This window comes from Brachionichthys hirsutus, chromosome 5, assembly GCF_040956055.1.
Source record: "Brachionichthys hirsutus isolate HB-005 chromosome 5, CSIRO-AGI_Bhir_v1, whole genome shotgun sequence".
NCBI lineage: Eukaryota > Metazoa > Chordata > Actinopteri > Lophiiformes > Brachionichthyidae > Brachionichthys > Brachionichthys hirsutus.
Genome location: NC_090901.1, coordinates 12,648,647 through 12,719,609, shown reverse-complemented (window position 1 = coordinate 12,719,609; position 70,963 = coordinate 12,648,647). Strand labels below are relative to the sequence as shown.

Genomic DNA, 70,963 nt, shown 5'->3' with positions numbered 1-70,963 from the left:
TGTGTGTGTGTGTGTGCTGTTAGCCGTACCTGGAAGGGGCTCACGCATCGTTTCTGTTTCTACTCTTCCTCCTGTTGTTCTTAACCAGCACAAGATCACCTGGTTGGACGCAGGGCTGAACCAGCTGGATGTGGAAGTACAGCTGAAAATTAGTTTTTAATATTCGCTACATATTTCACTGAGATAAATTCAGTAGGTTAGTTGTGTCTTCACATACATACACACACTTGTGTCTGGGGTCATTGTCCTTGGAGGGGGGGCTGCAAACAACATCCTCATTCTATTTGGCATGCGTTTCAACGTGTTGGACATTTTCAGACGGTTCTAAATGTTGAATGTGCTACAGAATGTGTGTGAGGTTAGTCGAGCAAACTGCTCTTCATTACGCACAAAGTGTGTGCTGGTTTTTTACTTCCCTTTTCTGCTGCATCTGCAGGTAGGCAGGCTGTCGCCTCCCCCCCACCCATGCAGTTGGAGAACCCTCTCAATGTTGTCCCAGCCTGGCAGGAAGTGTCCTCGTCCTCTCTGAGGGTGAGGACATTCCTGCGCTCCACTGTACCGTCTCACAAGGGCAAACCACTGGGTTGTGGGTAAGAGGAGGGAAGAGGAGGAGCGGCCCACCGTAGCCTGCTGGGGGATGACAGAGACCTTTGAAGTTGCCTTTCATCAAAATAATCTCTTTTCTAATAATTGTGCAGGAGAGGAAAAGAAGCCTCTCCTGCACAATTATTTGCATTTGTATCATGAAATAATTTTTGTTTTAATATTGTGCATATGAATAAAAAAAAGTTTTTTTTTTTTTTTTTACTTTAATTAAATTCTCACGTTCTTTGAAACCACTAGAGCAGCTTGAATATGTTGCTCCACAGCACTTCATGACAGTTGGGCACAGAGGGTGAAGGCGCATTTACTGCGTCTCCAAGCTGCTGTCTTCATCTCTAACCAGGACAGGAAATTACATTTAAAATGTTTCACGGCCTCTGCCATTTCAAATGTCCAGCAGCCTCTTTCTCCTTGCTGAAGTGATTTTTTTTTTTAAAGACGCTCCTGCACCTCACACTGGTAAGGAGATGTCTGCAGGGCTCATGTCTTGGAAGTGAAGTAATAAATGTTTCAAGCAGTTCTCTCCGGTGCTTTAATCAGCCCTCTGATATATAGCAGTGAATCTCATCTCTGCTGCAGACCGCATTGATTTTCATTTCTATTCCAGCCACTGCAGCTCTCGGCTGCAAGTCACAGGATTGGGCGTGGAGAGATTGTTGCTACAGGATTTGGCGTGGAGAGATTGTTGCTCCTGACCCTATTCAGAAGCAAGGCTGCAGCTTCCAGCTCGTATTGACAATGAGGTTATACTCCCGAGACGAATGGATCTGACTCCATCATGCACCGTGCTGATGATCGAGTGTAGCGGGGCTGTGTTCCGTGGCTTGAAGACGTTACTCGCTGAGTCACCAAATGCTTCTCTCTAAACTCAATCCACAGATCATCACCTTGTCAGGAACAAGAATTACTATCATGCTCAATGGGCTCACAGGAATAGATGCCCCATTTCGGACTACTTGACTCCTGCAACAGCAGAGACATGTGATAATAATGGTGTGTGTGTGTGTGTTTGTGTGTGTGTGTGTTAAAGGGTGTTTGCACATGGCAAACCATTAAAAGAAATTTAAAAAAAACACAGTCCCACTGCTGATTCATGGCAGAACACCCCAATCCCCAACCTGCTGTCATTCTGGTCCAGGAATCTAGAAATCAGCAAGAGGCTTCAGTTTGACCCCCCCCCCCCCCCCCCCCCCCCCCTCCCCCCAGCCAGATGAAGGCTTTCGGCCGTGAAGAGCTTCCTGTTATATCATACTCACACTCATAGCAGCTAAGCAGCGGCGGCAGGTGGTATATGTTTAAATGCCCCATCCCACTGAATACAGGAATGCGAGCGGTGTTTCCATCCGTCACGCCGCACACCGTTGGACCATTGACGAACGCTCACACCCACCCCAGCGTATTGGGAGTTGATATTCTCCGCTGCACATTAGATTGACATTAAAACGTCCATCACTGTTGATCTATTTTTTTAATGGATTTCATCTGAACTGTCATTGATCAGATCAAGCCAAGAGGCATTCTGTTACAGATTCCTGTCAATTATCAAAATAAATACTTTTACAAACCCAAGTTCTGGATCTATTTAGGGGATCCTCCCAGTTGAAATGAATATTTGAGACCGTCAGTCCATCTTTCAGCATCCCAGAGCTCATGAAAATGGTCAATCAAGCAATCAACAACTTTTTGGACTTTACCATTTTTATTTTCAGGAGTAATTATTATGGTTTATTGAAGATCTTCTAAACTTGTAATTCAATCGATTCACATCTCCAGTGTTTAATGGCGGATTAAAATGCATTGGGAATGAATTATTTCTGTCTCATCTTCAGTATCTCACTCTAATAATGACACCGAGACATGTTTCATCTCTCCCTCTCTCGTCAGAGGCGGTCGCTAAAGAACTGGGCGTGGCGTCGTAGCTGGGGCAGTGACGTCAGCGGTAGCTGTCCACAGCGGTGTGGTGCTGAAGAGACTACTCGCCTCGCCGTTCCCGTGCGCTCACTCAACCGGCAGGTCGCTCGCTCGGTTGGTCGCACCGCCCGCCGCTGCTCCGTTCGCGCTGGATTCCTCCGCCGTCCACTGGCGCCGCCGGAGGACGCAGGAGAGAGAAGGACGAAGCGGCACCGGATGATGCCGCTGCAGCCCCATGTGGGAGAGAATTCATACAAGTGAGTCGCGTCTCTCTCTTTCACTGTGTGACGCGCAGCGGGGAGGATACGAAACACATTTAATGGGTTATACATCATAAATGGTGATCGGCCAGTCAAATTCCTATTTCATTCTTGCTTGTGTAATTCGATTACAGTACAAATATCTGCTTTCTGTGATTAGCGCGCCGCCAGAGAGACGAGTCTGTCAGCCGCGCCTAAATCTGAGGCTGGAGTAAAGCATTTGACTCGTATTTGCATTTCCAATGGTCTCTCTCCCTCTCTCTCTCTCTCGCTGCACACTGCTCTATTTGCATGGATGGCTCTTTTTGTAACTGAATCTATTCTTCCTTCACATTATTCCAGACTCTAACCTCACTTGAATGATCTCATCCACCGGGTAGCCACCCCATTTAGATGGAGTGGGTTAATGCGTTTACTGGTTTACAACGTTAGACCTACTGGGACTACTGGTTGCAGCGGCAGCTTGTGTCCAAAGTACTGAAGCCCGTGAATCTAAGCAGCGTTGATTATTTTTTATTCCGGGTGTGGCCCAACTAGACTCTCCTCATTTTTCCTGCCCTCTTTTCCCTGACTGCATTTCCCTTTTTCATTTCCCCCTCCTTTCTCTTCTCACATGTCTACTTCTTTCCTCTCTCGTCTCCTCCTCTTTTCTAACTTGTTTCCTCCCATTCGTTTTCCTTTATTCCTCTCTTCATATCGCTTCATATTTCTGCTTTATCTCTTCCATCCTTTACAGTCTCTGCCTCCATCTCTTCATCTTCTCTTCTTTTTGGGGTCCGACTCTCTCCTCATTTCTCATCGTCTTTTTCTTTTCTCATTCCTTCTTCTGTTTTCTCCACCCACCTTCCTCTTACGTCCTGTTTTTGTCTTTTCATATTTTATTGACAATCCTAATTTGTAGTCTGTAGAATTGGTCAGCCTGCAAAAACTGGATCCTTCATTGCCCACAATGCAACTCCAAAGCTTCTTAGATGAAGTCATATCTGTCTGACAAACCTCTATACTTCCTTCAACGTCATCATATTCAAACAATCCAGATGATGTCACCATGACATCATCAATGTAGACTCCCTTCTTCGTCTTCTTCTTTACAAATAGGCATCACACCCGATTTAAGAAGATGGGTATTATTTCTGATAAACTTCATGTAAAGGTGAACTGTCCTTTAAAAATGTTTTAAATCAGACGTGACGTTGACACTGTAAAAATCTCTTGCCTGGGAATCTTTCTGATCATCAGGAGGCTCCGCCCCAAGCTCTCTGCACTCCTGGGGGAAAGACGTTTTGTTCATGTTAGCACACAGGCAGCCATATGAAAGGTAACATTGCGTCGACCTCCTGGCCGCGCTGTAAAACTACATGACGTATATTTCGTATCCTCACAGCTTCTATTTATAGCTGGATGGAGCGCAGCGACATTGTGGTTCCTTCCTCTCTCAGTGGATTTATAGCTCTACTCACATTCAGCCGACTCTGTGTGTATTCTTATGATCTGTGCCTATTAGATTCAACAGTGTTTGTTTTTCATTCTGCCCCTTTGAATATTATTATAGACCATGCTGCGAAAAAGAAAAAAAGGGACAGAAGGCTTTACAATATGTCAACATCTTTGAACTAAATCTTGAGCCTTGCATGACGTCAGCTTGGTTTAATCATCGCCTTTCTGCCTGATGTCTAGGAGTCTCTTAATTATTCCGGTTTCTCATTGAAATCTGATGATGTCTTTGTTAATCCCGGTGGATGCGGAGATTATCACAGTTGGGTGGAGCTATAGCAGGTAAATGGGGCTGGCCAGGTGGGAGCTGGGTGGAGCTAGCAGGTCGATGGGGCCGGCCAGGTGGGAGCTGGGTGGAGCTAGCAGGTCGATGGGGCTGGCCAGGTGGGAGCTGGGTGGAGCTAGCAGGTCGATGGGGCCGGCCAGGTGGGAGCTGGGTGGAGCTAGCAGGTCGATGGGGCTGGCCAGGTGGGAGCTGGGTGGAGCTAGCAGTTCGATGGGGCCGGCCAGGTGGGAGCTGGGTGGAGCTAGCAGGTCGATGGGGCCGGCCAGGTGGGAGCTGGGTGGAGCTAGCAGGTCGATGGGGCCGGCCAGGTGGGAGCTGGGTGGAGCTACCAGGTTGATGGTGCAGGACTTGGTTTCTCCAGCTGTGGAGTGACATCAGTTAAACTCGGTAATAAACTTTGTCTGTAAATGTGGTTAACTATGGAGGCAGTGCGGTGGCACAGTAGGTAGCGCTGTTGCGTCACAGCAAGAAGGTCACAGGTTTCATATCCAACGTGCACGGGGCCTTTCTGTGAGGAGCTTGCGTGTTCTCTGCATACGTGGGTTCTCTCTGGGTTCTACGGCGTCCTCGGACCGCCAGAAAGACGCAGCTTAGCTGACTCGGTTGCGCTAAATTGTCCGTAGGTGTGAGTGTGAATGATTGTTTCTCTATAGGTGTGGCTCTGCGATGAGCTGGTCGCTGCTCCAGGGTGTACCCCGCCTCTCGCCTGTAGACTGCTGGGATGGGCTCCAGTAGATCCCACACACACACACTACTACACATTTTCAGCATATTCCTTTAACCACTGTTAGTGTGGAGGCAGAACATCTGTGAACCCTTAGTTTCCTCTTTTCCGTAGCTTTTGTGGAGAGCAAACCAACCAAAGCAGGCGCCGTCCGATAGCAGGGAGCGACCACGCCAGGGCACTGACTTGTCCTCTGCGAGCGTTCCAGAACTTTCAGCGTTTCAAACGGGAACATCCTGCGACTAGTGGACAAACTGCAGCTCGAGGCCTCTCTGTCAACGGTGACGTGTGCTTTTGTTAGTCCCAAAAGGGAATTCTCCCCTTGCTCTGCAAAAGGAAGGTCAGGGATCAGCGAAGGCTATAGAGAACAACTCGACACCGCTGCAAATGGACGATGAAAAGTGTTCGTTCACACCATTTACTCACGATCAGCGTGCTGATGTCACGCGTGTGATAAACCCGAAGGAGCAGATAGAGTCCACTTGGTGAACGGAATCTATCTCGAGTTCCCTTCACTTCACACGCATCTGACCAGGAACGCTTAACCCATGTTCCCATTCAGACATCCGTAAGAGGAACTGCTATGAATGATTATATTATTCTAAATATAGGAGGCTCCTTGGCGTTCTCTTGCCCCATTTGTTGGACCTCTGCTGCAGTTCCCCTCCTGTCCTCCATCAGGCGCTCTACTCAGATGTCAACAGACTACCAGGATTTCCTGATTAGGTCCGTGGTCAGACAAGAAGCCTGATCTAAAGCAACCACACAATGGAAGTAGGGAGTGTCTTTTAACAAAGTCACTTCAGCAGCCTTCTGGTCTCCAGCAGAGACGAGAGAGTTGCGGTGGACAGCAGGGTTACGTCCTGCTGTCTCTTCAGTGGACGCCATGGAGGTTGAGTGTGGCCTATGCTGCGTTTTTAAAGAGCGAAGCCACAAAAATGGAATAGAGAGTGTCTTCCAGAAAGCTATACAGCCGTCCCTCGCTTGATGTTCACCTTCACTGGATCGCTCAAGTTGTTATATATATATATTTATATATATCGCAGATTTTACTATATATATATATATATATATCAAGGGATTCTGCGGTATGTATAATTCTTTTTAATTTCTGTTATTTGCATTATTGTATTGATGAAATAAGCATTTTCTAGCCAAAGAAAAATAAAACGGTAAAAAGATCGTTCAAAAAAAACAACTAGAAAAGCACTCTGAGAGCGCAGACCTCCGCCAAGCAGCTAATTCCCCTTATAATTGGATTTACACCGTCCACATGGTGATCATCACCAAAAGGTTCTAAGTTGTTCTTGGTATTTTTAAACACCAACCATGAAAAGTAAAAGTTAATCAGCGTTGATGTGTATTTTTAACTGATTCAATGTTTAGATTTTATATATTTTTTTCCTGACATCATTCTGGATCCAATCCAGATGAAATGGTGGTGAGATAGGGGCCCCCACCCCACATGTCAAATACCATAAACATTGGTCAATAATCAATCAAGATATTGAGGAACACATTATGAAACTCTATTGACTGCAATGTTAACGAAAATTTCAAACTGATCCAGAATCCAGGATCTCTTCTGGATCATCACCAGCTAAGACTGACTCATGTATAAGAGCACAGAGCTGCCCACTAATCCTGAAAGCATTACTTTGACAGTGTTAATAATGGGAATCACTGCATCTCTTCAAACATATGACATCATTTTTGTATCACCAAAAATTGGAATATGTATTTATTTTTTCTGTTGAGACCAAAGTGTAGTAAAAAAGTATAAACAAAAAATGATCCATCACAAGAAATAAATGAGAAAAAAAAAACTTTCTTCACAATCAATGAAGAGCAAAGTGAATTATATTACCGAACCAGCTGCTGTGGTTCGATCTCCTCGGCTGACAGTGGGAGCACTGGTTTTCAGAGTCGGGCGTGCCATCAACAGAGACGCTGATAAAAAAGCAACCTTGCCTGGTCTTTTGTTGGGGGGGGGGGGGGGGTTAGACAACTGTCAGAGCGACAGATCTGCTCTGACAATTTATTTTATTTCTTCAGTCGGAAATGTAGCCTAAAATCCCAGAAGAAAACATCACAGTCTTTTCTTTCTTTACAGCAGTAGAGGACCCTCCTGCTTTGGTCAGGGCGAAACAACAGCAACAACAACAAGCGCTCTTTGGTCGGTAAAAAAAAAATCACTTTCCATGTTACATCATCGCTTTCATTCATGTTCCCATTAAGAGTTTTTTTTTAGTTTTTTTTTTTTTATTATTTCATGAGTGCACACAACAATGAACCCACAACATGCCATTTAGATGGAGCGGTGAGATCCGATGATGCACAGAAGGACCGGGGTTGGCTCGTTGATAATCCAGCTTCTCGTGGTCCTCTGGATTAAGATTTTTTGGGTTGATGTAATAAGATGAGAGGGCGCCTCCACCCTAAACCAGAAAGTGTAGGCTATGCTACGCAGGTTATATGTTCTATGATTACAGCATGTGTACATCTACTTTAGCCATATTTAGAACCAGCAAAGCTGATTAGAGAGCAGGCCATGTTCCCTCTGACCTCTCCTCCACCCTCTCCACTCGTCTTCTCTTTTATTACTACACATTTATATGCTTCATCTTTTCAACCTGTCTTCTATTAGGAGGATGAAAATGAGACACTTGCAACACTTTATTAGCTCTAAGGGGAACTGCTGCAGCTGTTTGATAATCTTCACCAGATTTCTTTTTTTCACCGCAAGAAACATATTTTCAATCACATGCTGCCTTTATGCTCATTGTTAGCATATAAAATGGGTTTCTGACGCTTTAAATTAGGCTAAATAAAAATTCATTTGAAGAAAACTCTGACGTTTTATGAAATGAAAGCTGCATAATTAAGTTCGACTTCCTACCATTTTGATTCAGAGAGAGAAATTGGGGTCAAAAAGAGTAAACCTTTTGTATTTATTGCAGCTCTGCCTGAAAGGCCTGTAAAATCGTAGCTGTTTCATAAATATGAAACCAAATCCATTGGTTTCTCTTCTTTATATATATATTGGCAGTGAATAAATCTGGCATTGAATCGTATCACACCTGAGCTTTCACTGGCTGTTAGCGCTCGCTCTGTTTCTCTTCCTGCAAATAAATAGGACAGGGGTCGGCTGCTGTCACGGATGATGGCTCGAAATGGAATAAAAACTCCCACAGATTGGGCTTGAGAACTCAAAGCAGGCTGGCAAGCCCTTCAGAAACAAAACCCAAAGCAGACATGGAATAAATATGAGTTTGGGCTTAAAGTGAGAATCTATGTAGGAGGGGGGGAAGGAAGGAAGGAAGGAGACACAACCACTGAAGGTCTGCTGCAGGTGACCGACTTACACAGACACACTAACACACAGACATTAACCTCACTTGTTCTGGGACACATGGAGGAGATTATATAAATCATCTCATCATGGTAGAGCACATTCACCCACATGCCTGGACACCCTCTCTCTCACACACACACACACACACATTCTCCTCTGTAACCTGTATTACATCAGCCATCAATCCATCCAGTCTCTTGTAGATGAGACGATCGTCCTGTCTCCAGCCGCTTTTCTGCTTTGAGGGTCACGGGTCTGTTGGATCGTCTCCCAGCTTGCTAAGGGCAAGAGGCGGGGCACGCCACGGGCGCTTGGCGGCGCGGGACGTTGTTAGCATTTTAGATACAATTTAGGAGCACAGGCGGGGGGGCGCTCTGACCCCTGGTAGAACTGGTGTTCTTCAAGTCCTGCTCGCTGCTAATCCTGCATGTCCTGGAGCACACGATGCTTCCACAGCCGTGTGGCTCCTGGACATCATCAATCCAATGTACCACAAGGGAGTTACGACATACGGAAACAGGCCTCAGATGCTAAAACACCTCCCAGTCTGTCAGATATGGGGATTCAGTTACTATAGGTATGCTGTTAAGTTAAAATCAAATTAGCTGGGGGGGGCTGTTCTTACTTTACTTACGCCACATGTTCCCAACTGAGCCAACTTCTTTAAACAGACTTTGGGACAGATGCTAGAATTTGGTAAGTGACTATTTCATTTCTGCTCATGTAAACTGAGGAGGAGGAGGAGGATTCTTCTCTGTAATCCATTTGAATGTTATTTAAAGATATTTTCTCTGGATTATTTTAATTTTGTAGAAATATGTGCCTCTCACTAAGGGTATCATCGAGGGTGGACAGCTGTGCAGTGGATGGTTGGTGTGTATGTGCTTGAAGCTGGGGGGGGTAGTTGCCTGCCTGCAGCTGTCGGAAGGTCATTGAGAACCGACTGTGTGAACATTGAGAGATTATGTTTTCACCGCTGGCCGTGTCTCTGCTCAGAGGATGCGGAGAGGAGGATTTGGGCTTGGTGGACTTAATCTTCCAGACACAGGTTTATATTTGGAATCTGGGTGCATGTGCAGTCACTCATTTGCCCCTTTGCCTGGCTGAATTACAGACACTCAGATGTGGTTCTTTTCTTTTGCAACTCTTCAGTAGGCTGCAACTAAAATGTCTTAGTTTCCAAGCTCTTCTCAGCTGTAGCCTAAAGGCTCTAATCTGCTGCTCCTATGAGGGGGGGGGGGGGGGGGGGAGTTGCATGTGGTTAATGTAACACCTTCATAAATTCATGGAGGATGGGCCACACACTGGGAATGCATATGAAAGCCAAACAAATGAGTACGTCTGTGGGCCACCCAGTATGCCCTGGAGAACCATGGTCTCTCATTACCTGCAGGGACGATGGGTCATGTTCCGACCTCAGTGTGTGTGTGTGTGTGTGTGTGTGTGTGCTCAGAATGAGGATGAGAGTACAGTAATTAGTGAGCTGTGGCTTGGTGCCCCGTGTCTACCTCATTTTAGATTTTTTTTTTTTCCTGCTTCTGTTCTCAGTCTCCCCTCTGATGAATCCTGCACATTTGTGTGTGTGTGTGTGGCCGAGCATATTTAAAATGCAGCTGGCAATATTGATTAGAGTGTGTACATATATTTTTGTTGACAACAACAGAGATAGTTTGGCGCAGGACCTGGCGTCATCTGCATACGCATGAAACAAGCCTCGTCAGGACATGCAGGTGCCAAACTGCTTAAGCTTTGACGCGGTTGCAAATCAATGTTCATGAATAAATGATGGGCCCAATGAAAAATGGGTATTATGAAAGGTGTCTCTCATTGTGACAAGCCATCATTTAGCATTTTAGCTTCTGTCACGATGGTTTTGTTCCACCATCTTAATCCAGTTCCAGCACTGTCAGCGCTGTTTAGCAGCAGAGACGATGTTGGCAATTAGCTGATGAACATAAGGGAGAATAGAGCAGCTAAAGAGCCATGTATTTGTGTTTTCAGTCAGACCTGTGACTGCAGTTAGTCGACTTGCACTTAGATGCATTTGCAAATCGGCAATTATTGCACCTGTTAAATCATCAGTTGGGAGCTTTCTTAATGCAAAGTGTCGGCCCTATTTTTCTCGCACCGTCGTCCCGCCTTGCTCCCTGTCGGCTGAAAAAAGGAGATAAAATATCACAGATGGCGTGCAGGAACAAGATAAATGCAAGGCGCACCTTTGCAGAAAATCACAGGCAGAGGCAACATAGTGACATGTTACATAAACGCTGACAGCATTTCATCAAAACCTGAAGTCTTCCTGACCAAATCACACCTCAAGCCACGTTATCACATTCTGCATCTACAAAGCACAAACAGAAATGTAATTTGGGTGGAAATTAGCTATCATTGCATGTGATATGTGCTACAAGGCTGCCAAAATTTCCTTTCATTGTAGGACTAAACCCCTAAAGGTGTAAAAGCTCTCAGTGTAGCGCAGAACAGCACTGCATATGTTCTTCTAGATCTGCAGACAGTTGGCAGCGGCTGTTTTTTATAATTTGATGCAATGATGAGACAGTTTTTACTGGCTCAATAAATCCGTAATATGGTAACACCCATTGCAAACTAACACCTGCAGGTCGGATAGACGGACCCCAACAGAAGTCATATCAGCAATTAAATTTAAAAAAATGTTTATTGTCCTCCTCCAACGCAAACAATGCATAATATATGTAATAATTAGAATTTTCTGTCAGTTTTGTTTTTGGTTGTTTCCATGGCAACTTGACTTTAAAAGTGAGCCCAATGGGTGGTCATCTTGTTTGAAGTATATCTGAAAGAACTGCATGTTCTAGCTTCACCAGTCTTTACACATGAATGCATTAATTGTCATCAGTTGTTGTTGTAATATTTGTAATATTTGGATTTCCTTTGAGTTTTCAATGAAAAGATCATTTGAAAATGACTCAGACGGCTGGTCATCTTCTCCATAGCGTCTTCAAAGCATGCGATGTACACAAGCTGGGAGGGTTATGGCGAATTCAGATGCCTGATGTGCAAATGTGTTATTGATTAATGTGAGAGATGCTGATTGATGTGCCTGATATTACTGATTTGTTAAGTGGTGCATTCAGTTTGTACATTTATCCATTATCATGCTTAATGTTACTTCCACAACTGGAAAACATCCAAGTACACTCCACAGCGGATTGAAAACACAGAGAGATATTTGATGGAAAATTATTTAAATACTTTTAAACAGAAAAGCACAGTGTTGAAGGTCAAAAGTAAAACAAATAATAATAATTAACATGAGGTGTGTAAAAAAAGAATGAAAGTCAAGATTCAACCAGAATATTTAAAAAAATGTGCGTGCGTGTGTATATAAACACTGTTGAAGTAAACACTGTGGTTCGTTAGCTGAAAAGACAACTCGCATTAAAACTTGAGTGAGCTCTGGAAAAAAAAACATGAAAAACATTTGGCTGAGCCGAAAAATGTGTTTGGTTTTTTTTCTGTAGTAAAAGTGGACACTTTTCCACATGGGCTCTGTGTGGATTGATGCTCCACTGATGGTTCCAGGGAAATATTTGAGAAACTGCAGCTTGAAAGCTTCATTTCTCAGCCCTGAAGGTTTCTGCTTGGTTTGTAATAAACAAAAAGTTCAATTCTGTGGTTTGAAAAAGATCAACGCTAAACGTTCCTAAATAATTGGCCTGTTACTGTGGTGTGAAAGGAAGTCTTATTTCAGTCTCTCTCACTAACATTTACCCGTGTTTGCCTTGAGCTGAACTTTGGGCTGTTTCCATAGCAACACTCTCCACTAACAGTCAGCAGTCGTTATTGGCCTTGCCTTTTCTTTACATTTATGTATCTATATCCCTCCTATTGCATTTGTTCTTCCAATCACCCCGATCCCTCGATAAAGGAGCCTCAGGTAAAATGACTGTAAAAATTGTGGAAAAGTGGATAATAAAATTTGAAAATAAACCAGACGTCTGTTCAACCTTTTAGTGCAGCGTTACATCAGGACATTTTTTTTTATCATGCCCCCTCCATATAGGGCACATGGTGTTTCCCTGGTCCTTGGAGCCATAAATATGCTTTATAGTCTGTTTAGTAGTAGTATAACAGGTCCATAAAAGTCCATTGATGTTTTACAAGAATTTACCAATGTACTGTATATTTAATTTGAGCAAAAATGCTTTAATTCTAATACAGCAATGAAATTGTATAAATACATACAGAACATTTTGTATGTGCCTTATTTTAAATTCACTCTGAAACGTTCACTGCTCATGGCCAGAGCCATTGGCATCGCCAAAGGGGAACGAAATCTCCTAAAATAATAATAAGAGGCAACAACCTGGTTTTATTTATCTGACTTAAATTCTATTCATAACAGTTGCACACTGCGACGCATTCGGGGTGTGTCCTGCCTCTCGCCCATTGCAGGTTGGGATTGGCTCCAGCAACTTACGTGAGCCGCAAAGCGGAAAAACTGAGGAAAATGATGGATGGATGGAAAAATTGCTATAAATGTTTTCCCACAATGCAACAACCCAGAATTACAGCTGCACAGTACCACATGAAGTTATCATGATGACACTAAAATGGACTCGGACTCCTTTGTGCTTGATCCCTCCAGTTAGAATGGTGTATCGGGTCCTATGGTTGCTAAATGTTTCATTATGACTAACAGCAGGTCATTGACTTCGCCGTCTGCTGCTGTCGATGGTCATTGTAGCTGCAGCGGGATAATTTAGCTTTTTCACTGGGACCTGCTCCCAGTCGAGTCTATTATTCCTCTGATGTTTAAGCTTCCGGTGTAGGTTCATACAGAATCGTGTCAAAGTTATCCTCTTGTTGTGCCTCAAGGTAACAAGGAAAGCTTACAAGTTTCTGTTGTTGTTTCTGCTTTTTTATGGATGTTTGGTATTCCTTTATGTGTGTGTTCATGTGTGGGCATATGTGTGTCGTAAGTTGTGAAGTGTTTAGAAAAGAAAATGCTCTCAGTGGGTCTGGACTTGGTCTGGGAAGCAGAGAAGTCCACCGGTTCGAGTCCCAGCTCAGACGAAATGTGGAGCATGGACTGGTGGAAGGGGAGGGGCCAGTCTACCTCCAGAGCACTGCTGAAAGTGCCCTTGAGCAAGCCCCCCCAACTGCTCCTGGTGCGCCGATCATGGTGGCGAGCTGATGAGGAAGGTTTTGAATGAATGAATATATTTATTAGATAGAATGTTAGAGTACAAGTACAGTCACACAGTAGCATGTATTACAGTACAAGTACAGTCAAACATCCTGTCTAAGAGGAGCGTTTCAAAAAAGCCCTTGCGGTCTTGTTTCCGTTGAAAGTCCTTCGTACATAAATCATCCACAATTAACAATACAAATTTAACAATACAAATAAAAATAAAAATAAAACCAATATTCAATAATTTCATGTGACAAATAAAAACTTCACGGATAGAAACAGGCTGAAAAATAGCCACAGGAACTGATTTCAGGTTTAGGACACAAGGATGTGGCGAGAGGAAATAAAGTACGCTTCCATGATTGGGTTGTGCCAGCTTATCAGCACGTAGCTGTTAACTTTGACAAATGTAGAGCAAATCAATAATGAACAATCTATACTTCTGTCTGCAGCCCGGCCACAGAACACAGTAATGCGTGAGAATGTGGATATGAGTGTGTGCTTTAGGGTGTGCATAGCGTGTACATGGCAATATGCATCCTAATGCACCGGTCAAGTATTGATGACTCTCCATGTCCCTTCCTGGTTGGATGTCTGTGTGTTGTTGTGGGTGAGGGGGGGCAGGGGGCAAAGGTCACAGAGTATGGCGGTAAAGATAAAGGTTGACGAGGGTTGGGAGGGAATGGATGTTAGAAGGTTATTATAACAGGTATACAAGTGTTGAAAACTTAATTTGCCTCGCTGAGTGTTTGTTTGGCCACATGATTCGTGTCTATGTGTGCATTTCTTTGGTTTGTGCATTCAGGATTTGAACTTGGAGAACCATCTGACAAGGAATCTGCATGTACCGTAGCAAACAAACCACTCAGAGAGAGCAGCCGCGACTAATCCGTTTATCATTTACCCATATCTGTGCCGCGCTAATGATGGTTGGTTGAGCAGGTTGCATTTAAATACTGGAGCTGATAGAGAACCTGTGTGTACCTGCAAAGGTACACACAGGCAAAAACATGTACACATTGACATATGCATCAACACACACCGCTTATCTGAGCTCCGCTGCTGCCTGCTCTGAGCCTATGTCAGATGACTGCCGAAAGGGTTGTTGGGTAATCGTGAGTCGCGATTCATATCAGCTGATTCGAATGAATGATTGGTATACTGTGGTCAAGTCAGGAAAGCAATAATAGTTTCTAGAAAATAAACAAGGTAGACTTTAATAACTTGCTTTACAGTCATTGAGGGGCTTCAACGTGTAGTTTTCTGTACTTTGAAGTTTGTTTGTTTTTCAAACCAACTTCAGCTCGATTCTGATACCAACAATTGCTGAACAGCCAGGATGGGCACAACAGAAAGGGAAGGCTTGTCAATTAACGATTTGGCTTTGGCTCACGCTGAACAAATGTTGATTTCATTGATCAATATGAAAATCCTTGGGAATGAAGGGAGCGTAATATCACAGCTTTGACTTCATGAACTGAAGGTAACCTTCTGTATTAACATTTCGTAGCAGCGTTCACACACGGCTAAGTGCATAATGTGCTCTAAATCAAAAGCAGGTTACAGTTGAAAGCCTCTAATAGCTGCCTCGTGTTACGTAAATGTCCAGAGGTGACGCTGGGCTGCTCTGCGAAGCGATTTATTAGATTGTGTACAGGAAGTAGGTCTACACGGTGAATGAGTGAGACAGAGAGCAGACGTAAAGGCGCCTTCGTGATCTCCCCTGACATTTAGACTGTTGCCATATGCTTCTATTTCACCTGACGAGACGAGATCCCTCTCAAACACCGAGACTTTCATTTTTGATCAAAGTTCATTTAAGGCAGGAGACAATAAATTCTCTTGTCAGAAAAGCTTTTCTGTCCACTGGTATGTTCTTTTGTATAATTTAGTAATATTGCGTTTCTCTCCAGATCAATTGCAATAGCCTTTTAAATGTTTGGAGCAGCCGCATAACCTTCTGGATAATTTCCTACTTTGATTATTATTCTTTTATCACTGGTGTTCTCAGACATCCGTCTCCATACGCCCAACCTAAACATTTGCTTGTGTTCCCTCCTGCTTTGGATCAACCTTGTGCTGCACGAGAGTCAGATGTTAGAGCAACAATGTTAAAAGCAGGTGGCAGCAGGTCCTGATCAAATTACTGGACTGATTATATCGTGTCTCATTGAGGAGGTTATATGTTTCCACTAACCCTGTTATAGAACCACAATTGCAGGGGCAAATGAGGCAGAGAGGAGAAGGCGGCGATCTATTGATCGCTCAAGATATTCATGGTCCTCCAAAGAGTATGAAACACTGGAAACCGAACATGGAGGGTGTGTGAATAGGAAATATTTAACACATCAGGGCTCTATTTAAATAGTATATAGTCTCTCTAAATCTGTTGTGTGTGTGTGTGCGTGTGTGTATTCAGGGCTAACTCCGTTTGTAGTGTTTAGTCTCTTAAGGAATTGTAGGTGTGCTTTGACTTTATGCAAATGTTATCAGCTAAAGTTTGTTTTTCCGGCGTTCACCTCAGATCCCTCTGCCACCACTTCCTACCGATCAGACACAGTGTTGTGGGTGGGGCTTGTGGACCAGGGCATTGGTTTGATCTGGCATCCCCTGAAGCCTTTCGCTGCCTCCATCATCAACAACTGACAAATCTTACTGTCGTAAAGTAGCTTGTACTGCTAGCATTGCTTCTATTTAAATAACGGTAGCTATTTCACAAAGAAGCAGAAAATACATTTCAAAATGGCTGATTGTTGGATCAGCCCATAATTAATCTCGGAGCTCCATAAGGCTCCATTCATTTTGGTTGGGTCAGAGAGGGACATCGCCACTGCTCGTCAAATATTGCTGCTACTACTGTCTCATCATGTCCATTGTGGAACATGGAGTAAGACACGTCTGGTAGCGACTATCAGTCTGCAGGAAACTCTTGTGCAGGTGATGTGCAGGTTTAGGACAACTTTCTAAGATTCTTTCTGACTTGCAGCTGAATTCATTCATTGTTCTGGGACAGCGTGCATCGATTTGTAAATACCTTCAAACAGTCTCCAGAATGGCCTCAGTTTTTTTTTTTTTTACTGCTGCTAATGTTTCCGGTTGAGACTAAAAGAACCCAGAAATCAATGAAGACAGGAGGCAAAGCTGAAAATCTTCCTCACATCTTTATATCACCTTATTGATACAAAGTGAAGTGACAGCGCCGTGTGCCTCAATCTCTTTCAAATTTTATAATCCAGCCTGGCAATCCAAACACGATGGTATTCCCTTCAATAGAATGACATTTTTTTCATGCTTAAATGGCAAGCTTTGTTGCTTTTCCACGTGGTTTCAACATTTTGCCTGTGGTTGTTGCTCGTAGCAAATTCAAGCTGTTCTCCCATTCAATTTTTCGGATGCAGGTTTTTGGCCTTCAAGATGAAGTATTTAAGTATTTTTGTTTCAGGGCAAATGGTTAACCCTGTAATTAAAAGACAACCCAAGGTTGACATCTTAGCACCGTGCCTGCTCCCATTGGTCTGGAAGGGGGGTGGGGGGGGGGGGGGGGTGTAACAGTCTGCAGATTGGCCAGATTCACGGTTGTCTCCTGCCCAATGGAAATAACCGGAGCTGTAGTTTTACACAAGCGTGCCATCTCTGCAGCCTCCGTTTGTTTCACACTGAACTCTTAACTGCATAAACACATTGGGCATGAACAGCAGCTAAACACACGCTGGGCCAACCTCCTGACTTCCATGCAGCTGGGAAATATTCAGGGTAATTAGGTGCAGGCTCTCGTCTGGCCGATGATAAACCATTTGACCGTTTACCCATTCCAGTTTAGAAGTCGGAGCACTTGTGGGAGTTGCTGTTCCTCCCACAGGCGTGATCTCATCCCAGATTGCTTTTGCGTGCCGGTTGATAATGTGCAGCCACTCAAACAGCTGCAATTCTCAATTAATTGGAAAAGAATCATTCAGGAGGAAACCTGATTTTTAAGCACCCCCTCGTGTGAAACGTAGCCTGCACTGTAACATAAAGCAAAAAAAAAAAAAAAAACGCTGACATGCTTCATAGTGGAAACGGCGTCACATCATGGATGAAAACGCACGGCATGCATGTGGTAGCCGGAGCTGCACGCTCTCTGCACAGCGACATCCGCTCTGCTGCAGTTACCAAGTTACCATGTGACCATGACAACGGAAGTCGCTGGAGCACGTTGAGAGCAGAGTGACGTCACTGGCTTCTTGTACGTGCTTGTTCATGTGAGTAAAGTTCATGTGGCACTTTCGGCAGTGACTGCTGGTCCTCCGGGGGTTGGTGGCGTAAGCTGTATGCCGGATACGTGCAGGAAATGAAAGGAAGCAACGCCAACGCTAATTGTTCCTAGATGTGACCGCTTGAAGCAGCTTGGCCTATCTGATGAAGATGATAATCGCGTGATTGTCAATCACCTTAGAGATAGAAGAGTCGGCCAATTAAAAGCAATGCAGCTTAAATGTGTAGAAGAACAAGGCAGAGACAGAAACAAAACTGAAAGTGAGGAGAATGAAAAGATGCCTGAGATGCAGGGACGCTTTCATTGCTCTGTGTGCTGCAGCGCTATTTGACTTCCTGCCAGATGGTCCTATTTCTTTAATGGCTGTTCCCTCATTCATACAGTTGCGAGTGTTTGTGGTGTTTTCTTTCCCCTTCGTAAAAAAAGAAAAGAAAAGGAGGCCGTTGACCGCGACTTCGTGCAGCTGCTGTTCTGACAAACATGCGGTCACAATGTGTTATGTCTGTTGTGGCATACAAATGCAGAGACATCATGCACACTCCAACACGTTTTAGAGACTAAACGCATGCTACTGACGGGCTGACATTCGCTAAATGCAATCCAAACGTTCCAAACTCTCCTGCGGGTTCTCTCCTGCTCATCCAGGCAGCCGTGGATTGATGTGGTCTGGAGAAGGAATTCTCTGAAGCAGATCAGTGGGATTCTAGTTTCCGAGATAACACGAGCATTCGTCGCTCTGAGGCGTCGAAGCCGTCGCATCCTAATGAGCTTCATTGTAAAGCAAAGGTGTGTTGTCTGAGGGAGGCTTGGGTGTGCACTGGTTAATCCGTGTTACGTTAGTTTCTCTCATGGTATGCTGTTAATAGGGCAAATAAATTGTGTGTTTTGATGTTGAGCAGTTCAGGGATGAGGTCTGTAGTGACTCTACAGTGTCTAAAAGTAAAGTTATTGAATATCTGCGTAGTGTCTCTCTTTGCTGATGCAGCGGTTTTGCAATTTGCAGACGGTCCCTTGGCACTCATCTCACGTAGACACTGATGTTATTTCTGCAGTTTGAAAGACAGCTACTTTTGATAAAGCTGAGCTTACAGCACATTGACTACCTTACAACGATGGGAAAGAGGCATCGTTTTTATTTTGACAACGTACCACCAACGAGTTATTGATGCAGGAAGTCCGATTCTGTGAATATCTTTCCAACTTTACCGAACCTTTAGCTACAAAGTGTTGCACGGTCACCAGCCAAATTGTCTGAGCATAGTGGTGTCTGACCATAGGGGTGTCTGAGCATAGTGGTGTCTGAACATTGGGGTGTCTGAGCATAGTGGTGTCTGAGCATAGTGGTGTCTGAACATTGGGGTGTCTGAGCGATGGGGTGTCTGAGCATAGTGGTGTCTGAACATTGGGGTGTCTGAGCGATGGGGTGTCTGAGCATAGTGGTGTCTGACCATAGGGGTGTCTTAGCAATGGCGTGTCTGAACATAGTGGTGTCTGAGCAATGGCGTGTCTGAACATAGGGGTGTCTGAGCGATGGGGTGTCTTAGCAATGGGGTGTCTGAGCATAGTGGTGTCTGAACACAGGGGTGTCTGAGCAATGGCGTGTCTGAACAATGGGATGTCTGAGCGATATTTTAATCCTGGGCAGACACAGTTAATAAAATGTGTACCACTTAAAGGCAGGGGTCAAACCCAGATAACAGAAAACCGCACGGATGACGACAAGGGCAGAGTTTCTGTACACGGATAAATCTAAGCAAACGACAGAAAAATAAGAGGAATAAACACAAGGAACACAGACATGTGACACGAAGGACTGACAATGGGCCAGAACTGAAGGGCACTCAGTGGGAATTTCCTCATATTCTGAACACATTTCCACTCAGACGCGAGAATGAACTAGTCGGATTTTGGGAGTCAAGATCAAGATCACTCTGACCTCACTTTGGGGTCACGACGAAATAAGTCACAGCCTAATAACTGGACTTCAAATAAATGTCTAAAAGGAATGAAATGCTGAAATGAACAAATCCATGAGGTCAAAGTTACTGTGACATCGTAATGTGGAATGTTCTACAAAAATTTCATTCACTCATTATCTGATATTAAAGTTGAAACAAAGAAAAAAAATTCTCAACTTCGACTTCGTCCTTCAAGGCCAGTCATGCAAGCTTGTGCGTTTAGTTCTGGGCTCACTCTGTTCGTGCTCGTTACGCATGCAAATTAATATTCATATTATAATCTAAATATTTTTGATTTGTCCACCAAGACCAAATCCTAAATATGTTTATATCATTAACACATTTTAACAGCTTACTGTTGGTCACAGCTTATTAGAAACTGCAAGGTGTCTGACAGCTATTTAGTTTATGAAACATGATCAGAATTTGATAAATTATAGTTTTCAGTAAACAGGAATCAGTAAAAATTATTCGCTGTCCCGACCTAGAGAGAATAAGTACGGCAGTCTTTCAGTTCACTCTGTTTAATAAGAACCTCTTTACTAACTCTGTCATTGTTCTCAACTAAAGAGCTGATGCTCATCAAGCAGTTTCGTCTTCAAAGACTTGGTACCCGAGTTATGTGAAGGTATAGTTTTGTTAACGCATAGACAGGAAAATCAAAGCATTTAACGACCTATGCTAATTAGCATACAGTACTCAAGCAAATAAATAAATGCAAGTATGGCCTTTAGCACAAAGATACATGCAATTTCTGTGGAGCTAAATAAAATACTCCTTTTCTACTCTTTGTCCAGAATGAAAACTTGGTTTTCAAGTTATCATTTTAAGTGAAATAAGAAGCCTATCGGTCCCTCATGGGAAGCAGCTTTTATTCCAATCAGGGGAGCAGGAGATAGATTTTAATTTAAATCTTAACGCTATGAAACATAGCTCCTCTGGTGAAACTTCACGGGCAGCAGAATTTCAGAAAGGACAGGATTAATTAGCAAAACTTGGCTTCTCAGCACAACGAAGGACCAGGAAGGAACTAGCAAAGCAAATATGCACCGATTCCAGATTCCAGCTATACCAGCATTTCAACATTTCAAAATTAAAAGAATATTTAAACTATTTGGTTTAGTATCGTGGCAAAAACGATTATGAAATAAATGAAAATTTGTATCTCCTGTATACCTGGTAATTGCAAATCTGAGAATACGTTCAGTTCAACGAAAAATAAATATGAAATAAAACCGAATAATTACAAACCCCTTCTCTGAGGTGGCCCCTACAACAAAACAAGGCAAAGCTCAACATGGAACTATATTAATAAATAAAAACAACATTACAAAAGGCAAACGTTCCGGCAGGCAGCGGTTTAGAAGGTAGAAGGTTTTGTGATTAACTTTGCTGTTCATGCTGTCAATTAGCTGCAAGAAAAAATTCTTTGAATATGAATACAATTTTTGAAAAACTATTCGACTCCTCTGTTCCGTTTCAAATATTCTTGTTTTGTGTGTGTGTGGGTGTGTGTGAAAGAGTGAGTATATTTAAAAACGTCTAAAAAAAAACAAGGAAAAAGGCAGTTAATTTGAGTTTCTGTTGGGAAATAAAGCTCCCGTTTGCTTTCTCTGCAGGCTCGGGCCTGTTCCCTGTGACGTTAGTATGCTTTGTGAGAATATTCCAGGAACAACACAGATGCTCCGTGGAGACTAACATTTACTCTTATCCATTTCCATTTATCCATCCATGTTCTTCCACTTTTCCGCTCTGCGGGTCACGGGAGTTGCTTGAGTCTATCCCGGCTTGCTATGGGCCGAGGGGCGGGGTACACCACGAATGCGTCGCCAGCACATCACGGGGGCCACACGGAGACAGACAATCACGCACACACTCAAACGGACAATTTACAGTCGTCAATTCACCTAAATCGCATGTTTTTTGGAGGAAACCGGAGAACCTGGAGAAAACCCGCACGGACACGGGGAGAACATACAGACTCCACACAGATAGGATACGAACCCGCCACCTTCTTGCTGTGAGGCACCAACGCTAACCACTACGCCACTGTGCCGTTATTTGCACTTATTTGACAAACTTCTTCCCGTTGTTCTGAACTTGTGCTGCGATGATCATTTCATTTTCTAACCGCTTATTCCGCTATCGGGTCGCGGGCCAAGCTGGAGCCAATCCCAGCAGTCAATGGGCGAGAGGCAGGGGACACCCTGGACAAGCCGCCAGTTCATCGCAGGGCAACACAGAGACAGACAACCAGCCACACACACACTCACACCTACGGGCAATTTAGTGTCACCAATCAGCCTAGGCTGCAAGTTTTTGGTGGTGGGAGGAAGCCGGAGAACCCGGAGAGAACCCACGCAGACACGGGGAGAACATGCAAACTCCTCACAGAATGGCCACAAGCCGGAGACGAACCTGCGACCATCTCGCTGTGAGGCAACAGTGCTTACCACTGCGCCACCGAGCCGCCCTGCGATGATCAAGTTGAATCTATTCTCTCCTAATCTAAACTAATCCAACAGGAAGTCGTTCAGATAGTGAAGCAGTCGGTCCATTGCTCGGAGGACAGCAAGTCTCTCCAGTCAGGCCTGATGGTGGAACTCCATCTCGCACTTTCAAACCAGTCAGCCAGTTCACAAACAAATCGATGATCAGCGACGAGCCATTCGTCTGGTTCCATCCTTAAATCATCAGCTGTTCTCTTTGAACATGAAACACCTCTGCACACCAACGTTTGGAGCACCCGGGAGATGTCGGGGGGCGGAGGAGACGGCACTTCAGAGGACGATCCTGCCTGCCTGTAGACCTTTGTCCCTGAACCGAGATACAGTAAAGTACATTCATTCATAAAAGGACAGACCCAGATATAAACTTGTCAGTATTCAGAATACTATGACGGAGCGTGTTTCCTCCTGATCCGTATTAATCAGTCAGCTCTGTGCATTAGCGCAGCTGCTTAGCCATCATGTAATGTGTAACTGGAGTCGCCCCCTTCGATTACTTGCCTATTTTAATATGCAATGTGGGTGTTTTAAAATAATGTGTGTACAACACATGGCGGGCCCCTCTTGCTCGGATGCTGTTCTCTGCTGTGGACACACTGTGTTAACTTAGGAGGGTATAATGTTACACCGAGGTCAATACTAATGAATGAATTAATCTCTTCGTTATTTATTCATGCTGCTTCCATTGATCGCGATCCTACTCCGGTCTGTGTTGGTATTACGTTATCGGCTGAAATGCATTCAAGGACTGCAGGTTTTGGTGCAAAGATGAGGTCTTTAAATGTTGCCATGTATGACCAGTGATTTTAGAAATTAATTTGACATCTCCTTTTAAATTGAATTGTAAATTCCAGCAGGTCACGCCTGACAAGCCAGCAAGGTAAAGGCTCTTTTTGACCACCTGGTGGTCAAAATATGTATTGTGTGTATGGTAAAAATAAAAGCTATTCATGTTTCAGTCAACAGTGGGAAAACAGTTGAACCTGCAGGAATGCGATACAAATGTCAAATATAAATCCCTTGAGACGGTCCCGAGCCCGGATCAATGCAGGCGTTCCGTCAGTAATGGCATCCGGCGTAAACTGAACATGCAAATCACTTTAGATAAGAAAGTCATACCGGATCGGTGGAGGCCCGGGCTAACAACGACCGCCAGCAGCGTTGTTAACCCACGGGGCGCTGCTGGAAATTGGATTACTGTGGGTCAAAGACGGAGACGAAGAGGAGGAAGAAGAACGGTGCATACGTAGTGAGGGAGGATGATGCAAAGGACAGGGTGAACGGTCGGCCTCATGGGACAAGCCCAAAGTACAGTAGTAAATGTAAAGGACATTGGATTTCATAAATTTAGCTAAAAAGGAAAGCTTTTTTACCACAAAATATTACACAGCCCCCCCAAAAAGAATTTACGTTGAGAAAAATGTACAAAAATGCCTGCGGAGGGTATAAGGGTTAAATGTTTATTATTATATACAACTGTAGCATATTAACTCATTCAGTGCCATTCAAGTCGAAAGACGTTTTTTGAAACCCAAACATTCACTTTGAAATCTGCCTCTCATCAACAGCCAATAACTGCAGAACAAAAAATGGCAGGAACACACTTTGTTTTCCTGGTGAAAGAGGAGACTTTAATCATTTGGTAGGTTCTGTGTTTGCATAGTCACAGTAAAGAATATTCTGTGGGGCTTGGAATATCGGGCAAAATGAGTGAAAGCTGGGCCACTCAGCATATAGCCGAGTTGAAAATGGCTGGCACTCAATGAGTTAAGAAAACATGTGAACAGAAATTGCTTTAATGAGAACACTAGCCCCTCGATGCAATCTCTGCCTGTGGGTATCGGAGCGCTGGTGGAAACAGATTCATTATTGATTATGCATTCACAAGTGTGAGAGCCAATCACTGATCTCCTTCCTCTTTTTCTTCCCGCCTCTGTTCTATTGATTTCTCTCACTCTCTCCAGGTCCTGAAGAAATGGTGATCTTCACTGAGGTCCCCTTACCGAGGTTGTTGGAGTGTTCACAGTCATAGATCAACAAAAAAGCTTCAGCCATGGAAACCCCCCCACCTCCAAATGGCATGCTGTGACACCCCCCCTGTAGATGTTGTAATTGCTGAGGCCCGGGGGGAGTGAGACTGAGACCAAACTTGCCGCTGAAGACATAAAATCATCCAAGCCATGTAGTGACCTCTTTCAAAAAAAGAGGGGGAAGGGTCTTTATTTCTTTTTTCCGTGTGACCTCTGGAACTGAATTCCATGTTTCAAGTGCACATGTGGGTGTGGCTACAGTGTGTGTGGTGAAGAGAGAGACACAGAGAGGAAGAAAGAAAAAGAAAGAAGGAAAGAGATGGTCCTCCACAGCAGTCCTTACGCCAGTGCCTGTCTGCACTTCCTGGATGGCTTGTCCTGGAGCCTGTTGTTCCCCTGCTACTGGCTCCTGGACCGGCTCCTGGCCTCCTGTGTAGCCACCTCGCTGGAAAAGCGCCGGCGCTCCCAGGACCCCTGCTCCTTCCTCACCGTGTGCATCCTGATTTCTGCCCCACTTTACCTTCTCCTCCTTTTTGCCTCACTGCCCTTGGCCCTGCTGGGTTTCGTCATCTGGGCGCCCCTGCAGGCGGTCCGCCAGCCGTACCTGTACACCTGCCGCAGGTTGGTGTTTGTCTCACAGTGTCCCGTCAGCAAAATTCACACTTTGCGGTCACAATAAACCCCTTGTGATTTCTCTGTCATATTATATCCATTTATTCTCCGGATGCATGCATTTCAATCTTTTGCCACAGGTTGAGGGATTGATGATGATGTTTAATATATTTATTAGATAGAATGTTAGAGCAGTAAAAGTACAGTCAAACAGTAGCATGTATTACAGTACAAGTACAGTCAAACATCCTGTCTAAGAGGAGCATTTCTAAAAAGCCCTTGCGGTTTTGTTTCCGTTGAAAGTCCTTAGTACATAAATCATCGACATTTAACAATACCAATAAAATAAAAATAAATTACTCCACAGATGCAAAATAACAATAAATTAATAAAACATTTGTTAAATATTTTTAATAATATAAAAATGAAATCTAAATGTTTTATATAACAGGATCAGTGACTTTTACAGTTGCAGTATGTTGTGTGTTTCACTCTCCAGGAATTAGACTGGTATCGATCCCCTAAACAAGGACAATTCCAACAAAGTCGCTTTCTTCCATTTGTTGTGTGCTTGCTGCAAACCCATTTTGTTTGGGGGGGGGATCTTGATCTCGCTGGTATTTTGTTTCTTCCTCTGTGCAGACCAGACAAATACCAGGCTGAACAGGGCCAAGCCGGGCCAGGGGGGATGGGGAGTGGAGAATGGAGGCCGCAAGGCAGAAGCTTCTGTTTCTGCAGTGCCAACGTTTGCCTGCTGCCTGACTCTCTGGCCAGGTTCAACAACCTGTCGGACACCCACAGGAGAGCCCGGGACGTGGGGAAGAGAATCCGCAGCGGTGCCAGTCGGCCTCAGATTAAGATCTACATCGACTCACCAACCAATACTTCCATCAGGTGAGGAAACTTATTGACTAGCTTGCATCAGCAGTACAAATGTCAATTCCTCGACATTATTCTAAACATAAGTTAAAATATGGCTTCTTGTTTCTCCATTCAGTGCGGCATCCTTCAGCAGCCTGGCGACAGGCTTCCGCCGTACCTCTTCTCTGGACCAGCGTCCAGACCAGACGCAAACAACCAACGGTCCAGCAGACGCTGAAGCCGAACCCCCCGCTGATTGTCCAATTCACCCCTTCTCAGGTGCCACAGACTGCCCAGTTCACCCGCCTGCCGGAGATCAGGGCGCCGCTGAATGTCCTCTTCACTCAGACGGAGCAAACACAACATCTGACTGCCCCGTTCACCCTGGTGGAACTAACGCTTCGCACTGTCCTGTCCACACCTCAGGGGAGGCCTCCGTTTGTCCCATACATTCCACGGGGGCTCAGAATTGCCAAGGTAATCATGACTGTCCCATGCATGGGGAGGGCGCCCAGTCAAACCCCTCCGCAGACTGCCCACTTCATACCTCAGGGGTTCAGATCAGTATAAGTGCACCAGAGCCAGAGCTCCAGGAGGACGAAGCCACGACAAGGAACCATCGACCTGGGGATCAGGCAGCGGGGGACTCGGGCAGCATGACTGCCTCCAGGGAATCCCTCACTCGTTACCACGGAGGCGATGGCGGTATAGGGGTGTCCCTCAACAATACCCTCTCTCATGTCCCTCGCACATCAGTCTTTAAGCGCCCTGGACGGAAACGCCGCCACGGAGACGAGACGTTCGACCACGAGATCTCTGCCTTTTTCCCCGCCAATCTGGACTTCCTGGCTCTACAGGAAGTGTTTGATCACGGAGCGACGACCAGACTGCGAGGGCAGCTGCATCGCTATTTCCCCTACGTGCTGAGCGATGTCGGGCGGTACGGGTGGAAAGGCTGCTGCTCTCGGTTCAAGTTCCTGAACAGCGGGCTCTTGCTGGCAAGCCGCTATCCCATCCTGGATGCACGGTACGAGTGCTACCCCAATGGGCGAGGGGAGGACGCGCTGGCAGCCAAGGGAGCGCTGTTTGCCAAGGTGAGACACTTACTTTCTTTTACATTGTCTTCATCTTATGTTTCCCGTTTCCACAAAATCTGGATTGCAAAACTAGATCCAAAAAGATTGCCAATTTATTTATTTGATTTATTCAACAGGTACAGAAGCATTAATGAAAGAAAAGATACTTTGTATCTTTAGCTCCCATAGCTAATTTCCATTTGCAGTCCCTGGGATGGACAACAGCAAATACAACAATGTACTGCATAAGCATGAAACGATACAAGTTCATGATTATTAATACATACAGATAGTGCTAAAAGAAATCATAAAATCACTGTTAAGTCACAATCAAGTTAAAAATATATATAAATACGTCCTCATCCCTGACCCTTTAACTGTTCTTTTAATTCCTTGGAAAAAAAAAGTTTTAGATCTGTGCACAATTTTAATTTTGTTTAATTCTGTAATTATTTTAAAAGAGAATACGGATTGCCCTAATGCTGTTTTTCATCTCGTTGTTCTGACCATCTGTTCAGACGATAATTATTATATTTATTTTTTTCAGAGAGGTGCCACATTGCCAATAATTTTCAAAAGTGACCTTAAAATAGCCGCTTTTATTGTGTATTCAAGGTTAAGGATTCTTCTCTTTATTGACTGTTTCAGTAGAATGATTACTTCTGAAGTCAAACTGCATAGGATCCAACAAGGCCTCATTTTCAGGGTGTGCCGTCAGCTGTTTAGCAAAAACGTTCTCTACAGTTTTAGAAACATAAAAAATGTATGGCTTCACCCACAGAAATATGCAACTTGCAGACCAAATGTCAGCGCTGCTCCAACAACGTCCTTTTTTGACATGTTGCCATGGATTCACGTTTTCAGAATGAAACAATCATGACTAACATCCGTCTTAATTCAAACACTGCTGCATTTTGAATGCTTCCTTTTTTTTATTCAACAAGTCTGCATTTCTTTTCACATTGCAGATGTTAAATTGAAAAGATCATGTTTTTGCATCCTCTCATTTAATTTCAGTCTGAGCTAAATTAAAGCTAAATGTCATTCTGGACCTAATTTTACGCTTTTCTTGTCGCTGCTTGATGCCATTTCACCCGAATATTCATCTTGTCATCTCCGAATCCGCTGCCTTACTTTGCAAAGACCATATTTTAATCTGACATTAAATCCATTTATACGTCATTATAATATTTCGCATTTTTTTAAAAAAGGGTGTAAATGAGAATCAGCTGTTACTAAAGATATCCACAGGAAAGCAAAGGCAATATATTGAAAACCATTTCAAACTGAAATCACAAATTTCACGTTGAATACTCGACTTCGTAACATTTTCTGATACCCTGGCGTAAACGACGACACACGGCACAGTTTGCTGCACTTTTACGACACAGCTTTGCAGTGATAAAGAACCTTCAACCTGCAAACAGCCCTTGATAAACCCACTTCCACTTAATTCCACTCAAACAAACTGCATTGTGGGAAGTGCCAGCACCAAAGTAATTACACTCGCAACCTTTCTCCCAAGGCTGCATAAAAAAGATTCCCTGCTTGTTTTTCACATGGATTAGAATATTTTAAATTGTGTCAGTTCATGATCCCCATAACTCTTATGGGTTCTCTACATTCAAATGCCTGTCCAAGAAGTCGAGTGGTTACTTGTATGAAAATACATTGGCAGGCTACATTTTCAAAACAATGAAGAGTCTCATTTCGGTCATGGTTTATAGCAGAAGTTCTCGTCGACTTGGTAGATTCTCATGCCGAGGATGCGAGTTGGCATCACACACTACTTTAAATCAGATTTCTATGTATATGTAATGTTTTTTCTTACAGATTTTATATTACGGGACGTGAAGACGAGCAACTAATGAGGTGGAGATATTGCATTGAATATTGCATTAAGTCCAAGGATTTTTTTTTTTTGCATCATACAATTAGTCAGATTTGCTGCTATACATGTTGAGAGTGGCATTAAGGGCAAACGATGAATGATTTAGTGGTCCTACATTTATTTTATCTATATTTTTAGATTCCTTAACCATGAAAACAAACCTTTAGTATTTCGATTCACGTTGATATCATTATTAGTTTTGAAGTTATTCACAAAAAGTACACGTTCAGTAATGGCGGATTCTTCTGGATCTAGATCCGCAGCTTTTGAAGACACAACAAATCAGTTTGCCCACAACTAATTCCACAGTGTCTTGGTAAAGGCCAGCAAAAACAGAACCGCCTTTGTGGAGAAAAGAGAGACATTATTCAAAGTGTCCAAAAATGAAATAGTTATGTTGTGAAAATGTATCCCGATTTCAACTGGATCCTTTCCTCAGGTATCAAAGATAGAACTAGGGAATATGCGATGGCACAGAGAACAGGACAGCCTGAAAATACTGAGGAAACAGAAGGATGTTCTGGCAGAGAACTGTCCAGAGAGGCAGCAGCTGATTGGGTGAGATGTGTAACAGGTGCTTCTCGTTCAGTTCAACGATGCCTCCGCAGGGCAGAAATCAACCTGCAGCAAGAGTCACCATAGCAACCCTCACAAATGGGGTTTAATGTTCAAATGTCATATTTTTTCCTGAACTCATTCTGGATCAGATCCAGAAGACATTTTGCATGAATGTGCATATCGGACCCCTTTATAACTGGGAGTTTTGGTGAGTGAATTAAAAGCATATTTTACACTTTGAGGAGCTGGAAAGGTTAGGCAGGCAGGCAGGCTGTGTTTGTGATATGTTGAGATGCACCTGAAGCTTTATGATACGTCTAATATTTTAGTAATGTGGGCTGCAAGCAGAGGGTTTTCTGCTTCAGCAGAGGCAACCGGAGTGCTTCTTGTTTGAGTTTGATTCGTGCGTCTTTTTAACTGCAGTCCTTTCTCCTCTCTGCAATAAGGAAACACAAAGACTTCCCTCTAAGTAGAAAATCAACAGTGCACAGTGTAACGCTTATAAAAGCAACGTGCGACGAATCCATTATGAAGTGAGCAGCAGTTGTGTGTGGGTTTCCCATTCTTTGTTTGTTTGTGTGTGTTTGCTTGTGTGTGTGTGCGCGCACCTGTGGGGTGATGGCAGTCTATCAGTTCATTAATCAGCCACATCCTGTGACTGTCAGGATGTGGGTCTGGACCTGATCCAGGTACTGCTGGGACCCACTTTGTGCGACCTGACGCTGATGATGAGTGCCTGTGTGAGTGTCGCTTTGTCTGTGCATGCAGCCCTGCACAGCTGGCATTCTGCTCGTGCTGCCGATCGTCGACTGTCCCCGCGGCGTGTCTCGCTTATCTCTATTTTATAGTTGTCTTGTGTTTGAGGTCATGCGAGGTCCAGCCCTACATGCTGGAAACCATCCAGCTGGCAGGTGCATGACTGAAGGCAATCGGTCCTACAACCCAACTGCCAGAGAAGGAGACCAAACAATGCTGAACAAAATCAATCTACCGCCATCCCGCCTCCAAATCCACTCGCTTCTCGTAGTGTGAGATACGTGGAGCTTGATCTGAAGCAGCTCTCTGGCCACTGTATTAACAGTGTGTTGGTGTCGTACCACCGGTGAAGACTAATATAGTGACCGACGTTAATTTGGCCTAATCAAAGTGACTTATAACATGGATTTAAATTTAAAAAGAAAAAAGATTTTGTACATATAATCGATGAGCCGCAGGTGTCCACGTTGCAACATGAGATATTCACAAAGAAAGTTTTTTTATTACTTAAATACCGTATTTTCCGGACTATAAGTCGCCCTTTTTTCATAGTTTGGCTGGTCCTGCGACTTCCAACTCAAGTATCCGCAAAAAAAATGTCCGCATCCCTCCTATAACATCTGGCGAGATCTCAATTTCTATAGACGCCTCACAAAAGTGCAGCCGTAAACATGTCCGTGCGACTGGCTGAGCTCCGAGGTGGGGAGAGCTTCGAAGATTCAGCCGAGGAAGAGCTTGAGTTCGATAGACGAACATGCTGCCCCCAATGAATGACGCCGACATGTTGGAGATGAGTAAAGGAATTAATAACACAAGAAGGAAAAGATTCAGAAAATGAAGAAGAGCCCGGGGAGTTATCTGGGCTAGCAACAGAGCGCCGAGCAGAGTTGATGCGAATGGCGAAGTACATTTAGGCAGCCATTGACGACATGCTTCGATCCATAAACGTGCAAAATGCTGTAGAATCAGCCATCACCGTTTATAGAGGCATGTCGAATGAAGAAAGTCTCAAATGCTTTTTCCAGCGATTTAATGAAATGGATTAAATATAACCTGTGTACATATGTAATTCAATTTATAATGCTTTTCCTTGATACTGCATGTAATTTTACTATTGGGTCTAGAGCCTGTAATAAAGTTTATATATATAATCATAGGCGGCTCGGTGGCGCAGTGGTAAGCACTGTTGCCTCACAGCGAGATGGTCTGTGAGGAGTTTGCATGTTCTCCCCGTGTCTGCGTGGGTTCTCTCCGGGCTCTCCGGCTTCCTCCCACCACCAAAAACATGCAGCCTAGGCTGATCGGTGACACTAAATTGCCCGTAGGTGTGAGTGTGTGTGTGGCTGGTTGTCTGTCTCTGTGTTGCCCTGCGATGAACTGGCGGCTTGTCCAGGGTGTCCCCTGCCTCTCGCCCATTGACTGCTGGGATTGGCTCCAGCTTGGCCCACGACCCGATAACGGAATAAGCGGTTAGAAAATGGAATATATAATCATAATACTACCTACTATTTTGAATTTTTATAATACATATGAAAGGGGTAATGGGGCATTTTGTGTGGGGTAACTGGGTGTTAGGGAGTGATTTTTGGAAACTGGATCTGATGGCGAGTCTGACGACAGCCTCCGTGTCCGCAGAAGAGGAGGTGGTGCTTCATCTTCCTCCGGAGTTGGCGGAATTGTTCAGAAGTGACACGGAGGATGAAGAAGTCAAGATTCAAGATTCAGATTCAAGATTCAAGATACTTTATTGTCATTATGCGAACATAATAAAATCGTGAGAAAGCCCACGGCTTAAGGCACACATCATAACATAGTCAAATCAAAAACTAAATTCTCTCTCTTAAACAATAAACATATACACAGCGAGAGTGAGAATCACAGGCAATGGTGCAAAATAGCAACAGCAGCAACAAGGCAGGCATAAAGTGTCCCAGATCGCTACAAGGGAACGACTGCTTTCACAGCCCGGGGGGAGAAGCTGTTTCTGAGCCTCGTAGTGCTGCTTCTTATTGTCCTGAACAGCTTCCCTGATGGAAGCGGGACAAACAGTTTGTGGCCCGGGTGGGTGGGGTCTGTGAAATCTTAGTCTGATAGTTAAATTGAAATATTTATATTTATAATTAGGCTTTTAAAACTCATGTTTTCCTTTCTCACAGCTCACTTCAATGCCGCAAAGTTCCCTTGCTGTATCAGAAGGTTTTTCTTATCCTGGATTTTGCGCCATTTGCTGTGTCTGCTTCTCAAAGGAATGCAGTTTGTGTCAGTTTGTGTAATTTCACTCGTAGAGAGAAAAACATTTGCATCTCTTTCAGGAGAGATTCCTTCCTGTTGAGGCTTTTCATCAATACCACAACAAAAATCTAATTAGCATTAGCCTCGTCTAATCTTCGTCTCCTGCACAGGCCAGTGCTCTCGTGCGCACACGTTCAAAGTCCACTCTGTTTAGGATGCATGAGTGTAGACAAACACACACACACACACAACTCATCAGAGTCCCCTCAGGCCTCTTGTCAGTTTCAGGACGCGCACACACCTATTGAAGCGTGCATAAGCCCCTGAAATATTAATGCCAGTAGAGAGAAGCGCAGGGAGGAAGAGGAGGGAGAGAGGAAGCAACAGAAAGAGAAAGAATGAGGACAGAAGTGAAGAGAAGAGATGATTAGATTAAATCATAATGGCCCTCGAGGCGAAAGCTATTCAGTATGAGAAATAAGAAATACAAAACCCGAATATTTAAACAAATACAGGCTTTAATGTTTAAGCATTTAGCAGTTAGAGCCATGACACTAACATTTAAGAATTTAGTTTAGACATTAGACGGTATGAAATTGTTTAAAAGGCAATTTAGACATGATCGAAAAGGTTGAATTATTTCCTGATTTACTTCCTTGTTCTTGAGGTAGAATGAGGATCAGGTTGTGTGTTGCAGGATGACCGTGTGGGTGGGGGGGGTTATGTGCATGAGCGGTGGCTAGGTGGCTAGGTGCAGTTTTTATGGAGGCAATGTCAATGCAAAGTGCCGGGCGATGCAAAAGCCACAAATAGCTCAAATGAATGCTATTCGCATCGCGACTCGTGTGGCGGCACGGTGGCACAGTGGGTAGCACTGTTGCCTCGCAGCAAGAAGGTTTGATTCCCCTCAGTGTGCAGTTTGTATGTTCTCCCCGTGTCTGCGTGGCTTCTTCCCGGTTCTCCGGCATCCCACTCCCCCCACCAAGGAAATACAATTTCGGTGAATTAATCGCGCTAAATCTCCCTGCGATAAACTGGCACTTTCACAGTTATTATTAGTGAACGGTATAGCACATTTTCATTGGCTCACATCTCACCGACCATTCTTAAAATGATAATGTTCCACCTGAGTACATTTAGCCACATTAGATGAGTTTCTGTTGCCCATTTCTACAGAACACTTTGATCCATTAAAAGCAATTTGAGCCTTGACATTTGAGAGAAATGCCCAGCGCTGAATACTATAATGTAAGCTCTGTGTGTGGTATTAAAATCCAGTTAATTACCCATAATGCTTTGTCGTAGCTTTTAGAATTGTCCGTTAGAAGTGCCTGCTCGAATTAAAAATTATCCTCAGAGAACAATTCAGTTTCTTCCCCGTTCCAGTAGCTGTGTGATAGAACCCTGTGGATCAATCGCACTGAAAGTTGAATATTTTCCTCAGCTTTTACGTAGATTAAAAAGAACTAAAGTGACGAATACTTTTGTTTTGGCCAAGACTAAAACCTCGGCCCAGACATTCACGGCTGAATAATCCTGACTCACTCTTATGTACTGTAGCTTTATGCATGCTGGCCAGCGCCAGCTACTTAAGGATGCGTCGCCATGACGATTACATTTTGTTATTCTACCCCATGATACAGAGGAACGTCATTATGAGTGTGCCCTATGATGTCATTAATCATACGACTGCATCGTATCACGTCGCTGTTCGCTTTTCAACTTTTTAATGTTTGCCATAATATCTTTGCAGAAAAATGTAATTTTTGTGCAAAGAAAGAAAAGGATTAATAGAAGAGCCACAAAGGTTAGAACATTCATGCTGATGAATGGCGTGGGAGCTATAATAAGAGCAGTCCACAGGAAGCTCTAGAACGACTCCACCCAGACTCCCTCCTAATTTGCAGTAACCAAATCATCGCCGCCTTTCTTTGCAACCCTTTCTGCATTTCTCCTCCGCTTCAGTCTCCTTCCACCCACCTGCCGGCCTCGGTCCCGGTTTGCAGCATTGCTGAAGGACTTCTTAACGCCGCTGCTTAAAGGCGCCTGATTGAACCTGGTATATGATGTTTGTTCTGCAGCTTATGTCACAGCTTTAAGCGCAGACAGCTCTGGGTTCCGCTCGTGCTGATTGGATCGGTGTGAATCCTGAGCAAACGCGCCGCTTTGTGATTGCAATCCAACAAAGGAACACTTCAGGCGACGCAGCTCCACTCTAAAAGAATGCAAGGTTTTATCTTTGGCGCGGCTGACTCCACTAGTTTTAGGTTTAAAGTCGCTCCAGTTGGGAAAAAATATCGTTTTTAAGTACTGGTGTGAAAATACCAGAAGATTTGCTGACTGTGCAGAATAAATGCGACGCCAGTTTTCTTTTTTATTTACAGTGATTCATAGCTGATGTTTTATTCAGCTGTAAAAATAAATCAATAAATGTTTTATGCCTCTGGGACCATGAAGGGCCAATCACAATGCAGCATAAAATGTCAAGTTTGTTTGTTTGAACTTTTTAGTGGGAAAATGTTTGGCTTGGTAACATTTATACAGATTGAAATTTGTCAACAACTACTGGATGAGATTAATACCCTTTATAGCAATCCGGATTATGAAATGTTGGCACACTTTAAGTGTGCCGCCTGCTCAGCGAGCGAAAAAGGCCAAACTAAATGGAAAGACACAACAACTCAACACTTAGAGAACTAAATAACTATTGCTAAGTATTACATATGTCAGCATTAAGTATCTCGTGTGTGTCTGGAACAAATCACCAGAGACAAATATCTGGATGTGGTTAATGGAAAGACGATGGGACTCACGTTGTTCAGCAAAGGTGCTCGTTGCGCCTTCCCAGATCAGTATCGGTCAACCGCAGCAAAAAATACACATTAACATTCTACCTGCAGCAGCTGCCACAGCGCCGAAGAACAAGGGGGGGCAAATAAGTTGGCTTTGGAAGCACTTGTAGTTTTCGATAAGTCAATCTTTCAGAACATTTTCAGCCATGGTGCCTTTCATGTTTTTAGTTTTCAGAAGGATTGACTAAAGAAATGTAAATAATCATTAAACATGAAGCTGAAATAATTTCCCTTGTAACTGAAACTTGATTGTGGCATTTTCACAATACAAATATGTTCTTATTATCATGGAGTTGCAGATCATGTTCTAGGATGGCGACGACTTAAATTTAGTACGTGCTCGATTTTCAGCACATGTTCCAAATGTGGGGTTTGTGATGATAAATCCTTGCCCTGCGTGAAAATGAATATGTTGCATCATCATGATTAAAATGGACTTTATTGTTATGGTTGTATTTAATTCTGAAAATTATGAGCCAAAGCTAATTACGGTATAACAAAAAGGTGATTGCATTACACCTATAGCCTTTTTCTCTGCTGAGTGCATTGCACTTGATGATGGTGATTTTTCAGGCAGTGTGTCGCCCCGTTGCTCTGATGTCGCTCCTTCAACCTGCTGATGTTAAATTACTGTAACGTTTCCCACAGGGATCAATAAAGATCCATCTCGCCCCGTACGATCGAACCGGAGCTGCTGTGCGAGCGCGAGCACGAGCGCACGCATCGGCGCTGTGATGTTGCTTGTTTGAACAAGGCTGAGAGACGTCACGCCATTTTTGTTTCTGGTCCCTTGCAGGTTCATGTAGGCGTGTCCCATCAGGAGCAGAGGGTTGTGGGATATCTCACGTGCACACACCTCCACGCCATAGAAGGTACAGTTGCATGTGCTGCGTGTTGTATGTTGCTTTGTGAGTGTGCATGTGTGTATAAATCTATTTATATCCCCTGCATGGCATTGTCTGTGACTCTTTAGGGCTTCGTCAGAAGCTCTAGAGTCGTGTAGCCGTTCGTGTGTTTTCAAATGTAAATGGTTGCATCAAAGCCCCCGCTGCACCTCCTGCCCTTGCTGTTCCCATGGAGACTGGCTCAAGCTGTTTAAAGCGTCACACCACTATTTAAAGCCTCCGGTCCATGCCTGCCCCATTTTTTACCACAGACACGACTCCCGAAAGCTATTCTGGGATCCTCCGACGCTTCATACAGGCCTAAATATAGCAACGCCACGGCTGCTTCTAAAGATACATCACATACACACACACAGTTTGCAGGGGGGCGGGAGAATGTGAGGTTATGATGCCGAAAAGGGGGTGGAGGAAAAAGGGGAGGAGCCGTGAGACCTGGTTATTTTCTTTGGAGCGACTTACATACGTGTTAATCTTCTGCAGCTTGGGTACAACATGCATGACCCGGTGGGAGTCGTGTATAAATGTCTCCCCAGCCCGACTCATGTCACTGTCTGGCTGTGGTTTTGTTGCACACACACATTTTGATGTTTCCGCGTGCCATTCTTCTCCCACGCCGCTGTCATTGCAGCTTCTCAGCTGTGTTTCAGCTTCTGCAGGCTGTGTCCGGGAGTAGCATGCAGGATTTAAAACGGCAATGTTTTTCATGCCTGTAATTAAACGACTATCAGGGAGGAGGAGCCTGAGCCTGCGGCGACTATTCACATGTCAGCTCATATCAAAACGAGCAAAACTCCACGCGACCCAGTCGGTGCTTTTGATTCAATGTCAGGTCCTCGCTACAACTCACAGCCTCCACTTCAGTAAAAAGTGTCGCCGACTCCAACTCTCTTTTTTCCGGCTTTACTCACCCTTTTGTTTACGTTTTCTGATCGCGCAGCCGTGGGAATCTCAGGTGCAGGCCCATTTAAATATGATTTGTGCACGTAAATTGATGCGTGGATTCCACGTGGATTGGGATGTACGAAGGAAATGTCCTCGGGTTCATACGTACGCACGGCTTCATATGTCTGGATTTATTTGCGGGTACAACGTTGTCCGGATTTGAGCGTACGCCATGTTTCAGTCGGAAACCCACGCAGGTCCTTGATACACGAGGCCCCTGATCCGTTGACCGAGATACAAGATGGGATGTAATTTGTTTGTTTGTTTGTAGCTTTTGTACTATTTTGTTAAAAATTTGATTGTGTGCATAGATATTTATGAATTTAAACAGTTTCAATTTCCAACAAGAGCAGCACGGTGGCGCAGTGGGCAACGCTGTCATCTCACAGAAAGTAGGTGACAGGTCCAAATCCAGCTTGGGGCCTTTCTGTCAGGAGTTGGACAAACCGCCAGTTCATCGCAGTACCGGCAAACAGATTGGGGATATTTTGGGACATGTCCTCTTGGGAGGACTTTTTCTGATATATGTCACCATAAGTTTTGACAAGCTCGCTTTGCTTTGAATGTCTCTTCCATGCCTGAGGGGTGTTTCCCAGGGTTTTTTTTTATTCTGATTTTTTTTAAACGTATTCTAATTGTTGCTCCTTTTGAGAACAGATGGCTCATTTGATTAATTCAGACAGAGGCCTGACAATAATTAGACTGCCCTGCCCTTTCGTTTCACTTCATTATTCTGCCTTCCGTTTAATCATGGTAGTCGATTTCAGTCATTCAGGGTGGGCTTTTATGCCTGGTCTGGAGAACAAACAGGCAGAGAAATATCCGTCCCGTCGATGCCCTATTCCATCTTCAGGGAGCACAAAGTTAATGTTAAAGTAGTGAAATGTTGGACCCTGGTAAATCTATCACATCATGTGGACCAATCAATAAACACTGTGGAATGTAACGGAAGCAAGGACGCAGTTTGCGTTGTATGCATCATTATATGACCCGTCCTTTGTTGCTGTCTGGTTGCTTCTTGTTAGGCCCGAGCGCCTATCCTAGTTGTCTGTTCCTTTGTTTGTCTGCAAGATTTAAAGTTCTTAAGTCATAATAAATCTACATTTTATATTACGGTAATACTGTTTATCATTTATTATATCATTGTGTGTAGGTGTGTGTGGGAGTGTGTGTGTTGGTGTGTCAGTTATTTTATATGGTAAAAAGTTATTTGACATACAAGTGAATTGAGTCACGAACTCGGTCCAGGAACGGATTCTGCTCTTATGTCAAGGTATTGCTGTTTCTTGTAAAAGCAGGGAGCCGTGTTCATCTGAATATGGAGGAGTCTTTGGAACAAGTCGAGGCTTGGACTGAAAAGATCAACATTTAGAATCGTGCTGACGTCTTCACTGGAAAACACTCTTTTGTTTTTGTTTCAAACATGGAAATGATCTCGTTCTGTTTTAAATGAACATCATCCAGTTAATTTTTCATCTATATAGAAGTCAAGCTGAAACAAGCACATGCAGGCAAAGGTACAGCAACCCCCCAGTCTCTCTAAATGGACTCAGTGAACACAAAAGAACATTACATTTCACATATAGGCTACTTGAGCAGCAGCTCAAAGCCTGAGCCACCTACTCACACAGCCATATCTTGGCGCATCTCTATTTCTCACGCTCTCGGCTGTTCCGCTGTTATTTTTTCACGCATGCTCTCACCTCCCTGCCTCCCTCTCCTCACCTCCCTGCCTCCTCGTCCAGCTCCAATTTAGCAGATTCACTGGCATGATGGAGGGAGAGGGAAGCACTGCCAGCGTGGAACTGCAACCAAAAGTTATTTATTATGAAGAAACGAATATTAGAAACAATAAATAAAATACATGCAGCATATATATGAAGTTTCTATATATTAGCTTGTCAGTCAAAATTAAAGTGCACAGCAGTATTTTGCTTTTACAAATAAAAGGAAATCACGAGGTTTGAGGTCGTTAATAAAATAACTATCTGCAGGACAATATAACAAAACAACCTAACCCAGTGGTCCCCAACCACCGGTCCGTGAGGCATTTGTTACCGGGCCACACAGAAAGTAGAACTCGTTTATACAATATCCATTGTTTTGATTATTAGCGTCTAAAAGGTGTCTTATTTTGAAAATAAGCACAGTTTTAGATATCAGTAATTATAGTACAGTACTAGGAATATATACATACATATATATATATATATATATATATATACAAACATACACACACAGTGAAGATGATTACATTCTGATAAGCAGAATTATCCTTAATATATAATTATCTTAAATCCTCACTTATTCTTCTTGTATTTATTGCAGAAATATATAATTTACTCTTGTCTTTTAATTTCCTACTGTCTCGTTGACACACAGGCGACGCAACCGTGCGCTGTGAGCAGCTGGACCTGTTACTCCAGTGGGGCGCTGAGTTTCGCCAGTCCTCATCCCAGTCGCCTGCAGGAGAGAAGGTGCTGGAAGACCTGGTGGCCTTTGATGTCATCCTGGGAGACCTCAACTTTGATAACTGCTCTTCAGGTAATCAACCGAGGAATGAATGTATTCTCATTTCTTTGCATCTCCTCTTCCTTAAAACAACCTGCAGGAAGCACGAATAGAAGACTTGATGTTTAATTTATAGACGGGCACGTAAGAGATCTGGTGTTAGGGAAACTAAAGGAATGTTCATGTATTTAATGTAAAAGCTTGATAGCAACAAGGTCCACAAAAACATGAATAATAAAAATCACACATTATCAAGAAAAAAATGAAACAAGGCAAATATTTTTAATCGTAAACGAAAATCTATAAAATAAACAATAAATAGTCGTATTCAAAAGCAACACTGCTCTCCTTGAAAATTACAATCTCACAACTAATTTGACAAATCAAAAGTGTGGGAAAGAAAAAAAACATTGCCTGGTGAAATTATTATTCAGCCTATTACTGTTTAAAAATTTGTCAGAATGTTCCATTAAGACCTTATTTTCCAAAAAAAATAATGGTTAATGTTAAAATCATATTATTTCCGTGGTTTATGAATTGAATTCATAATTTTATTCATAATTCGGCGCTTTGAGCGAAAACAGTGTCCAGGGTTAGATATGTTTTGTCCTGCAAAGACTGTTATAATCTGAGTAACGCACACGGTGGCTGGGCTTGATTTCCAAGGATCAAATAACGTTTTAGAATGATGACACAGATTTTGTTTAGTCATGACTGTTAAAAAGGATTAATCGACGTTTCGCCCTTGCGCAGAGACGTGCGGTGAGGTTTGTGGCTGGTGAGGCCCTGACTCTGAGTCAGATATCTGACATCAGCTTTTTTTATACACACATACTTGACGTTCGTGTTTAGCCGAGCAAGAATGTTAAATTCATAGCAGCTGAGAGAAAAAGCCTATTTGCTCTGAACTCTGTGTGCTTAATTTGATTTAATACAAATGAATGACAAATGAATGACCTCTCAACAGACGCTCTTGTAGCCGCTAAAGTGAGCACCAGCTGAAAGAACTTTGTTGCCTCAGGAACAGTTTGCATCAGATCCTTCTGGGCCAAAAAGCTGAGAAGCTGTCCAGGAGATTTACATTCATTGCTCACAGTTTGCGAGCTATAAAGTCCAAAGAGATTAACCTTTAGCCTAACAAAGACAAAAAAAATGTGCATATTTTGACAGGCTCTGTAGTTTTGTGTCATCAAAATATTGTAACATATCTGTAAAGTTTGTACAATCGACAAATAATAATAATATTTATTTTAACATCATCTGATTTTATTTACGTCTCAGGTGAGGCACCCAGATGTGCCTGCAAGGGGTTAAAGTCCTGAAATCCATGTCAAAGGTGATTTAGTGTAACTCCATAGGAGTCACCTCAAACATTTTGATAAGTACAAATAGTGTCCACTTCAAGGGACATGGATAAGATTTTTAAAAAGCATTGTAGGGTCAAATAATGGTATTTTCATTCTGCAAATTGTGTTTTTCAAATTGAACCCAAAAGTAGCTCACCTTGCCAACAATCACCACCCTGTGACCTTTTGTTGGACTTGGACACTTTCTAGAAAATGGACATTTATGTCCACTTGAAGGGTCATGGATGGAACTGTTTTTAAGGGTAACACAAGGGGTAAGACATTTAAAATAGAAATATGTAAATCAAAATATGAGTTTAATGCTCGTATGCTTCACCCGCCTCCCAGCATCATGGGGGTCATCAGTCTTATTTAGAAAATTGGGAATTCCAATTCAAGAATAGTAATACAAAAATAGTCATAATAATGTTAATTTTGAATTATTATTTATTTGTGTGTGTGTGTGTGTGTGTGTGTGTGTTCCAGAGGACAAGTTGGAGCAGCAGCATGCAATTTTTACACGTTACAAGGACCCGTGTCGCCTGGGGCCAGGGGAGGACAAGCCATGGGCTCTGGGTAACAACATGCACACAAGCAGGGGTCACATGTTCCTCTGGGGACACAGTTTCCACAATGAAGCATCCAATGCATCCATGAAAACTTTAAAAGATGTGTGCAAGAATCGCAATCTAATGTGCAGATGTTGCAGATGTCGTTTTACGCCCATGAAAATGTGGCGATGCAATGCAGAGCATAATCTGGCTTTGATGGCTGAAGACAGACGCAGCCAGCGGGTGAATTAAAATACGCCCAGTGCAGCACGCTGATGCACGGGCATTAGTGACGTAAAGGCTGGAATGTTTGAACGTCCAGAGGAGAGACGGGGACTATATCGGTAGAAGGATGCTGAGGATGGAGCTGCCAGGGAACAGGGCTAGAGGTCGACCCAGGAGAAGAGACATGGACGTAGTGAGGGAGGACATGAGAGTGGCTGGTGTTGGGGAGGACGATGCAAAGGACAGGGTGAAGTGGAGAAGGTTGATTTGCTGTGGCGACCCGTCACGGGACAAGCCGAAAGTCCAGTAGTAAGGAAAGAGAAGAATGCATCGACAAATCAATGAAAAATGGGAGCAAAGTTATCCCATTTCAGAGGAGATTAGATCCAGAAGTCGAGCAGAGAGCCAGACAGCCGTTACTGTCCCACAGCGGGCCGACGATGGCCGCTGAACTCTGAGGGCTCCAGTGCCACAAAGCGAAGTGAGCTGCAGGGCTAGTGCTGAATTCAGATCCGGTTGGAATTACCAAAAACATCATAGAAACGACAAGCTATCTCGATCCCTTCTGGCGACACCTTTGGGTTCATGCTTTCATGATAGCAGATTGAACAATAAAAAATAAAACCACACAAAACCAAGCGTGTACTTTAGGAGTTGTGATCAATGGCCGCTTAGTTTACGAGGTATGACTAACTAAGATTACACCCAACCACCTGAAAGAGTGTGTTCATCCTGCACCAAACGATTGAAGCGGCAGCAGGGCATTCGGACAGCAGTCAGTCTGTGTGGAGGAGTTACCTCGCCATCTTTGTTTCCATCCACAGTGCGAGCCGAGCGTCAGACGCTTAATTTTATCGCCGCTCCCCGACACTGGTGGACAGAGCGGAGAGTGCCGCGCTCTCTTGGGCCATTAGAAACACATTATCCAGCCCTGCATCCTCATTGTCAGCAGTGTCTCTGAGCATCTCTCTCTCTCTCTCTCTCTCGCCCTGGCTGTTGTATTTCACCGGTTGACAGTGGCGGAGGACAGTAAGAGTGGAGATGTGCTGCACTCTAAAAACAAAGGCACGCTGAAGCCGCCTTCGCCACACTGCAAGACGCAAAGTTGTGCTGTCAGGTCTGAATATTTATCCTGACACTTACCGGTACTCAAAATATGGCCAAGATTTCAATCCCACTCTCCTTTCATCTCTGCTCAACAGAGAGCTTTAGAGTTTCTTAGTATCGGGAACAGCCAATGGGTGAAGTCGGAAGATGTCAAATGTGAAGCAACGGGCTTTTTGATTTTACACTCAGAAAACCAATCAGGAAGAAGAAGGAGGAGCCATTTCTGACTAATGGTTCGATCTTTACGGGTCGTAACAGATGCTTTCCCTTTTTAAAGGGTGGCGCAATACTGTGCCGATATTTACACAGATGACGCCACCCACCTGCGTGATTCAAGGTGATGACTGCGGGTTGATTGGATGAGGATCAAGCAGCCCGCCATCAGCGAGGGAGGGGAACGCAGGAACGCAGAATCCACAACAACAAACGAAACAACAAAACGTTTAGAATAATGAGACCGTAGCCGGGGGAGTCTTCTTCTAGGGGCATTAATGCAGCCTCTTGTTTTATTCAACAGGTACTTTACTGGACCCCAGTGGCCTTTATGATGACGAGGTCAGTTCACCTGAAAGTTTACAAAAGTAAGTCTCTCACACACACACACACACACATGCACGCTAACTTGTTTTGGTCACTTCAAAGGACTTTGACTTTCTTTCCAGAGAAACTTTTCCACATCTACTACCTCCCAGTTTTTAGGGGGTTATTGAGTCCATGGCTGGATTCGCTTTTTCCAGCGCCTTCATAAACGCTGATTTATACTGCGAGAGTCTCAGCCTTGCTCCAAAGCTTTATTGAGAGCACCAATCTTCTTGTGGACTCTGTCTTCGTTTCGCTGGAATTGATCGCATTCATTCTGCTGCTCCTGTTGGTCCCTAGTTTTATTGGGTTCTACTTTATAGCCGGGGTTTGGACCCTGCAGCTCCAGGAATCCATCTATATTCATGTGTCAAAAAAATTCTGTCTCGTCCTTTCCCGCATCTGTGTGTCCCTCTCAGAGTGATGGAGAACGAAGAGGCGAGGAAGGAGTACCTGGTGTTCCCTCCCAGTAAGAGCCAGTGTCCCGCCAGCAGTCAGAAGGGGAGGAAGATCCCCCTCAAAGGCAACGGACGGCGGATCGACTACATCCTCTACGGCGACGAGGGCCTGCAGCCGGACTGGAAACTGGTAGGGCTTAGCAGAGGCTGGCAGGACACTTCCATAAGAACAGTGTCAAATGTAAAACGTCCAAACTTTGGTTTTAATCGTGTGTGAAGCCCAACATTTGGCAACATGATATCTTCCGAGTTCTTTGTTTAACTAAATTAAATAAGGTATAACATTGAAACCAAAATACTTTGTTCTGTACCTTTACATAAAAAGAAATATTCACTAATTTTCTGTTAAAGGGATGTATCTGTAAAAGTAGATTTTTTTTTTTATTCACTTAATGCACATAAATAAATGTAAATCTGATGTCATGTGATCCAGTGAGTTTTAACCAATAACAACTTTCAGTAACTTTTTTTTTTTTACTTTATAAAAACAAACGTACATTATCAGAGATGATGACTAAGTGTTGGGCCAGCCGGCGCCAGCTGTGTCTCAGCTTCAGGCTTACGCTGCAGCAAGCATCAGTCCTGTGTCGTTTCCAGTCATAGACTCTGCTCTCGTCTGTAGGGAAGCGATCTGCTCTATTCTCCTCCCTTTTCATTTCTCGGCAACGCGACTTGTCAATGTTTGCTTCTCCTGAAACGCTGGACGCCAGAGGGAATGATCACACGTTCATCTTGTTGAAAGGGTGAAACGATGAAGACGTTACAAAGCCAGAAGAAGAATCCTGTCACTGTGGATGTGATCGGCGAGGACAGACAAATCACATCAATTACACAGAACACAATCGTCTCATCTTCACAAAGAGGAATGAATGAATCGTTCCGTCACACTACGGCCAGCCTCCTGTCTCTCTAGCAGCAGACATATGGCGCCACCATGTGTTAGATTGTAGTTTCTGTAATGTGTAGCCTCTAGAACCCGTTACTGTACTTGACACAGGCTATCTCATCGCCACTGTTTCTCTTTATTCCTTTATCTAATTTTAGTTTCTGGTTTATAGCTGAACTAAATGGCTAGTCCAGCCTAATCTAGTCCAGCCTACTAGTCTTATCCTATTCCTGCAGTATTCAGCTTTTTTTGACCCCCCAAGTCCGAGTCATTTGATTTTGAACCGATACCGAGTCCCGATTCGATACTTCTTTAATACATAAAAAAAATTAAAATAAAGACAAGTGAAGAAACCACCAATCAGAGCCATGAGCTTTGATGGAATGAGTACATTTCTCTATATGGATGTATTCGCTGGACATTAGTCATTAGTTATTTGTCAAGAATTAATGAAGACATTTATCACGGATCTGTCCCCCCCCAGCCTCCACTTCTGGGTGCCCACTGGATGAGATAGTTGTAAATATACTGCCCTCAAATGCAATACAGCCTCTTGTAAATGTGGGATTTGAACATATCTACCGCCACCTGGTGATGGGCGGCCACGAAAGGTTCACGGTTGGTTAGGGTGCCCTCTAATGGCCAAAAAGGGTTCAGTGGAAACTTTCAAGTTCATCACAATGGAGGTTTAATCAGAGTGATTTAGTGAAGGCTGTCTGCTCCATCTCCTGCAGGAACTCGAGGAGTACAGCTTCATCACCCAGTTGGCTGGCATCACTGACCACCTGTCTGTGGCCGTGCGATTGGCTGTTTCCACGGGGGAGGAGGAGCCTTAGATCGTCCACCTGGGCTGCTTTTCTTATATTTCATCCAACGCTGCCCTGGAGGAATGGCAGGAAAGGAGGAAGAGCTTTAAAGTTTACGGCTGTGGAGTTGTTCTACGGGAGGACTGAGGGGATGGCGTAACGGAGAGATCGCGCTCCAGAGGATTACGTACAGGATGAAGGGATCTGTTGGAGGTATAGAGGAGCGACATGAAGGATCGATGGACCTGGAGGGCGAAGACAAGCAAGGGGATTTACCTTTACAACTGGGAAGGTATCCATCTTCCTGAGTAACCCCCCCCCAGACACCTAAACACAATACCTTTCTAGACAGTGATGTGACGGGCCTGTGTGGCCTCGCCTCTGTTCTCCTCCCCGCTGAAACTGATCCAGGCGGTCTTATTTACAGTGAGTTGTTCATGTAGCCAATTTACACACTCCTTTTAATGGAACTTTTAGCTATAATGTCTAATTGTTCTTTTTTTTTTTTTTTTACGATTCCACCTTCAGGGACAGTCGGCTTCTTGTTCTTTATGGAATAACATATTTAAAGACGAGTGACGCGAACGGCTCATGAAGGGCCTTTACACGGACCGTCTGTGTCGTGCTCCTTCCTGACAGGCTATTTATTGGTCAGTTCCGTCATGCTCGTCCCCACGCCAACCCCGGGAACCTCAGCAAGTGTCTTTTTTTTTTTTTTTGTCTAAATGAAACAATGTAACATTTTTAAAAGGAGGCCAATAACGGTCCAGTTTCTATTGTCACCACGTCTCTTTTGATAGGGAGGTGAAATGCCTGTTTAATACTCTGCGTGTGTTTCTAATAAGCAACATTGTATAAAGGAACCTGACATTTTTGGGGGGAAAGCGGTTTGACCAATGCCAGTCTTATAGCATGTTTTTCCAGTCATGGCTGCTGACAAGTTGAACTGAGTGTTTGCTGATGCATGATGGGAAATCAGTTTACAACATTAATATAGATGCACTCGCTTGAGTTTGGCTGCTCGATGAGTCGAGAAGCGCTTGGATCACACGTTTGCGTATGTGCCAGTGTGGCGTTAGTGCATGTGACGCTCCCCTCGGATGATGATGCGGAATGCACATAAAGGCACGCAGAGAGACATGCAGAAGACGCCACTATGAGCATCCTGTCCAAAGGGGTTTCAGGTGAGCCATAGTGGAGATCCTCTAACAGAAAGATGGGCTCTTAGATGCAGCAATGTGATGCAGTTTGGGCTTTGAACACAGAGACTTTGTCCAGTGCGTCACATTGATCACAGTTGTATTGCAGAATTGATGCTCGGATTCAATCCATCTAACCTTATCCTCCCATCGTACCTGCTGCCATATCACGCTTGTGCACGACAATGCAAATGTCACAACCTGCGGGGGGATTTCATCATGGAAAGGCTGTCTCAGCAAAATGTTCTCATTCTGCGGCTGATCTGTGACAAATCAGAAATTAAACAAGGTGTCCGGTCAGTCTAAATCTAAATCTAAAAGACAGACAATCAACATGTTGCTGTTGTTGTTTTTGTTTTTGTTGTTGTTGTTCTGTTTGTTGCACCTCTGTCATTATCATTTTCAAAGGAGTTGCGTTTTACCAGCTTGCAGAAACAGGAATGGTGCGCAGCATTTTCAAAAACACTTTCCGGGCCCGTTTTCATGAAACCGATGTCCAGACGGCGACGATGGTGAACATGTCTGTGCTAAGCTGAGTGTAGCAGCATGATAGATAGCGTGTGCATGGACGACAAAAAGAACGACTCAGCAAAACCACAAAGGGAGATTTAGTCCTAGAACGATCCCTTTAACTCATTCAATGCCAACAACGTCTAAAGATGTTTTTTATATAACCCAAACATTCACTGCCAACCCTGAAATCTGCCTCTCTTCAACGGCCAATAACTCCGGAACAAAAAGTGGTAGGAACACACTTTCTTTTCCTGATGAAAGAAGAAATTTTGATCTTTTCATTTGGTGGGTTCGCTTGCTTAGTCAGAGTAAAGAATGTTCTGTGGGGATTTGAAAAGCAGGCAAAATGAGCGAAAACTGGGGCACTCAGCATATAGCTGAACTGAAAATGTCTGGCACTGAAATTTAATCAGATCCACTCCAACCTTTAAAGGATTATCGTCCTTGTGGATCTCTTTTATTAAAAAAAAAAAATAGTAGTGTTTGTGTGATCCTTCTAACAAACATACCCATTCTGGTAAAAAATAACATTAAAAAAGACAAAATTGCCTCCTTTGAGAAGACAAATGATGAGGGCGACGGCCATGATGAGTCAGCAGTTCAAAAGTTGAAGTCTAGATCTGTAACCAAAGGCTGCAGGCCAGTTTCCTCCTGTGACATGTGGGAGATCAGAATCTGGATTAAGATGACTTGGACATCCTGCAGCGTGAACCCGGTATAAACAGACGCAAAGCCAGGTCAAACAGTTCTCCTTTCTATTTGTGAATTTGTTGGTGTGTGTGTGTCCAAACAGAAAGCAACAAAACCTCTCTGCTAACAGGCAGAATTCTGCTTTTGGAGGTTTTTGATGGACACTCAATCCTGGGATGCTGGTGTCGGTGTCAGCCCGTGTGGGACCAAACTCATGCTGTGTATTTCCTTTACAGGTGTGTGTGTGTGTAAAAAGATGTGTAGAGTAGAAGCTGTGTGTAGAGTCTGAATAAACAGTTTAGGACTCTATTTGCCGTTTGAGCTCTACTGAACAACGTTTACAACAGTTTTTTTGACCTGCGTGTGTGTGTGGTGTGTGTGTGAGAGAGGGAGAGGGTTACCTGCTGCTCTGACTCTCTCTCTGTCTCTTTATGACTCACGGTATTACGATAGAAATATTCCCGCCTGGTTTGTGTTTGTACTTTTTTTTAATCAACTTCTATCTTCTTTTTTTTTCTTTCTCTCCCAGACCATCTGTATCTTGTTCTCATCGCTGCTCCTCTGGTCAGGGTGAACTTTAAATGAGATCCAATGCTCAAATCTGTTATTTACTTGGTGGACCACTGGTGTAAATAGTCTATTTAATGAGTTTGAGCCTCCCTGAGAGTCTCCTCTTAGGGCACAACAGTCGTGTCTTTAGCGGGGAAACAGTGATAGTTGATATAAAAAATGTTGTTTCCTGTTCCTGTTCTTACACGACACCTGACTGCTGCCAAACAATTCATGAGCAAGCATCCAGAGTGATGCATCTGGAGCTTTTATTGTTTGTTTGTTTGTTTTTAACCCTTTGGTAATTGTCCTGTTTGCATATGTGTAGTGACAAAAGAATCCGAAACATGGATTCATACATGTCAACTTCACTGGCAATTTTTGACTTTTGTAAAATCCATGAGAAAATCCTTTGACTCGACTTTATACTCACCTTGTGTAAGTTTCTTCAGCCCCAGCAGTTGCTCAGAACGAGGGTCTGCAAAGCATTCGGCTCGGCCTTTGTTCCATCCTGTGGACCTGGATCAGGGCTGGAACAGCCAGCGCCGCCACTGACAGTATTGCAGCTAATGCATTTAGCCTTTACCCCGACGCCCACACTGCTAACATCATCAGGGGTCAATATTGGTCAATATTGCAAACTCCAGCCTGGACCCGTTCACTTCCTGTTAAAACAAGGCGCATCATGAATGGAAGGCCTCCACGAACCTCGAGTGCGCCCTGATGGTCACGTCTCTGATCATGCGATGAGAAAATAGACGCCACAATAATCCATGGATACCTTTGTGCCGAATGTGAACACGAAAACAATTTCAAATTGAAACCTGTGATTACAATAAAAAGTGTCCATGTTCTTAAAATAAGGCAACCGGTGGATTTGTTCCTGAGAAATGTGTTTTAAGGACTCCTGATCTTCTGCACCTTTTAAACCAGTCGCTCTTCTCCATCTGCCCTGCAGAATGGATTTATGCCACAGACAGTCACAGACCAAGAGGAGGTCTTAGCTTTAGCAGCTAGCTCTGCATGTGCTGTAATGACGCTTCAGGCTTGTAGTCTTTGGTAGAAGTGATGCCTCACTCTGCTGTCCCTCTCTGGTTTTTTGTTTTGTCATTTGTCTCGGATTTTCATGTGATTTAATACTTTTTTGGGGTGGGGTGGGGTGGGGGGGGTCTTGCTGGGTCTCTGCTCTCATGTGACCCACAGGATCAATAGCTTAATTCTCTTTCTGAGCTTCTTTGACAAACTGCTTCTTTTCTTCTGCCTTTTTAAAAATGGAATTGCCCCTAATGTTCTGTCTGTGTCAGTCTTTTCAGTTGTGAATGCTGAGTTGATGTTGATGTGTGTCTGGAAATAATTATTCAACATGAAAAGAACAACATCAGTCATCGACTGCTGATTTGTGGTTTAGTGAAAGCACTGGCCCACATGAGTTTCTCCCAGTTGAAATGGCATCAATTGAGTTCCTCTTTTCTTCAGTGAAATCAGAGCTCAAGGTTGAAACACCAAGGACTGCACCCCCCCCCCCCCAAACGAATAAAACACACACACAAAGAAATGAAAGCAGCTTTTTAATGAATAGAAGGGAAAATCTGGTGTTTTTAAACCTCCCATTGCACTGAAACCAAAGTCAGATCAGCCATATCACTCTTTTTTTTTACACTTAGAGTTCTCATTTTCCAGCTAGAGAATTTTCTGGAGCATTTAGCATTGTTCTCAGAGAACCTTCATTCTGCACTGATAACAGTTTGCACTGCAAAACGAACAAAAAAGTCAATAAAACGCAAGAAATCATCACTTGAATTGAAATGGCTTGCTTCAAGTTAAATTATCTTGAACTTTTTAGTTGTCATTAAATCTTACAATGAATGTGCTCAGTTTAGAAATAAGCAGAAATTTGAATTGGTCTCGTGTTTCCAGATCTAAGACTTGAAATTACAGAACAATTTGTTTTGTGTATTAAGCTGCTGCAGAATGCTACCATTTGCTAATACTACTGTATTAAAGTATCTCATGGATCAGCTGCTGTGACGTTTAGAGAACGAGACCAACAAGCCGAAAGATGTAAATAACTGGGAAAACACATTTTTAAAAAAAGAAAACACTTCCTCATTTGAACACAGCGTTCATGAGTGAATGTTCAGTTGTTTAGAGAACTGAAATGCACATGTGGAAAAAGGTCAACACATTGAACTCCCCCACAGTCACTTCAACGTGGCAGTCTGACAAATCAGAGTCCCCAGACGGAGCTGCGGGTCTTTCCCTGGCCTGCATGTACCTTATAAAACGATGGCAGAAGAAGATCACACGGCAGAGAGACGGACAACACTCGCTTCAGGATGGCTGCTCCTCGTCTCACTCTGGCTGTGGTGGTCCTGATGCTGGCCGTCGTCGCTCTGACTGAAGGTAAGCGCGTCCCTGAAGCACCGTCAGCCAGCGTGGGCGAGGTGAACACCTGCCACGTTACACTCTACGCTCCTCTGACAGAATGAAATGGGAACCGTTGCTGCCACATGGATTTAGAAGTCACATATTTAATTCATCTTTTCTGTGTTTATCGTTTTACGTCAGGCCAAACAACCTGATGGCTCTCTATCAGCTGGTCTGTAGCTGGCCTATAGCTGGCCTATAGCTGGCCTAGCTGTCCTATAGCTGTCCTATAGCTGTCCTATAGCTGGCCTATAGCTGGCCTATAGCTGGCCTAGCTGTCCTATAGCTGGCCTATAGCTGGCCTGGCTGTCCTATAGCTGGCCTATAGCTGGCCTATAGCTGTATTTTATTGAATCAAAAGCTGCATCAATCAATATTTCCACATAAGAATTTTATCAAATGATAATCTGACACAACTCAAGCATATTAATGAACACTGCAGATTGTTTTACCTCTTTAATATGTAATATTACAAACCAGTAAATTTTATTTATTTTCTTTCTTTTGTCTGGATTATTTAATCCAGAATAGATCCTGGATTCTGGATCAATTGGAAATGTTCTGTAACATTGCAGTCGATGGAGCTTCAAAATGTGTTCCTCATGGAAAACCCCATTTACAGATTCAAAAATCAGTTAAAAATACAACTCTGATTCACTTTTACTTTTCATTGTTGGTGTATAAAGATACCAAGAACAATTTAGAACCTTTTAGTGATGATCCAGATCACCATGTGGACGGTGTAAATCCAATTAGGAAGGGAATGAGCTGCTTGGTGGAGGTCTGTGCTCTCAGAGTGCTTTTCTATTTGGCTGTTGATATTAGAATAGAAGAAGAGTAGAAACCAATAATGACGCCCTGATGATTATCAGGGCGTCATTATTGGTTTCTACTCTTACATTGGTTTGCTGTCCTTGAGTGGGCCGATATCTAGAGCAGCAGCTTTAACTTGAGGCCCTGCCAAGGAAATTCAAGCCTAAAAAAGCCTTAAAATCGCATGACCTTTTCTCCTCCCCAGGACTTCATTCCAATTCATATGCACTAAATGTCACGGAAAAGACCCGGAAAACAATCCAATCATTCATTCATCTAGAACGTATCAAGATATTTCCAAATCACACACAAAAAAACAGAAACATAATCCGTTCAACTAAATCAAAAACAGCATCAATCTTTGTCTCATATGACAGGAAATTAAAACCGAGGAACAGGCAGATGACGTCTGTGTTTGTTGCTGATTGTGTGTGTGTGCAGGCATGCGTGGCGCTGGACCCAAGAGATGCTGCTCACGATTCAATGAGAGGGAGGTGAAGAGAGACAGGGTGGTGAGCTACACCAAGACCAGCCAGCGCTGCTCTAACCCCGCCTTCCTGTAAGCATGCGAGATGAGGCCTTTATTACCATCATCAAGGTGTCTATGCATAGACATTGTACCTGACTCTGAGTGTGTGTGCGTGTGTGTGTGTGTGTGTGTGCTCAGACTGAAGACAGTGACACGTCGTTCACTGTGCGTGAGACCTTCAGCCGTCTGGGTGAAGGACCTTATCATCTACCTGGATGCCAAATCTGTCCCAGGAAAGACGTCCAACCTGTAACCATAGCAACGACACATAGAACTTGCACTAAACAAGATGACACTGCAATTTTTCAAAATAAGCCTCTTCTACAAATACTAAAAGATTTGTGTCAGATATCGTTTACTAATCATTTTCATACTCAACCTGCTAAAAGATTCATCTACCATATAGAATTCGAAATGTATGCATGACATAATTTAATGTTCAGTTTCCTTTAATAGTGACATTTCCATAATTTTTGTACATTCTTGATTTTAATTTTAATTTTAATTTTTTTTAAACATGAAGTGGTTTTTTTTCATGCAACACTCAAAATCTGTAGCTAGGGTTTAGCCAAACTTGTGATGTCATCAGTAGCGTAAGCTAAGGGTTACCTCACAGTCTCTGCAACAGCAAACTGTGAGCTCCTTCTCTTGTTATTACATAAAGTCATGATGCTCATTTTCTATTCACAGTCAGGTTTTCACTTCACTTATTGTTATAGTTTTTATTTCTATGTGCTTATTTTAACAATTTGATTAAATTATATTAAAGCAAGGTGTGATGTCAGCGTTTGTCTCTGTGGTGTATAATCGTTATATTGGGCTCTGGTTTCCATAAATTATATCGTTTATTATGTTTAATTATATATAATATATATAATTAAACCATATGTGCTAATGGAGGCATACAAACTAATAGCAAATGCTGCATATTAGCTTGAATATTATTTTATTGCCGTAGTTATTTTAAAAACCCAAGCTATTGTTTATTTTGTTTCAATGATAAATGAGCAGGAATCTCTGTCTAAAAGAAAGAAAGAAATATAATCTTCTTTGACCCCATAAAAAAATATTTTTTTCTCGAGTAATAAAACAATCTTGATCGACTTTGTGAGTATAATTTAGAAAAGCTAGCGACTGGTTTTAATCTCTACGTAGTTACAGATTTTTGACTTGTTTTATTCACTGTTTTGCCACATTTTCTACCGTTGCTGTGTCAAAGTGAAAGCCCAGCATGCACCAGTACCATTGGCACCAGTAGGTGGCTCACAAAGCACCCGGCCCCTTTGAATCCCTCCTATGACTTTAAGTGTTTCACTTCAGCCATAACATTCTTCTGTTGTTTCATTTCATTTAATTTCTTTTTGAGTTAAGATACCGACTGAAATAAAATTACTGCTACTAGTACTAAAATATGGTAATCTTCATTTCTTCCTAAGAATCCACAAAGCATTCCAAAATTGTGGCTCAGCTGACGTAAAGTGTGGGCACCATCTCCATTTCAGTATCAAATATATTGTGATGAGTCATGGCCGTGTAACTTTCTAAATCAACTCCTGGATTTGACTACATGTGAAACAGGATCCACGAACTACACTAATTGTTGCTTTGCGGAATTACAAGAGGCCGAACCTGAAAAGATGAGTCAGGAGGCAGAGCGTGTAGATCGTGTGGAAAAAGAACAATGATGCCGCAAACTGAGAAAAGATTGACGAGTCATTTCTCTTTACTGGATCAGATTACAGTCATGACCAATTCAGGTATACAGTCATATGTTAGCAACTAATAGACAACAGATGCTGATTAAAATAGAGATGGACAACGCGTACTGATCATTGGCTGTGACGCTTCACCCCGAGGGTTATTTGGGTTAATTGCCCTCTTCGTCCTCTTTGGCGCCACCTACTGGTGCCAGTGGTACTGGTGCATGCTGGGCTTTCACTTTGAACACGTCCCACTTCTCAGGAAGAACACCTTTGTTGAAGAGGACAGAAGCCAGGTAGGAGAACAGCAAGATGGCAGCAACGGTAGACAGCATGGAGATGGTCTTAACTGGAGCGTACTGGACATAAACACCGTCCTCCAGAGTGCATCCTGGGAAATGTAGGACTGGTTGTAACCCTAGCGACGGGTCCCCACTCAGTAGTCTTAATGGAAATCCCACCAATAAGCCCATAACGGCCCCGTAACTGTTGGAGATATTAAAATAAAGGACACAGAGGAGTTGAGGGAAGATAATGATAAAGGCTATTTCTGCACCAATGAACCAGAACACTATGATGCTGTTTTTCAGGGAAGAGAGGGACGCTCCAACCACACCCACGACCACCACAGAAGCACGGATCACCAACTGGATCTCTCTGTCTGATGCCTGAAGAAGAAAGTAAAGTGGACAATCAGGTTAAGACAGAAGGACGGAAGCTTCCTTTAAATAACTCTCTGACCGACCTCTCGGTTAGAGAGGTACGTCCACCCAAAAAGGGTGAACATCCTATTTTTTTCTGCCACTGGGCAGTGAACATAGATTGCTACGTACATACATGTGCTCTGACACAGAGATACACAACGTGCATGACAGCTGAGATTGTCAACAAGAGGAAAAGCTAATGGTGAACCGGGACTTCTGAGAAGATATATTCAATACTGCTAGGAAGATAATCAAGGACATCCTGAAGAGAAATGTACCCACAGAAGACTTCATTAAACAAATCAGCTCAAAGTCAATCGAGATTTCTGTGATTTGTTTGACCTGCTCGGCCTTGGAGAGCAGCTCTCTCTCTCTCTCTCTCTCTCTCTCTCCTTCTCCTTTTCCTTCTCTGCCCAGCCGATCAGACAGATGTCCATCCACTATGATTCTTAGGTTCTGTCCAAGGTTTCTGCCTGTTAAAGGGAAGTTTTTCCTTGCCTCTGTTGCCAAAGTGCTTTCTCTTGTGGGTCAAGTTGGGTTCTGTCTTTACCTGCTAATCCTGTAAAGTGCCTTGAGATGACTTTCAGTTGTGATCTGGCACTATAGAAATGAAATTTACAGAAAGTGTTTTACAGAAAGGTCAATTGACCCTCTTAGATAATGCAACTTGTGCAAAGAAATGTGTGAAGTTTCTCTGAACATTTATAAAAAAACAGCAAAATTACAGGCCAATGCTTTAAACAGGAAAATGAAAAAAGTGCTGTACAGTCGATACAAGCTCTGGATTCTTCATATCTCGGTTTTTCATTTTGTTAATTCATTGAGGCATTTATTGTGCTGCCATCTTGTGTTGTTGTCCTCGTCTGCACCCTGCAAATCAATTTCCCTGTGTGAGAAAGTAAAGTGACATGAATAACATTTAAAGAAATGTCTTTCAAGAAGCTAATGAGATACTGTCTTCATAATAATTGGACCAGGAATAATTTTTACAGGACACTCTGAAAAAAAACAATATTATAAGCCAAGATTGAAACAAGTACATGTTTATACCTGAGTCCTCAGAATGTTCTTGAAAATATTGGAGGTGAAGACAGAAGCTGCTGAAAGCAGAGCCGAGTCAGTTGATGACATCACAGCAGCCGCTATACATCCAAGCCCAGTGATGGATATGAAGTTGGGGGTGAGATGCTGCAGGGCGATGGGCAAAATTAGAACTGCTTCTCCACGTTCATATGGAGATGGAGAACCGTAGGTGGTCTGGTTCCAGTCTGGGTACGGACACAAAAATGATCTCTCAGTAAATGTCTCTTTCATTATGTTAATAGGTTCATTTTTATAAACAATCATTACTTCATATCATATGAAAATTTCACTACCTCGGTTTCAAAATTCATTTATAAAAGGCACTGATGCGAATGATGAACAGTCTGCTACAATCAGTATGTGTCATTTTATGCATCAAAGGATTGAATTTAACATATATATAGTGATTCATGATAAATATTTTACGTACACAGAAGTTAGATATTGAAATCCGCAGGGTTCGGTGCTTGGACCTATTTTATTCATGCTCTATTCTATTCTTCCCTTAGGTAACATTATGAGGAAATACTGCATAAAACTGAAGTACCGGTACTAGTTCTTGGCCCAAAACATCACACATTCACATTTTATAAATACATGTCACAATGTCCTCTGTCTTTCCCATAATTGCGTGCTCTCTTTGCTTCTGTTTGTCCCTCTTTCTGTCTCACTCTGCAGGTCCTTCTGTCCATTGTGTTGCAGAACCTGGACTGGTGACTGTCCAACAATTACCATCACAACTAGCATTAGCATTCATAGTGTTAGTTTTGGTATTTCCTGTATACCAGCAGCTTATATGTTTTGAACCACTGGTTGTATTGTAAATACTTTGTCTACTCCTCTTCTCTGTCTCTCTATCACTCTATCTCCCTCTCTGTCATTGTATCGCTCTCTTTTTTTATCTCTGCCCCCCTTTGTTTCTCAACCCAACCGGTACAGACAGATCTCCGCCCACGATGAGGGCGGACTATGTTAAATAAAGGTTAAATTAAAAAAAGAATTAATTAGTCTCTAGTTCTTTTCAAAGTTTCTGCCTGTTAAAGGGAAGTTTTTCCTTGCCTCCGTCTCAGAAATAAAATTGTGTTTGAATTGAAATTTATCTATGCTAGATTAGGGATTGTGCAAAGTGAGGATGTGATTGTTTTATACTTTCTTTTTCTCATTCTTTGGTGTTTACAGATGCAGGGCATTCATTTATTGCAATATAAATGTGGAAGCAAGTATTGTAAGGGCATTGGTTTGTACATCACATGTAGGATCCAAGGGCCTACCAGTGGATGCAGCCGCTGCCCCAATCAGTAGGGGAGGTATACCAAATATAAATATGATGAATCCAGCAGCAATGGACGTGAACTTGGCTGTAGCTGGAGAAGAAGCCGACAAGTTCCTCTGGTGAAAGGTCTGATATCCTGAACCCCCCAATGCCTTCAAAGTAAACAAGATCGTAGTTTATCATTACTGCGTAGATATGACAGACTCAAATAAATCTGCTCTCAGCCTATTATAGTCTATTTAGACTTTTGATGTGCAAACCATTTCATACAAAGGCCTCTGCTTTTAAAATGATTGAATCATTGACAGTAAAAATGTTTAACACTGGCATTTATATAACGGTAAGGTTATGTATTATTTGATTGGATAATTATGACTTCCTTACAAAGAATAAGAAGTTATCAATTAATATCCAGATCTTCTTCAGCTCCGGTTGACCAATCCAAGGAGCATGTAAGGTGTTGTTCATCAATGTCTGACTGATGTCCGAGGTGGAAGGATTCATCATTACAAATGGAGCACAGACCCACTAACAGACAAAGACAAAGTCATTGATGTGTCTTCTTAAAACAGGGCCAGAAGCATTCAAACTAAAAACTAGTATAACAAACTCACCAAGCCCACAAATATGAGGACCAGCTGTATAACGTCTGTGTAGGCCACAGAGTAGAGCCCCCCCATCAGGGTGTAGGTGATGGCCACAGCAGCAGAGATCCAGATACAAAGAGAGAACGGCAAGTCCAGAACCACACTCATGATTCCTCCTGACAAATATAAGGTGTCATTCAAATTTCAAAAACTAGTGTTTGTAAAATGAATCTCAATGCTGTGTGTCTAAAGTACCTAAACCAATTAGCGTCGTGGGTACCCAGGTCAGATCAATAAAAAGTGAAGCCAGGCTCAGTACAGCTGTTATTTCCTTCCCATACTTGAAATGGAATGGGTCCAGCATCGTCACACAGCTTCTTTCTCTCAGTGGTTTGGCAAACAGCAAACCTCCTTCAATTAATTAAGGAAAGATCAAACAATTACATACAAATTTCTGCCTCAGCAATATTTTTTTCAAGACCAAATCTATAAAAGAAGAACAAATACAGAAATAGATTGACATTATATTTACACTGCCCAAAACAAGGCACTCGTCACTGTGACTGTGAATTAGTGACGTCAATCTGTCCATTTAGGAAGAACAAGTGACGATGAATCAGTTTCACCTGCTGTCGTACTTTACTCTATACATGAATGGATTATAGACTAGCCATTAATTTGCTGCTGATTATAACTTTACCATCATTTGAATCACCGATTCGGATTCGTAAGAGATCTCTAAAGTCTGCAATAGATCTCTAAAGTCTGCAACAAATCTCTAAAGTCTGTAAGAGATCTCTAAAGTCAGAAGTGCATTTTGTTTCGATTGATTGTGTTCAGAACCTAATGTGATACATGATTACTATTGTCTTTTGATTGATTACATATCAGCAAGAAGGTATGTCGTTCATTCCAGGACACTTCAGCATCCACAGAACAGCACGATTCGACTTTCAGTAATTTGTCTGGGTCAAGTTGTGTATCTACAATCATTGATTGACTTTCTGTTTCCCTCACTTCATCCCCCCTGAAAATAAAGTGGACGGCTGTAGGTTAAAGTATAGAAGATGTGTGAAGATTAAAATAGAAGCCTCTATTTGTGCAACAGGGGTGAGTTGTACCCTGTAAATGTTCCACTTATCCATCGCTAGGGAGGTGAATATAGTTGAACTGCAGGCTGGAAACACATTCATCAGTCTCACATCACAAAGTGGTATAAAACTAATTCAGACGGTTTTAAATTCCGGCTTCGTTTCCTGTGACATTGTTTGAATCTCTTACCAGTGATAAAAGATGAGCTGTAAGCCATCAACACCACACTCATCCAGGTGAGTCCCATGGAGGGCGTGTACGTCATCTCAGTTATGCCAGCAATGAATCCTCCTCCTACCCATGTAGCTACAGGGTGGATTAGCACACATGAAGTTCAAAGCAGGTTGGATGGAGAAGAGAGGTTTTCTGATGACTGATTCTACGTTGTGATTATCGTGAAGATTGTAGCTCTGATGAGTTTTCAAGATGGTTCAAGGGTTCAAGATACTTTATTATCATTATGCGAACATAATAAAATCGTGTGAAGGCCCACAGTTTAAGGCACTCATCGGAACATAACGAAAAACAAAAAATACAAAATCTCTTCTAAAGCAACAATATATACACAGAGAGAATGAGAATCGGCAAACAATCGTGCAAATCAGCAACAGCAGCACAGTGGGACAGGCACAGAGCGTCCATTAAGAGTCCCAGCTCACTGCAAGGGAACGACTGCTTTCACAGCTCTGGGGAAGAAGCTGTTTCTGAGCCTTGCAGTGCTGCTTCTTATTGTCCTGAACCGCTTCCCTGATGGGAGCGGGACAAACAGTTTGTGGCCCGGGTGGGTGGGGTCTGTGGTGATGCGTCTGGCCCTCCTCTGGACTCTGGAGGTGTAAACAGAGTCCAAATCAGGCAGACGGTGACCCACAATCCCCTGAGCTGTCCTCACCACCCGGGATAGGTCCTTCTACCGGGCGACGATAGAGAGCATCCTGTGTCTCAGTGCGACCGTGTGGTACGGCAGCTGCACGGCGCAGGACAGGAAGGACCTATCCCGGGTGGTGAGGACAGCTCAGGGGATTGTGGGTCACCGTCTGCCTGATTTGGACTCTGTTTACACCTCCAGAGTCCAGAGGAGGGCCAGACGCATCACCACAGACCCCACCCACCCGGGCCACAGACTGTTTGTCCCGCTTCCATCAGGGAAGCGGTTCAGGACAATAAGAATCAGCACTACGAGGCTCAGAAACAGCTTCTTCCCCCGAGCTGTGAAAGCAGTCGTTCCCTTGTAGCGATCTGGGACACTTTATGCCGGCCCTGTTGCTGCTGTTGCTATTTTGCACTTTATGCCGGCCCTGTTGCTGCTGTTGCCATTTTGCACTACTGCCTGTGATTCTCACTCTCTCTGTGTGTATATATATTGTTTCTTAAGAGAGAGAATTTAGTTTGTTATGATGTGTGCCTTAAGCCGTGGGCCTTCTCACGATTTTATTATGCTCGCATAATGACAATAAAGTATCTTGAATCTTCCTGTCCTGCGCCGTGCAGCTGCCGTACCACACGGTCGCACTGAGACACAGGATGCTCTCTATCGTGGCCCGGTAAAAGTTTTCAAGCAGCGCAGAGGAGAGTCCAGCCCGCTTCAGCTTCCTGAGGAAGAAGAGCCGTTGCTGGGCCTTCTTCACCAGGTGTCTGGTGTTGAGTGTCCAGGAGAGGTCAGAGGAGATGTGGATGCCCAGGAATTTAATGTTCTCCACACGCTCCACTGCTTCCCCTCGTATGCACAGAGGGGCGTGTACAGTCTTCCTGGACCTCCTGTAGTCCACTATGACCTCCTTGGTCATGGTATGGTATTCCAACCTGGTTTTTCCCCAATTCCCACAGTTCAGCCCTTCCATACTGAATGAAGGCCTGGATTCTCATAATTGGCGAAAATAAAAACAAAAATACAAAAGCAAGCACAAAAGGCCAGGAGCCTCGGGCCGCAACGTGTGTACATGCCGCCATTCCGGAAATGAGTGTTGTGCACTCTATTATTTTGTGGCTCATTCTCTCCAACCCCTTTAGTTGCTCTCCGTTTCTTTCTCCTGTCCAATCCACCCCCATGTCCCACTTTCCTCTCTGGTCTGATTCCCTTATCAATCTCTGTATAAAATAACTTTCAGATTATGCAACAGGAGGTTTTCACATTTTTGGACTCCCTAAGAGACGCACAGCATTTATGGCTATTATAGGTTTGAAGGTTGTCTTTGTGAAAATTAAGTTATAACTTTTTCATCTAGTTCTATTTTCATAAATTAAGTTTGACGATGAAACCACATGTTGTTTACCTAATTATCCTAATGCCATTCTAGGACTGTTAGCTGTTCTCTCCTCACCTGTCATGGTGAAGATCCCCACCACCCAGTTGATGCTACGGTTTCCCAGCAGGACCATCTCCATTCCAGTTGCTCCACTCTTCCTCTGCTTCCTTTTGGACTTGACAGAAGCCCAGATGCCGGTCCCGAGAACTAGCAGGTAGAAGAACACCATCACAATCACTCCGGGGACGTTGAGAGCCATGATGGATCGGTTGACGGTCTTTACTGAGTGAAAAGAGGGACAGTACTTCATATAAGAAACATGTTAAGTATTGGTTGGATCGATGTTCTACAGCATAATTAGCCAAAGTGGAAAAGCTGGTTTCACGTTTAACTCACCAGACATTGCATGCTTACTTCTTCCCCTGAATTGTTGCTATAGTGACGAGTTGACTGACCTATGCACACATAGACATACTGTATTTATAATTATAGAATTTCCTCTGCTGGTTGACTCATGGCCTCCCCACTTGGCAATGTCTGATTTACTGTCTGAATAAAGAAGACAGATGACATTTCAGGAGTTTCTCCTCCATACAGGTCATGAACCGTGATAGTTTCATCTTCACAAGTAGAAACTACAGTTTCAGAAATCTACAATTAATATACTGCATTAGAATCAGGAGCAGCTCGCGGACATTTATACAATGGAGGCAAAAAAGGGGGCACATTTTACTCAGAGGGGTAGATGTTAGGCATAATAATAGAGTGTATTCTACCCTTTCCACTTCGTACTACCAGGTCTACTCTCACTGTTTTTGGTTTTCCATTAGAGAAATGTTATCTGGTAGCGCTATTTTTTAGCATTAGCACCATTTCAGTCCCATGGAGTGAAACACGGCAGACTGCAGATTGGTTGGAGAGAAACATTTCTGCATCACTGGTTCAATCAATGCTCGGCAGGCACAGAATGTCTTGCACGCATCTATGCCTGCCAAGTTCTTTTTTTCCACCAGACGCAAGGTGATATGATCAGCTGGCCAACAACATTACAACAATAATCCACATTTGAGATGTTGCATGTTGAGATAATAAAACACACAAGAATTTATGATAAAGCTGTGATGCATATGATGGTTAATAAGTGTCCTACAAAAAAGTCCCAGATTTTGCTCAGCTATCCAGACAAGTTATTGTGTGTTGATCAACTAGATTTTAAGCCAGCAATTTATTTATTACTTTCTTTTTCCCGTCGAGGCGAGGTGGGGGTGATGTAATCTCCTGCGTTTGTCTGTCCATCTGTATTTCCGTCCGTTACCGAGATAACTCAAAAGGTTCTGCACGGATCTGGATGACATTTTCAGGACATGTCGGGAATGTTACCAGGAACAGATGATTACATTTTGGTGACAATCCAGAAGATATACTGCATTCTGGATCAGTTAGAAATTTTAATTAACATTGCAGTCAATGGAGCTTCAAAATTTGTTTGTCAATATCTCGGTTGGTTATTGACCGATGTTTATGGAGTTTTACACAGTCATGTAGGGTGGGGGCCTCTATCTCACCACCCCATTTCATCTGGATCGGATCCGGAATGAGGTCAGTAAGATAATATATATAATATAACCCTCGTCTTCGCACAACCGTCTTTGGTGGACTTTGACAGTCAGCAAATTAAACCCTTGAGCATTTGAAGGCTTCATGCTCACGATAAGAAGCTGATCACGTTCGTGTTGGAACAATAGGGATGTCCGTCCACCTACACACTTAAAAAGGTAGCAGACACAGGAAACAGCAACCCGGAAATGATTGCAATTTCAGTCAAAATAAAAGTCCAAACTTTAGAGAATGAGACCAACAAGGCTAAAGATGTAAATTACTGGGAAAACACATTTTTAAAAAAAGAAAACACTTCCTCATTTGAACACAGCGTTCATGAGTGAATGTTCAGTTGTTTAGGGAACTGAAATGCACACGTGGAAAAAGGTCAACACATTGAACTCCCCCACAGTCACTTCAACGTGGCAGTCTGACATATCAGAGTCCCCAGGCGGAGCTGCGGGTCTTTCCCTGGCCTGCATGTACCTTATAAAACGATGGCAGAAGAAGATCACACGGCAGAGAGACGGACAACACTCGCTTCAGGATGGCTGCTCCTCGTCTCACTCTGGCTGTGGTGGTCCTGATGCTGGCCGTCGTCGCTCTGACTGAAGGTAAGCGCGTCCCTGAAGCACCGTCAGCCAGCGTGGGCGAGGTGAACACCTGCCACGTTACACTCTACGCTCCTTTGACAGAATGAAATGGGAACCGTTGCTGCCACATGGATTTAGAAGTCACATATTTAATTCATCTTTTCTGTGTTTATCGTTTTACGTTAGGCCAAAAACCTGATGGCTCTCTATCAGCTGGTCTGTAGCTGGCCTACAGCTGGCCTATAGCTGGCCTAGCTGTCCTATAGCTGGCCTATAGCTGGCCTATAGCTGTATTTTATTGAATCAAAAGCTGCATCAATCAATATTTCCACATAAGAATTTTATCAAATGATAATCTGACACAACTCAAGCATATTAATGAACACTGCAGATTGTTTTACCTCTTTAATATGTAATATTACAAACCAGTAAATTTTATTTATTTTATTTATTTTGTCTGGATTATTTAATCCAGAATAGATCCTGGATTCTGGATCAATTGGAAATGTTCTGTAACATTGCAGTCGATGGAGCTTCAAAATGTGTTCCTCATGGAAAACCCCATTTACAGATTCAAAAATCAGTTAAAAATACAACTCTGATTCACTTTTACTTTTCATTGTTGGTGTATAAAGATACCAAGAACAATTTAGAACCTTTTAGTGATGATCCAGATCACCATGTGGACGGTGTAAATCCAATTAGGAAGGGAATGAGCTGCTTGGTGGAGGTCTGTGCTCTCAGAGTGCTTTTCTATTTGGCTGTTGATATTAGAATAGAAGAAGAGTAGAAACCAATAATGACGCCCTGATGATTATCAGGGCGTCATTATTGGTTTCTACTCTTACATTGGTTTGCTGTCCTTGAGTGGGCCAATATCTAGAGCAGCAGCTTTAACTTGAGGCCCTGCCAAGGAAATTCAAGCCTGAAAAAGCCTTAAAATCGCATGACCTTTTCTCCTCCCCAGGACTTCATTCCAATTCATATGCACTAAATGTCCCGGAAAAGACCCGGAAATCAATCCAATCATTCATTCATCTAAAACGTATCAAGATATTTCCAAATCACACACAAAAAAACAGAAACATAATCCGTTCAACTAAATCGAAAACAGCATCAATCTTTGTCTCATATGACAGGAAATTAAAAACGAGGAACAGGCAGATGACGTCTGTGTTTGTTGCTGATTGTGTGTGTGTGCAGGCATGCGTGGCGCTGGACCCAAGAGATGCTGCTCACGATTCAATGAGAGGGAGGTGAAGAGAGACAGGGTGGTGAGCTACACCAAGACCAGCCAGCGCTGCTCTAACCCCGCCTTCCTGTAAGCATGCGAGATGAGGCCTTTATTACCATCATCAAGGTGTCTATGCATAGACATTGTACCTGACTCTGAGTGTGTGTGCGTGTGTGTGTGTGTGTGTGTGTGCTCAGACTGAAGACAGTGACACGTCGTTCACTGTGCGTGAGACCTTCAGCCGTCTGGGTGAAGGACCTTATCATCTACCTGGATGCCAAATCTGTCCCAGGAAAGACGTCCAACCTGTAACCATAGCAACGACACATAGAACTTGCACTAAACAAGACAACACTGCAATTTTTCAAAATAAGCCTCTTCTACAAATACTAAAAAATTTGTGTCAGATATCGTTTACTAATCATTTTCATACTCAACCTGCTAAAAGATTTATCTACCATATAGAATTCGAAATGTATGCATGACATAATTTAATGTTCCCTTTCCTTTAATAGTGACATTTCCATAATTTTTGTACATTCTTGATTTTAATTTTAATTTTAATTTTTTTTAAACATGAAGTGGTTTTTTTTCATGCAACACTCAAAATCTGTAGCTAGGGTTTAGCCAAACTTGTGATGTCATCAGTAGCGTAAGCTAAGGGTTACCTCACAGTCTCTGCAACAGCAAACTGTGAGCTCCTTCTCTTGTTATTACATAAAGTCATGATGCTCATTTTCTATTCACAGTCAGGTTTTCACTTCACTTATTGTTATAGTTTTTATTTCTATGTGCTTATTTTAACGATTTGATTAAATTATATTAAAGCAAGGTGTGATGTCAGCGTTTGTCTCTGTGGTGTATAATCGTTATATTGGGCTCTGGTTTCCATAAATTATATCGTTTATTATGTTTAATTATATATAATATATAATTATATATAATATATATAATTAAACCATATGTGCTAATGGAGGCATACAAACTAATAGCAAATGCTGCATATTAGCTTGAATATTATTTTATTACCGTAGTTATTTTAAAAACCCAAGCTATTGTTTATTTTGTTTCAATGATAAATGAGCAGGAATCTCTGTCTAAAAGAAAGAAAGAAAGAAAGAAATATAATCTTCTTTGACCCCATAAAAAAATTATTTTTTTCTCGAGTAATAAAACAATCTTGATCGACTTTGTGAGTATAATTTAGAAAAGCTAGCGACTGGTTTTAATCTCTACGTAGTTACAGATTTTTGACTTGTTTTATTCACTGTTTTGCCACATTTTCTACCGTTGCTGTGTCAAAGTGAAAGCCCAGCATGCACCAGTACCATTGGCACCAGTAGGTGGCTCACAAAGCACCCGGCCCCTTTGAATCCCTCCTATGACTTTAAGTGTTTCACTTCAGCCATAACATTCTTCTGTTGTTTCATTTAATTTAATTTTTGAGTTAAGATACTGACTGAAATAAAATTACTACTACTAGTACTAAAATATGGTAATCTTCATTTCTTCCTAAGAATGCACAAAGCATTCCAAAATTGTGGCTCAGCTGACGTAAAGTGTGGGCACCATCTCCATTTCAGTATCAAATATATTGTGATGAGTCATGGCCATGTAACTTTGTAAATCAACTCCTGGATTTGACTACATGTGAAACAGGATCCACGAACTACACTAATTATTGCTTTGCGGAATTACAAGAGGCCGAACCTGAAAAGATGAGTCAGGAGGCAGAGCGTGTAGATCGTGTGGAAAAAGAACAATGATGCCGCAAACTGAGAAAAGATTGACGAGTCATTTCTCTTTACTGGATCAGATTACAGTCATGACCAATTCAGGTATACAGTCATATGTTAGCAACTAATAGACAACAGATGCTGATTAAAATAGAGATGGACAACGCGTACTGATCATTGGCTGTGACGCTTCACCCTGAGGGTTATTTGGGTTAATTGCCCTCTTCGTCCTCTTTGGCGCCACCTACTGGTGCCAGTGGTATTGGTGCATGCTGGGCTTTCACTTTGAACACGTCCCACTTCTCAGGAAGAACACCTTTGTTGAAGAGGACAGAAGCCAGGTAGGAGAACAGCAAGATGGCAGCAACGGTAGACAGCATGGAGATGGTCTTAACTGGAGCGTACTGGACATAAACACCGTCCTCCAGAGTGCATCCTGGGAAATGTAGGACTGGTTCTAACCCTAGTGACGGGTCCCCACTCAGTAGTCTTAATGGAAATCCCACCAATAAGCCCATAACGGCCCCGTAACTGTTGGAGATATTAAAATAAAGGACACAGAGGAGTTGAGGGAAGATAATGATAAAGGCTATTTCTGCACCAATGAACCAGAACACTATGACGCTGTTTTTCAGGGAAGAGAGGGACGCTCCAACCACACCCACGACCACCACAGAAGCACGGATCGCCAACTGGATCTCTCTGTCTGATGCCTGAAGAAGAAAGTAAAGTGGACAATCAGGTTAAGACAGAAGGACGGAAGCTTCCTTTAAATAACTCTCTGACCGACCTCTCGGTTAGAGAGGTACGTCCACCCAAAAAGGGTGAACATCCTATTTTTTTCTGCCACTGGGCAGTGAACATAGATTGCTACGTACATACATGTGCTCTGACACAGAGATACACAACGTGCATGACAGCTGAGATTGTCAACAAGAGGAAAAGCTAATGGTGAACCGGGACTTCTGAGAAGATATATTCAATACTGCTAGGAAGATAATCAAGGACATCCTGAAGAGAAATGTACCCACAGAAGACTTCATTAAACAAATCAGCTCAAAGTCAATCGAGATTTCTGTGATTTGTTTGACCTGCTCGGCCTTGGAGAGCAGCTCTCTCTCTCTCTCTCTCTCTCTCTCTCTCTCTCTCTCTCCTTCTCCTTTTCCTTCTCTACCCAGCCGATCAGACAGATGTCCGTCCACTATGATTCTTAGGTTCTGTCCAAGGTTTCTGCCTGTTAAAGGGAAGTTTTTCCTTGCCTCTGTTGCCAAAGTGCTTTCTCTTGTGGGTCAAGTTGGGTTCTGTCTTTACCTGCTAATCCTGTAAAGTGCCTTGAGATGACTTTCTGTTGTGATCTGGCGCTATAGAAATGAAATTTACAGAAAGTGTTGTACAGAAAGGTCAATTGACCTTCTTAGATAATGCAACTTGTGCAAAGAAATGTGTGAAGTTTCTCTGAACATTTATAAAAAAACAGCAAAATTACAGGCCAATGCTTTAAACAGGAAAATGAAAAAAGTGCTGTACAGTCGATACAAGCTCTGGATTCTTCATATCTCGGTTTTTCATTTTGTTAATTCATTGAGGCATTTATTGTGCTGCCATCTTGTGTTGTTGTCCTCGTCTGCACCCTGCAAATCAATTTCCCTGTGTGGGAAAGTAAAGTGACATGAATAACATTTAAAGAAATGTCTTTCAAGAAGCTAATGAGATACTGTCTTCATAATAATTGGACCAGGAATCATTTTTACAGGACACTCTGAAAAAAAACAATATTTTAAGCCAAGATTGAAACAAGTACATGTTTATACCTGAGTCCTCAGAATGTTCTTGAAAATATTGGAGGTGAAGACAGAAGCTGCTGAAAGCAGAGCCGAGTCAGCTGATGACATCACAGCAGCCGCTATACATCCAAGCCCAGTGATGGATATGAAGTTGGGGGTGAGATGCTGCAGGGCGATGGGCAAAATTAGAACTGCTTCTCCACGTTCATATGGAGATGGAGAACCGTAGGTGGTCTGGTTCCAGTCTGGGTACGGACACAAAAATGATCTCTCAGTAAATGTCTCTTTCATTATGTTAATAGGTTCATGTAAGGATTTTTATAAACAATCATTACTTCATATCATATGAAAATTTCACTACCTCGGTTTCAAAATTCATTTATAAAAGGCACTGATGCGAATGATGAACGGTCTGCTACAATCAGTATGTGTCATTTTATGCATCAAAGGATTGAATTTAACATATATATAGTGATTCATGATAAATATTTTACGTACACAGAAGTTAGATATTGAAATCCGCAGGGTTCGGTGCTTGGACCTATTTTATTCATGCTCTATTCTATTCTTCCCTTAGGTAACATTATGAGGAAATACTGCATAAAACTGAAGTACCGGTACTAGTTCTTGGCCCAAAACATCACACATTCACATTTTATAAATACATGTCACAATGTCCTCTGTCTTTCCCATAATTGTGTGCTCTCTTTGCTTCTGTTTTTCCCTCTTTCTGTCTCACTCTGGCTCTGCAGGTTCTTCTGTCCATTGTGTTGCAGAACCTGGACTGGTGACTGTCCAACAATTACCACCACAACTAGCATTAGCATTCATAGTGTTAGTTTTGGTATTTCCTGTACACCAGCAGCTTATATGTTTTGAACCACTGGTTGTATTGTAAATACTTTGTCTACTCCTCTTCTCTGTCTCTCTATCACTCTATCTCCCTCTCTGTCATTGTATCGCTCTCTTTTTTTATCTCTGCCCCCCTTTGTTTCTCAACCCAACCGGTACAGACAGATCTTCGCCCACGATGAGGGCGGAGTATGTTAAATAAAGGTTAAATTAAAAAAAGAATTAATTAGTCTCTAGTTCTTTTCAAAGTTTCTGCCTGTTAAAGGGAAGTTTTTCCTTGCCTCCGTCTCAGAAATAAAATTGTGTTTGAATTGAAATTTATCTATGCTAGATGAGGGATTGTGCAAAGTGAGGATGTGATTGTTTTATACTTTCTTTTTCTCATTCTTTGGTGTTTACAGATGCAGGGCATTCATTTATTGCAATATAAATGTGGAAGCAAGTATTGTAAGGGCATTGGTTTGTACATCACATGTAGGATCCAAGGGCCTACCAGTGGATGCAGCCGCTGCCCCAATCAGTAGGGGAGGTATACCAAATATAAATATGATGAATCCAGCAGCAATGGACGTGAACTTGGCTGTAGCTGGAGAAGAAGCCGACAAGTTCCTCTGGTGGGAGGTCTGATATCCTGAACCCCCCAATGCCTTCAAAGTAAACAAGATTGTAGTTTATCATTATTGCGTAGATATGACAGACTCAAATAAATCTGCTCTCAGCCTATTATAGTCTATTTAGACTTTTGATGTGCAAACCATTTCATACAAAGGCCTCTGCTTTTAAAATGATTGAATTATTGACAGTAAAAATGTTTAACACTGGCATTTATATAACGGTAAGGTTATGTATTATTTGATTGGATAATTATGACTTCCTTACAAAGAATAAGAAGTTATCAATTAATATCCAGATCTTCTTCAGCTCCGGTTGACCAATCCAAGGAGCATGTAAGGTGTTGTTCATCAATGTCTGACTGATGTCCGAGGTGGAAGGATTCATCATTACAAATGGAGCACAGACCCACTAACAGACAAAGACAAAGTCATTGATGTGTCTTCTTAAAACAGGGCCAGAAGCATTCAAACTAAAAACTAGTATAACAAACTCACCAAGCCCACAAATATGAGGACCAGCTGTATAACGTCTGTGTAGGCCACAGAGTAGAGCCCCCCCATCAGGGTGTAGGTGATGGCCACAGCAGCAGAGATCCAGATACAAAGAGAGAACGGCAAGTCCAGAACCACACTCATGATTCCTCCTGACAAATATAAGGTGTCATTCAAATTTCAAAAACTAGTGTTTGTAAAATGAATCTCAATGCTGTGTGTCTAAAGTACCTAAACCAATTAGCGTCGTGGGTACCCAGGTCAGATCAATAAAAAGTGAAGCCAGGCTCAGTACAGCTGTTATTTCCTTCCCATACTTGAAATGGAATGGGTCCAGCATCGTCACACAGCTTCTTTCTCTCAGTGGTTTGGCAAACAGCAAACCTCCTTCAATTAATTAAGGAAAGATCAAACAATTACATACAAATTTCTGCCTCAGCAATATTTTTTTCAAGACCAAATCTATAAAAGAAGAACAAATACAGAAATAGATTGACATTATATTTACACTGCCCAAAACAAGGCACTCGTCACTGTGACTGTGAATTAGTGACGTCAATCTGTCCATTTAGGAAGAACAAGTGACGATGAATCAGTTTTACCTGCTGTCGTACTTTACTCTATACATGAATGTAAAGTCTGCAATAGATCTCTAAAGTCTGCAACAAATCTCTAAAGTCTGTAAGAGATCTCTAAAGTCAGAAGTGCATTTTGTTTCGATTGATTGTGTTCAGAACCTAATGTGATACATGATTACTATTGTCTTTTGATTGATTACATATCAGCAAGAAGGTATGTCGTTCATTCCAGGACACTTCAGCATCCACAGAACAGCATGATTTGACTTTCAGTAATTTGTCTGGGTCAAGTTGTGTATCTACAATCATTGATTGACTTTCTGTTTCCCTCACTTCAGCCCCCCTGAAAATAAAGTGGACGGCTGT

At 42.9% G+C, this 70,963-nt stretch overlaps 5 protein-coding genes across 5 annotated transcripts in view; 3 read left to right on the top strand and 2 right to left on the bottom strand.

The window, feature by feature from the left end:
* Nucleotides 1-24,878: 24,878 nt before the first annotated feature.
* On the top strand, nt 24,879-45,743 carry smpd3 (sphingomyelin phosphodiesterase 3). The gene is made up of 10 exons (XM_068739678.1): nt 24,879-25,180; nt 25,814-26,065; nt 26,169-26,509; nt 26,564-27,126; nt 36,194-36,269; nt 39,627-39,788; nt 41,588-41,677; nt 43,502-43,565; nt 43,983-44,151; nt 45,642-45,743. The coding sequence occupies exons 1-10, from the start codon at nt 24,879-24,881 to the stop codon at nt 45,741-45,743; spliced, it is 2,121 nt and encodes a 706-aa protein (XP_068595779.1).
* Nucleotides 45,744-51,000: 5,257 nt separating this feature from the next.
* Nucleotides 51,001-52,686, top strand: LOC137893633 (monocyte chemotactic protein 1B-like). Its single transcript, XM_068739047.1, has 3 exons — nt 51,001-51,067; nt 52,346-52,463; nt 52,572-52,686. Exons 1-3 carry the CDS (start codon nt 51,001-51,003, stop codon nt 52,684-52,686), a joined length of 300 nt encoding a protein of 99 aa, XP_068595148.1.
* A 1,614-nt stretch (nt 52,687-54,300) lies between these two features.
* Nucleotides 54,301-61,374, bottom strand: LOC137893631 (high-affinity choline transporter 1-like). Its single transcript, XM_068739046.1, has 8 exons — nt 61,191-61,374; nt 59,062-59,178; nt 58,036-58,191; nt 57,808-57,956; nt 57,578-57,721; nt 57,192-57,345; nt 55,888-56,105; nt 54,301-54,801 (listed from the first exon to the last, which is right to left on the bottom strand). Exons 1-8 carry the CDS (start codon nt 61,372-61,374, stop codon nt 54,301-54,303), a joined length of 1,623 nt encoding a protein of 540 aa, XP_068595147.1.
* A 1,887-nt stretch (nt 61,375-63,261) lies between these two features.
* Nucleotides 63,262-64,853, top strand: LOC137893668 (monocyte chemotactic protein 1B-like). The gene is made up of 3 exons (XM_068739088.1): nt 63,262-63,328; nt 64,511-64,628; nt 64,739-64,853. The coding sequence occupies exons 1-3, from the start codon at nt 63,262-63,264 to the stop codon at nt 64,851-64,853; spliced, it is 300 nt and encodes a 99-aa protein (XP_068595189.1).
* Nucleotides 64,854-66,489: 1,636 nt separating this feature from the next.
* Nucleotides 66,490-70,963, bottom strand: part of LOC137893667 (high-affinity choline transporter 1-like) — a 6,385-nt gene continuing 1,911 nt past the window's right edge. The window contains exons 3-8 of the mRNA XM_068739087.1: nt 70,251-70,406; nt 70,023-70,171; nt 69,793-69,936; nt 69,407-69,560; nt 68,089-68,306; nt 66,490-66,990 (exon numbers count right to left, since the gene is read on the bottom strand). Coding sequence (XP_068595188.1) covers nt 66,490-66,990; nt 68,089-68,306; nt 69,407-69,560; nt 69,793-69,936; nt 70,023-70,171; nt 70,251-70,406 — 1,322 coding nt within the window. The remainder of the gene's footprint in view (nt 66,991-68,088; nt 68,307-69,406; nt 69,561-69,792; nt 69,937-70,022; nt 70,172-70,250; nt 70,407-70,963) is intronic.

Bases quoted from the DNA above. Each gene is read 5' to 3' on its own strand.
- smpd3 (XM_068739678.1), top strand. From the start codon at position 24,879: ATGGTCCTCCACAGCAGTCCTTACGCCAGTGCCTGTCTGCACTTCCTG. The intron at 41,678-43,501 runs GTAACAACATGC...TTTATTCAACAG, and splicing joins GGACAAGCCATGGGCTCTGG to GTACTTTACTGGACCCCAGT. The intron at 43,566-43,982 runs GTAAGTCTCTCA...TGTCCCTCTCAG, and splicing joins TCACCTGAAAGTTTACAAAA to AGTGATGGAGAACGAAGAGG.
- LOC137893633 (XM_068739047.1), top strand. From the start codon at position 51,001: ATGGCTGCTCCTCGTCTCACTCTGGCTGTGGTGGTCCTGATGCTGGCC. The intron at 51,068-52,345 runs GTAAGCGCGTCC...GTGTGTGTGCAG, and splicing joins CGTCGTCGCTCTGACTGAAG to GCATGCGTGGCGCTGGACCC. The intron at 52,464-52,571 runs GTAAGCATGCGA...GTGTGTGCTCAG, and splicing joins TGCTCTAACCCCGCCTTCCT to ACTGAAGACAGTGACACGTC.
- LOC137893631 (XM_068739046.1), bottom strand. From the start codon at position 61,374: ATGGCTCTCAACGTCCCCGGAGTGATTGTGATGGTGTTCTTCTACCTG. The intron at 59,179-61,190 runs GTGAGGAGAGAA...TCCACCCTGTAG, and splicing joins GGGGATCTTCACCATGACAG to CTACATGGGTAGGAGGAGGA. The intron at 56,106-57,191 runs GTAGGCCCTTGG...GTCCGTACCCAG, and splicing joins GGCAGCGGCTGCATCCACTG to ACTGGAACCAGACCACCTAC.
- LOC137893668 (XM_068739088.1), top strand. From the start codon at position 63,262: ATGGCTGCTCCTCGTCTCACTCTGGCTGTGGTGGTCCTGATGCTGGCC. The intron at 63,329-64,510 runs GTAAGCGCGTCC...GTGTGTGTGCAG, and splicing joins CGTCGTCGCTCTGACTGAAG to GCATGCGTGGCGCTGGACCC. The intron at 64,629-64,738 runs GTAAGCATGCGA...GTGTGTGCTCAG, and splicing joins TGCTCTAACCCCGCCTTCCT to ACTGAAGACAGTGACACGTC.